Source organism: Mauremys mutica, chromosome 15 (genome assembly GCF_020497125.1).
Source record: "Mauremys mutica isolate MM-2020 ecotype Southern chromosome 15, ASM2049712v1, whole genome shotgun sequence".
NCBI lineage: Eukaryota > Metazoa > Chordata > Testudines > Geoemydidae > Mauremys > Mauremys mutica.
Window position 1 is genome coordinate 33,286,579 of NC_059086.1, and position 68,747 is coordinate 33,355,325.

A 68,747-nucleotide genomic window follows, 5' to 3' on the forward strand; every position below is an offset into this window, starting at 1 on the left:
GTGCAGCTCAGCGGATGTCTCTGTTCTGCAGACACCTCCATCGACAAAGGGAAACAGCCGCAGACCCCAGTAAGTGTCCCCTGTTCCCCCATGGGGCCTGACCCCCAACCCTGACCCACATGGGCCCCAGAAGCCCCCTCACACCTCCCCTCCTCCTGGCACACTCAGTGGTTTGGGGTGGGGGTGGGGCTGCTGGGAGGGGGGTGGGATTATGGGATCGCCAAATGTGTGTGTGTGTGTGTGTGTGTGTGTGTGTGTGTACCCTGTGCTCTGTGTGTGTTGGGGTGTTGGTGGATTCACACACACACACACACACCCCAGTGACTCTCTCCCCTCCCACTCCCAGGAGCCCGATTCTGGTGCCGACGGACTCACCTACGCCGAGCTGGATGGCCAGGCACTGCAGGGCCAGCGGGGAGGCCTGGCCCCTGCCCCCGAGCTTGCCCAGACCAGCGAGTATGCCGTGATCAATGTGAGCCAGGGGACCCCGCAGTGAGAGCCCCCCTCAGCCATGGGGCGCCGGCCCCCAGGGGGCGACAGACTCACCCCCCCTGCAGGACACTGCCCTCCCCCCACTGCAGCCCCATCCCATGGAGCTGCTGTCCCCCTGCCCTGCCCAGACCCACATGTAGGGGCCGGTGTGGGGGGCTCAGTACCGGGAGGGGATGCGCCGAGGTGGCTGTTTATGTTATTGTGCATCCTGTTAATCTCCAGATTTGTAATAAACACAGAACCTCAAACCAGCCCAACCTGGGCACCCCACACCCCCCCTGTGCAGGGAATGTGAATAACACCTGGGGGAGATGGGGTGGGGCGTGGGGGCTGGTTATACAGGGACCCCTGGCCTGGCGCTGGGATGCAGCCCCTCTGGGGAAGGGCATCAGTTGGGCAGGACCCCGGGGTTCACAGCCTGACCCTGGGCGAAGCTGCAGAAGGGTCTGGTGCCCGTGACCAATTGGCGCCGGCTGTTTACATCCCCTCCATGGGGTCGTCCCTTCCCCGCTGTGCTGGGGGATCCATCGCCGTGAGCCGGGGTGGGGTGGGCTGAGGGGAAGTGATCCCTGGGCAGGGCCCGTATGAGAGATCAGGGGGTCATCACCCTGTGACCCCGATGTTCCCCTCCTCGGGATCCCAGGCTGGACAGTGTGGGCACAGGGAGAGCCCCACAGCTAATCCCCCCTTGGGACTTCCTCGCAAAGGCCCCGGGCCCCACCCCCAGGCCCTGCCTCTGGGGTGACGTGGGAATCGCCACTTGCTGGGAGCAGTGCGGGGGCTAGGACACAGAGCAGGGCAGTTCCGAATCCCCCCTGCACGGGTAGGGGGTGGGGGCTGTTTTCCATTGAACAAGGCTTTGTTGCCGTTCAGTGGTGTGCAGAGGAAAAGTCCCCTCAGCTCCACCATCCTGACCCCTGCAGGAGATGCTCCTCCCTCCCCCCCCCCCGAAATCCTGGCCCCTGCAGCCTCTGGACCCACAGATCAGCCTGGAGAGACACGTCCCCCTGCCCCTGGGCGCTCAGACATTGGCCGTCGCCCCATTGTCTCAGTTTCCCTTAACTCCTGCTTAAAGAGCCCCCTTGAGCCTGCTAGTCCCTGCCTGTGACACTCTGTACCTCAGGGGGGGGGAACACCCAGTACCCCCATTATCATCCTCATAATATGATTGTGTGGGATCCAATGCAAACTTTGTCATGTCGGGTGTCTTTGGAAGGCTCATGATGCACTGAGCATTGTTGTCATAGTGATGTTATAGGTTATAATTTCATGTATATAATTATGAGGCTGAAAATGTGTCATCATGGCTTAAAACAAGCCCAGGCAAAACTCCCCAAGAGCAGTGGGGCAGTTCACACCTCATCAGGGCATGTACGGGACAAACCCAGCCCAGCCTCACAGGGACAAAGGACACTGGCCTAGGCAGCAACAAAGGACCTGTTGGACTCTCGGGTGAGTCACCCCCCGTCCCTTGGTCAGTTTGGGACTGCGATGAGGTAACGCTCCCCTGACTCTGAATTGGGGGGGGGCAAAGCCACAAGGGAAGAAAGAACATGATAAAAGGGAGAGATGTTTGCCCGGCTCTTCCTCTCTCTTCCACCTGCATCTACAGACACCACCACCCAGCGACTGAAGCGTTGGTTGCAGGGGAGAGCCTGGGGAAGGGCACCCAGCCAGCCTGGGGTGAGAAACATCTAAGTTTGTACGGGCGCTGACAGTGTTAAGATGAGCTTAGAATGCGTTTTGCTTTTATTTCATTTGACCAAATCTGACTTGTTGTGCTTTGACTTATAATCACTTAAAATCCATCTTTTGTAGTTAATAAATGTGTTTGTTTGTTCTACCGGAAGCAGCGTGTTTGGTTTGAGGCATGTCAGAGACTCCCCTGGGGATAACAAGCCTGGTACATGGCAATTTATTTGTTAAATTGATGAACTTACAGAAACTTGCAGTGGCAGAACTGGGCACTGCAGGACGGAGGTTCTCAGGGGGGTATCTGGGACCGGAGATATCGGCTGGTGACATTCAGTTGCACAGTCCCAGCAGCGGCTGCCCAGAGTGCTCACTCCATAGCTGGGAGCAGCTCACACGCCAGAGGCCGTGTGTGAACAGCCTGGGAGTGGGGGTCTCACAGCGGAGCAGGGTAAGGCTGGCTCCCAGCAGGGCCGGCTCCAGACATCAGCCTACCAAGCACGTGCTTGGGGTAGCACCTTGGGACGGGGCGGCGCTCGGGGTTTGGTTTTGGTTTTTTTGGTTCGGCTGGGCGGCGCTGGGGGGAGGCGGGGCTTGGGAGGCGTGGCGCTGTGCTAGGGGGGCGGGGACTTGGGCGGCACGGCGCTCGGCAGGGGCAGGCTTCAGCGGCACAGCGCTCGGGGGGGTGGGGACTTGGGTGGCGCAACGCGACGCTCGGGGGGGCGGGGACGGGGTGGCACAACGCGATGCTCGGGGGGGCGGGGGACTTGCGACGCTCGGGGGAGCGGGGACTGGGGCGGCGCGATGCGACGCTCGGGGGGGCGGGGGACTTGGGCGGTGCGACGCTCAGGGGGGTGGGGACTGGGGCGACGCGACACTCGGAGGGCGGGGCGACGCGACACTTGGGGGGTGGGGCGACGCTCTTTGTTTTTGCTTGGGGCGCCAAAAATGTTAGAGCCGGCCCTGGCTCCCAGAGTCGAGGGCTGCAGTGACCGAGCAGATCACCGGTCCAGATAACACCAGGGGAACGTCACACACCCCCAGCTCTGGGAGGGGTGTGGGGTATCTCCTTGCTGCAGGGCTGGGGAATGGCTGGCTCAGTGGGGTGGGCAATGGGACACGGGGTCTCTCCCCTCTGGGGGGCGCTGGCTTCAATCCAGCCCCAAGGCAGGGGCACAAGAAGACAACTATCCTCACCAGTGTCCCGTATCCCTTTGCCCCTCCCAGCCCCTGTCCCTGGGTGTGATCTTCCCTAGCAGCCTGGACGCTGGACAACGCCTGGACAGGGACCCGATGCCGTCGCCATCTCCCCCCGGCAGAACCCCCAACCCGGGAGGAAATGGGGTCGGACTTTAACAGCAGCTGCGGCGACGCTGGCTCCAGCTCAGCTCCATTGGCTCCTCTGCGCCCCGCCCCCCCAGGACAGTCACTAGTGTCTCCAGGGTCGGGGGGAAGACGCCCAAACCCAGGGGATTTTCCGCCTAGAGACTCGCTCCAGCGAATGGGGCCGGGGCCGGAACAAACCCCTCGTTTCACACAGCGCCTGCCACGGCTCCCTTGGTTCCTGCTCTTCTTATAACCGGGGAAGTCTGCACCAAAATTTTAAAAATTCTGTGCAAAAAATTGAAAAATTGTGCACGGAATATTTGAAAATTCTGCATATTTTATTTGTCAAAATATCACAACAGGATCCTGCCAGTTTCAATTAGTTTGGTCATTTATTTCAAAATGTCTGCGAGTGTGTCTGTAACAATACAGACCCCAAAAAAGATTCTGGTTGGTTTTTTTTGACAGTTTCCTCACTAGGTTGGGTGTGGGCAGGAGATGTTGGTTTGTTTATTTGCTGCAGGGGGTGGGGGGATTGTTAGGGCGCTGGGAAGCCTCCCCTATGCAGACCCTGGCTGACCTCAAGCATCCCCCATTCAGTCAGGCACATCAGCCCCTGTCCCCGCAACCCCCGTCCCCATGTGTCCCTGCAGCCCCCCGCCCCCATCCCCAGACTCAACGCTGTCACCCCACTAGCTCCTGAGCCCCAGTCAGTGACCCCCCCGCAACAGCTCTGGGTGCCCCACTCTGCCCTAACCGGGCTCTGCGGCAGGTGCTGTGATGAACTTCTGCTCCCGGGGGATTCTGCAGCACGGGGCAGGCAGGGAATTTAATTCCCCACAGAAAATACATTCTGCCCAAGAAGTGCTGCAGTTCCGCCTCTTCCCAGCAGGGGCCGCTTCCCAGCAGGGCCCGCAGAACAGCGGGCTCCGTTCATGCTGCTGGGTGATCTGGTGCCACAGCGGCCCCTGGTGGGCAGAGGCCGAACTTCAGCACTTCTGGGGCAGAATGTATTTTCTGTGGGGAAAAACCAAAATGATGCAGGACAGATGAATTCTACGTGTCTGCAGATGCACTGAATTCCCCAGGAGAGAGAGAGAGAGAGAGAGAGAGAGAGAGAAAGAGAGTGTGTGTGTGTGTGTGTGTGGTGTGTGTGTCTGTCCCTGTCACCCTCTGCTGGAGGGGCTGGGCCCTGCTCTGCATATCAATCGCGTGGGTCCTGTGCCCTAATGGACGAAGCACAGCCTCAGGACTGGGCTTCAGGACTCCTGGGTTCTAGTCCCAGCTCTGGACTTTGACCAGGTCCCCTCCTTGCTTGGTGCCTCAGTTTCCTCATCTGTGCAATTGGGATGGTGACCCAGCCCCTCCCTGGGAGAATGCTTTGAGCTCTCGGGGTGGTGAGCACCAGGGATTGTGGGCATTAAGGGGCTGGGGGAATCCTGGGGCAGATCCCGGGGGGATCCCCAGTAAAGATGGGCACTCAGGCAGCTTCTCCTGTTTCAACCACTGCATCAATGAACCCTGGGCTCAGCTTGGCATCTGCCCGGCAGGGGTCATGCTGGGGCCTGTACATCTGCAAAATAGGCCGGGGGGGGGTCACTATGGGGGTCAGAGGTCACAGTGGAAGTCAAGGGTCACAATGGGGCCTGTCCACCACTACTATGGGGTCAGGGGTCATGGTGGGGGTAACTATGGGTGTCAGGGGTCATAGTGGAGGTTAAATGTTGGAGATCAAGGGTCATGGTGTGGCCTGCCCACCTGCACTATAGGCACAGGGGTCACAGTGGGGTCTGTATGTCTGCACTATAGGGTCAAGGATCATGGTTGGGGGGGCGGGGTCACCACTCTGTACCAGATGTAAGCGGGGGAAGGGTCCTGCTATTGTCGGGAACTTTCCTGGCTTATACACGCCCCGGTGGGATTGGCTAGCGAAAGGATCTGAGTCCTCGCTCCCACTCCCTTTACCCAGAGGCCTGCCTGACCTCGAGGGCTCCCCTTCCTCCCTCCCATGCGGCAGAGTCCTCATAACCCCAACAAGGCTGGGCCCTGGATCCCTGGGGGGCTCGACCCCCAACCCTGCTGTGGTCACCTAGGTCTGGGCGAGGGTGTCCCCACATCGGGGTGCTCTCTCTGCACTGGATGCTTCCCTGATCCACTGATCATTACATACGATTTAAAGCAATACAGTTTATTTCATTAACAATTAGTTTAAAAAGGAATAAGGAAAAATGGGAACAGTTAGAGGAAAACACATCACGCCGCTCCGTGGCAGGGAACATCACAGACAGTGTCTCTGGGATGTCAGGGCACTTCACAGGCTGTTCCTTGTAGGTCCCAGGTCGCCTTCTCAGGCCCTGGCTGTGCTGCAGGGACACTGCGGGTTGGACACTTGCTCTGGTAGTGGCCACACACCCTCAGGCTCTGGGTGTCAAGACCCTTCTTCCCAGCGTCACCCCCACCCTGTTGGGGTTACGATCCCCCCACCCCTAAGTCTGGCCTGCAGGGTGTCGTGGCTGGGGGCATCTCCCTGTGCTGGGCCCACTGCCCAGGGTCCCCCTCGCTCTCCCCAGCTGCTCACCTCACCCGGCTCTGGACTGCTCCAGCCCCAGCTCCAGCTCCACTCTGCTGCTGCTGCTGCTCTGCCTCCAGCTCCCTGGGCTGCTTCTCTGGCCGCTCTGGTTGCTGCAGCTCCGCTCCCAGGGCAGGGCTGCTCTGCAGGCTGCTTCTGTGACTCTGCTCCCAGCTCTGACCTGCTCCCTGGGCTGCTGCTCTGGTTGCTGCAGGGCTGCTCCCAGCACAGGGCTGCTCTCTCTGGGCTGTGCTCTGGCTTTGGGGCTGCAGCTCTGCTCCCGGCAGCTCAGCTTGGGCCCCTGCTCTCTCCTTAGCTCAGCCCCACTCTATCTGTCCCAGGCAATTCCAACTCACACGGGACGGGACCCCCTGGCCTCCTGACTCCCTCATTAGCCTGCCCGCCCTGTCAATCAGGCTGATCTAGAGCGTTGGCCTCTCCCCATTGCCCCTGGGGACTGTCAGTCTCAGGGTTCTGCCTTCCCATCGACCCGTCCCCTTTTGGTACTGGGAGCTAGCAACCAAAATACTCCCATTGAATGTTAGTAAGGGGATAACAGTCCCCTTACATCAATACACAGACTGGCCTCCATTCCAGCCTGGGACCACCCTTCCCCAGTGCAAAGTCTTTGTCCTCCAGATGTTCCTCCAGGTGTTGAGTTGTGGGGATGAGAAGCGCAGGGATTATGTCTCTTCCCCTCTTTTATTTTTTTCCAGCTTGCTGGAAAGATCTTTGCTGCGATCCGGGGACCAGGCGGTCCCCACTGGTCCAGCAATCTCCATTGTGCACAGTCTCTGGGATAGTGGATTCTTTCCGTGAGGGGTGTGGATGAACCATGAACACAAGGTCGGTGTAGGGTGGTGGGGAAAGGGGTTTGAGGGGAGACAGGGATTGGAGGGGGGACAGGCTGCAGGGGGGAGATGGGCCCAAGTTGGTGTGGGGTGGGGATTTTGGTAGGAGACAGGACAGGGCAGAGAGGACGAAGGAAAATGCTGCTTTTAACCATCTTAATTTAAATGAAACAAGCACAGAAACAGTTTCCTTCCCTTGTCAAAGCTTTCTTTGTAAACGTTAAAGCAGCAAAGAATCCTGTGGCACCTTATAGACTAACAGACGTTTTGCAGCATGAGCTTTCGTGGGTGAATACCCACTTCTTCAGATTGCATCTGAAGAAGTGGGTATTCACCCACGAAAGCTCATGCTGCAAAACGTCTGTTAGTCTATAAGGTGCCACAGGATTCTTTGCTGCTTTTACAGAACCAGACTAACACGGCTACCCCTCTGATATTTGTAAACGTTGTCACGGAGTGTGGGGGAGTCCGGCCCTGCACCCCTCTTCCTGGGACTCACAGTGACTCTCAGCCAGCCAGTAGAACAGAAGGTTTATTGGACAACAGGAACACAGGCTACAGCAGAGCTCGTGTTCAGAGCCAGGACCCCTCACTCCGGCCTCTTTGGGGTTCAGGGTGTCTGGATTCCAGCACAGGTTCCCCTGCAAACCCACCACCCCGGTCCCAAAACCGAAGACTGACCCCACCCTCTCCACTCAGCTCCTTTTCTTTTGTCCAGCTCCTGGGCCGAGGTGTCACCTCCCCTCCCCCAGGCCTAGCTCATGTTACAGTCTGCATACCTGCCTCTCACCTAAAATCCTCCCTGCTCTCCCATCCCCCACATAGACAGTCCCTACTCCACCACAAACGTTCCCTTACTTTTTTTAGCGGTTTATGTTTAACACAGAATTTGCTTTTTTTTTAAAGTTATCTCTGCGGCCGTCTGATCGCTCACTTCCAGTCCCAAATGAGGGGTGTGGTTGGTTGGTCAGTTCGTAACGCTGAGGTTCCACTGTAGTGGTCAGTCGAAAATTTGAAGACGAGACCCTGTGGTCTCCTGGCTCCCAGCCCGATGCACCTTCCCCAGTGCTGCAAGGTGCACTGGGGCTGACCCCCTCCCCACAGAGACGTAGACAAGCTGGGAGCTGCATGATTCTTGACCAGGCCGAGGGGCCCAGGGTTTCCTGGGTTTTGCAGGGATCTCTGCTTGCTTTGACCACACTAGATTTTGCCTGTAGATTAGACACAACGTGTGATGGACACAGGAAGAGACGAGACGTCGTCAACTTCCTGTAGCTGGAGCCACCAGCTGAGATCTTCATTTGGGGCTCGGTGGAGCTGGGCTCCAGGGTGTTGGTGGCAGCGCTGAGGGGCCCCTTGCTACCCACATCATGGCATCTTCTCTCACTATCCTCCTCCTCGGTGAGTATCGGAGACAGCCAGGGTCTGTGCCCATGGGTGGGATGTGAGACCAGGGTGTGTGCCCATGGGGGGTGGGATCTGAGACCAGGGCGTGTGCCCATTGGTGTGTGTGTGTGGGGAATCTAAGACTGGAGTAGGTGTCCATGGGGTGTGGATCTGAGACCAGGGTGTAGGATCCAGTCCCTCTGGGATCTGGTCCCTAACGAGCTGTCTCCCCTCCAGGCTGCTGGCTGGCGGGGCGCAGCGGAGTGTGGGGAGGTGAGTATCAGTCTGTGGGGAGGAGGGTAACATCAAGGATGAGGGAGGGGATGCATGGGGTGGGGAAAAGAGGATCTGAGCCATGAACCTTCCCCAAAACTCAACCCAAACTCCCCTTGTGAGCTCAGACCCAGCCCCGTTCTTCTGTGCCCCCCGGAATAACTAGGAGCCGAATCTGGGTCCCAGGGTCTGATGACGCAGACGGGAACCATCCCCTGGTTCAATGTCCTGCCACCCACAGGCTGTGAGGATTGGGGAGGTGGGGGGCGACACATGGATTTATTTCAGCTCATACAAATGCTAACAGGGCCCGTCCATAGGTCCTAGATCCTCTCGGGGAACCGAAACGTTCCTGGTCAGTGCAGCCGTGGGGAGAACCCCCGAGATCTGCCCCCAGATCCACCCCCAACAGCTCCCTCCCCTGCACTCACAGCCACCTGTTCCCAAGGCCTGGGGGGAAAGGTGGGTCTTGTGCAACTCCCGCCCATCACAGACTCTATTTCCAACCCCAGGGAGGGTGGCAGAGCTGCAGGGGGGGCACTGGTCAGGCTCCCTGGCTGGTCTCGGGTGGGACAGGGAACGGGGGAGGGGCAGGTGATCTCTGATGCAGCCAGGTCCTGAGCTAGGTCTGGGTGACCCCCTGCCCCGAGCCCCATGGGCAGGCAGTGCCAACCCTGGTAGGGGACAGACTCCTAGAGAGGCCGAATGACGGATGGACTGAAATGGGGTGGAGGGGAGGCGCGCGGGGGGGCGGGGGGTTGTCTCCCCTGTTTAACTCCTGTCTCTTGTTGAAAGCAGAGCGTGAATACCCCAAACCCACCATCCGGGTGACCCCCAGCAGGGTGGTGGCGCTCGGGGGGAACATCACCATCCGCTGTGAGGGTTTGTACCCGGGCATGATGTTCTTTCTGCATAAAGCTGGACACCCGAACCCGCAGGTGCAGCCGGTGCCTGATGGGCCCGTGGCTGAATTTCCCATCCCCAATGTCAGCCGGGAAGATGGAGGGAGCTACACCTGCGACTATCGCTCCATAACGGATCAGAGTCGCTGGTCGTATCCCAGCGACCCCGTCGAGATGATTGTAGGAGGTGAGGGGCCTGGCTCAGTGTCCCGGCTCCCAGCCCCACACCCAGCCAGACCCACAGGGGGTCTCTGCACCGACGGGACGCTCAGAGCCAGGCTCTGCCCTGAACCCTGAACCCTGACCCCGCAGAGGGGACGCCCGGCCGGGGAGTGGGGACGGAGTCACTGGGGGGTTCCCCAGCCAGAGGGGAGCAGCAGCCCCTGGAGACTCGGGGCAGGGAGGCTACTTTAACGCTGCCCCTTGTGCGTAGGAACCGGGAGTCGCTATTAATCCCGTGATCCCATCCCCTCTGTTCTCCAGGCCCCGCCCCAGGCAGTGTCCCGGCCGGGGCTGAATGAGGCAGGGGCTGCAGGAGAATCAGTGGTTGGTGGACCCGGCGCTGGGCTGGGACCCAGGAGATCTGGCTCAACTCCTGGCGCGGCCACAGACTCTGTGTGATGGGAGCATGTTGCGGTTTTCAAAAGTGTCCTTCCTTGGGGGGGGGAGGGCTCAATCTTGGGGGAATCTCAGGCCGAGCGCCCAGAAACCGAGACACCCACACTTAGCGGAGACCTCTGCAAACACTAACCTCAATCGCGCTGGATCCCTTGTGCTGGGGGAGCATGTAGGGCCCCCGCCATGATCAGGGCCCCTTTGTGCCAGGCGCTGCATAAACACAGAGTGAAGAGAGTCCCTGCCCCTGGGAGCTCACTAAGGAAAGTGAATCTGTCTGTGCCTCAGTTTCTCCCTGTGTAGCATGGGGATAAAGACCCCTTCCTGCCTCTGGTGTGGGCTGACTCCCGTCCTGTGTGGAGCTCCGGCCAACACAGGAAGAGACCAGAGACCAGCCCGTGAGTCGCTCTATGGCCAGGGCAGGCCAGATGCAGTGAACGAGGCAGGGGCCACACACGGCATATGAGGATCCCAAGCACTAGGGAGCCGCGGCTCAGTGTCTGTGGGGTGGGAGGCCAGCTCGCAGGGCCGGGATTCTGGGTGGGGGAAACTCTGGGATCTGGGAGGGAATCTCTGCCCAGAGCCCCTGGATCTGCCCATGGCTGGAGCTGGGCGGGGAGGCTGGGTCCGGCTCTCACAGCCTGTCTCCTGTGCGCAGATCCCAGCTTACCCAGACCCAACATCTCCCTGAGCCTCGTTTGGGTCGCGGCCTCAGGGACAGACGTCACCATCCGGTGTCAGGGGCAGCGCTGGGACGTGAGGTTCTTCCTGCACAAGGCTGGAGACCTGAACTTGCAGCGACAGATGGACCCGGCTGGTGACGGGGCCGAGTTCCGCATCCCCAGCGTGGGCCGGCAGCACGGAGGGAGCTACAGCTGCAGCTACCGGCCCCGGTCAGAGCCCTTCGTCTCCTCAGAGCCCAGCAACCCCGTGCAGCTGGTAGTAGCAGGTGAGGGGCCCAGTTCGGTGTCCCGACTCCCAGCCCCACACCCAGACGAACCCTCATGGGGGCTCGGTGCCAATGGGACGCTCAGAACCATGATCTTCCCTGAGCCCTGGGCCCAGCAGAGGGCAAACCTGGCTGGGGAGCAGGGACGGAGTCACTGGGGGGGTTCCCCATGTGGGGGGAGCAGCAGCAGCTGGAGATTTGGGGTTGGGGGGGGGATTCCTGCCCCCGGGGCAGCTGCAGAGAAGGGGGCTTTTCCCAGGGGCATACTACCCCGGCTTCCTTCCATTCTGGGGACCCAGAGAGGAGTTGGGGCCTGTGTGTGTGTGTGTGGGGAATCGCTGTGTCACTGTTTCACCCCCGCCCTGACAGACACTGGTTCTATTCCCGGAGGGGGAACTGACCCATCTCAGCCTGGAGCCTCAGCTACCACCCGCCTGGGCACTGAGGGGCCAGGTACAGGGGCCAGGCAGCGGTGGGGGTGTGGAATCTGCCATTGAACCAGCTGTGGAAACAGGTTGTGGTGCCACGGGGCTGAGGCTGGTTGTGCCGGACAGGGACAGTGACTCTGGGTGGGTGAGGCCCAGACACCAGGGGGAGGGGCAGCCCCAGACCCTCAGCTCCCCTGATGCCTCCTGCCCTGCAGGTCGCAGCCTGGAATTTGCTGGGGGATGCCAGGGGAGGGGCAGGATCTGGGGAGCTGGGCTGTGAAATTGAGCCCAGCTGAGTGTCAGAGTCCTGGGGCAATAACCTCCCCCCTCTTGGGCCACATGACATCCCCCTGGCAATAGGAGTGAGCATTACCCAGAATTCCCTTGGTTCTTGCTTCCCCTCCCCGCACTAGGGTCTCAGGGGACCCCCTGACTCTCCCCCGAATAGATGTTCTGCTGCCTCTGACTGTGCCCTGGTTGCCAGAGCCCTGGGCACTGCCCGAGTGGGGGGGGACAGTGGGTAACGTCCCAGCCTCCCCCCGTGCGCACTGCCTGGCTGTGTTTGGCAGCAGCCGAGTTACCCCAGGGCTGGGCTCACTGCACAGCAGACAGACTGGGACAGAGGCACCTGTGGGGGTGGACAGAGGGGTCCTATGGGGACAGGGAGCTGGGGTGGTTCCCTATTCCGGGGGGTGGGACCCTGAGGCTCTGATTGTTCCCATCCCCTGGCCCGGTCCTGAGGCTCAGTCCCCTGGGGCAGCAGGATGCAACTTCCCGGGTGGGTCTGAGCCCAGGGGGGTGCCAAAGCCGCAGCTCCTGGGAAACCCCCAGAGGGGGGCTGGGCCGGACCTGCCAGATGTGGGGGTTGGGGGCTCCGCTCCCGGGGCAGCACCAGCTGCTGATCTCCCCGTCTGAGCTGCCAAGTGACTCTCCCCTTCCCCCTGCAGCAGCCCCCCCGGATTTCACCAACACCAACATCACCCGCCTGGCACTGAGCGCCGCGGTCCTGCTCGTCCTGGGGCTGATCCTGGCCGAGGCCTATTACAGCCGCCTGAGGGCGGCCCTAGGTGAGGTGACCCCCCCCCTTTCTGTGCCCCTTGCTCCCCCCAGGGGCTGGGCCCAGGGAAACACGGGCCCCTGTAACCCGCCGTCTCTCTGCACCCCCAGGAGCCTGGATCTGGCCGTGCAGGGAAGAGAATCTCTCCAGGGGACGAGCCACTGTGGGGCTGAGACACCAGAACAACCCCCCCTGCCCCCAAACACCCCTGCCCCGGAGAATCCCCCTGCCCGGACTGCTCCCGACCTGACAACCACCCCCCAGAATTCAACCCCCGGCCCCCGAGCACCAGCCCCTGCGGCACCAGCTAGAGGAGCCGCCCCGCGCTGGGCTCACTGGGCTCCCCATGGAGCAGCCCGTGGAGGGCGCCGGGGTCCCAGTCGCTGGCAAAGCCGGGCCGGTCTCTACCCAGGGCTGCCAGAGGCGGGAGGACCCCAAATGCGTCTGCGAGGATCCCAGACCAATGGGGGGCCGGGCACTCGATAACTATCCCCTTCCCGGCCCGATTCCAGCCCCACCCGCTCCCTTTCCTTAGGGCCGGGCACCCGGCATTTCACAGCTGCGGTCACCCCACCCGCCTGCCCCCTGCCCCTTCGCAGCCAGCTCCTGCCTGGGGGTCCCCATTGAGTCTAAACCCCCAGTTACAGCCTCCCCCTCAGACACCCGCATCGTCCCCCGTCCATCCCGGGCCGCACTGGGCAGGGTGCGCTGGGCCCTAGCGCTTTCACAACAAGCGGCTGGGTTGTTACATCCCCCAGGACCATCAGGGCTCATCGCCCAGCCCAGAGCCAGGCCCCTCCATCCTGCAGAATCCCAGCCCCCACAGCGCCCCTAGACAGAGCCCCCGGCCCCCTGTGTGTGGGGCGCTGCGTCTGGCCCGGGTGCTGGAATAACGACACTTACTGCCCCCCCGTGTCCATCCCCCTCCTCTCTCTGCAGCGGGGTCCCCCAGCCCCTTTTCTCTCCCCCCTTTTCCCTAGACCTGCCCCGCCCTGTATTTCTATTGTACAAACCCCCAGAGCTTCCTGCTCCTCTGCCCCCCAAATCTCCCCACCCCAGGGGGCGGCTGGGAGACCGGAGCCTCCAAATGTCCCCTCGTGGGGGGTTCAGCCGACGACGGTGAGTGAGAAGTTCAGGCAGCATCACCAGAACCTGGACGAACTAACGTTGGGGGGAAAGTCGGCGAGACAGAAAGACGGGATTAGTCCAGCCCGAGCGGCCGCCGGACAGACCCCACGGGCCGGGCTGGGGCCCGCCTGGGACACGGGAGAAGGGGAGGAGCAGAAACCTGTGACCCAAAATTGGGGGTGTCAGAAACAAGGCCACACTGGTGAATAAAATATTATGGGGACGGGCTGTGCCGCCCACCACCCTTTGAGGGCCTTAAAGAAAGAGACTCGCTTCACCGTCGTGGTTGCTGCCCCCCATCTCCTGGGCCCCCCGGGCCGTCCGGACCCTGCTCCGATGAGACGTTCTGAGCAGAGCGGCCGGAGAGAGGGACCCCGACTCCATCGCCCCTCTCCCGGCTGAACCCCCAACCTGGGAGTAAACGGGGTCGGACTTTAACAGCAGCCGCGGTGACGCCGGCTCCAGCCCAGCTCCGCTGGCTCCTCTGCCCCCCCAGGACAGTCACTAGCGTCTACGGGGCCAGCGGGGAGACGCCCAATCCCAGGGGATTTTCCAGCTAGAGACTTGCTCCAGCGAACGGGGCCGGGACTGGAACAAACCCCTCGTTTCACACGGCGCCTGCCACGGCTCCCCTGGTTCCTGCTCTGCTGGGTCTGTAACAGCCGGTCCCAGGGGTCAATGGGGGGGGTTTGCTGTGGTGTAGCAGTAAAATTTTATGTTTATATTTTCTATCATTTAAAATAAAAAATAATAATGTAGCCTCGGCCCCTGGGAGCTGGGAGCAGCTGTACCCGCGGACGCTCAGGGAAACAAAGTGTCTCACGGTTCGCCGGGGCCTTACCCTCAACAAGCCGTGAACCAAGTTTCTTTAGTGTCTAAGCTTCTGTTGCGGTTTGGTTTTATTTGCTGAGTGAGCTGCTTTGATCTGTTGGCTGCCCCTTATCACTTCAAGTCTGTCTTTTGTAGCTAATAAACTGGGTTTTGTTTTCTCTAAAAGCAGTTTGTGGAATTCATAACTGGGGGTGCAAAAAGCTGTGCAGATCTTCTCCCCATGGCGGGAGGGCGAATTTCATGCGCTTACACCGTACAGTTCTCTGTGCAGCACAAGACAGGACAATTTGGGGGTTTACACTCAGGGGCGTGTGCACTTGAGTGCTGGGCAGCTCCTGAGCTGAAGGCTTCCCACGCCGAGCTGGTTTCAGTGTCTGTGTCTTTCTGCAGCTGGGTGTGTCCCTACCTGTGTGTGCTGGGGAAGGCTTGAGGGCCTGGCTCAGCAGGACGGTGTGAGGAAGCCCAGGCTGGTGGAACAGGTGGGCTCAGTGGTACCCCAGTACATCACATGGCACCCTGGGGGGACGGGGGGAGCAATCAGTCACAGACCCACTGGGGGGCCCAGGATGGAATTTCTCTTTCTCTGGTTTTCTTTTGAACCTGGTTTATTTCATTCACATGCTGAGAAAAGCCCCTTAGAACCAGGCGTTACAGTGTAAAGCTGCCATCACCGCTCAGCTATGGCACAAGAAGCAGGAAACCCAGGTGTCCCATTGTGCCCACTCCTCACACGGTGCCACGGCTCCTGTCAGATCGCGTGAGGAATGGGCATGATATTCCTGTTTGCAGGCCGAGCAGGAAGGCTGCAGAATCAAACCCTCCAGAACCACAGTTAAGGTTTCCAGAACACCCTTAACTCTGCCCACCTTGTGCACATGCATTGATTTTACCTCCATGGGTCACCAGCTATGTTTGAACCTAGAATGCAGGGGTGGAGGAATCTGCATGGAAATAGTGGTCAGTCGAAGACTGAAGACCAGACCCTGTGGCCTCCTGGCTTCCAGCTGGTGCACTTTCCCCCAGGCTGCAGGGTACATTGAGGGTGACCTGTCCTCCCATCCCACAGAGACACGACAAGTTGTGAGCTGCATGGTGCTTGGCCAGGGTTTCCTGGGTTTTGCGGAGACCTCTGCTTATTTTGGCTGCACTATATTTGGCCGGCACGTTAGAGACAAGGTGTGATGAATGCTGGAAGAAATGAGACATCGTCGGCTTCCTGTAGCTGAAGCCACCAGCTGAGTTCCTTATTTGGGGCTTAGCGGAGCTGGACACTGGGGCGTTGAAGGCAGCAGAGGGGTCCCTCGCTGCCCCATCTTGGTATCTACTCTCACCATCCTCCTCCTCGGTGAGTATTGGAGACAGCCAGGGCGTGTGCCCATGGGAGGGGACCTGAGATCAGGGCGTGTGTCCATGGGTGGCAGGAATGTGAGGCCAGGGTGTGTGTCCATGGGAGAGGACCTGAGATCAGGGCATGTGCCCATGGGGGGGGACCTGAGATCAGGGCATGTGCCTCTTGGGGGTGGGGAGGATATGATATAATCATGACATTTTTAATTATTTTGGTCATTTATTTTGAAATATCTGTCAGCGAGTATGTCTGTAACAATACAGACAACCCCCCCCCCCAAAAAAGCTGGTTTTTAAAAAAAAATAGATTCCTGACTAGGCATTGTGATAGACCCAGGCCAGTTGGATACGGCAGAAGGCAGATATACTGGCCACTGGATTAACAGTTTTCTGTCCCTGACTGACCAGAGCAGGGGCTGCTCCAGGCTAATGAGAACACCTGACTCTAATTAACCTGCAAAGAGTCAGGTGAGGCCATTCAGCTAATGTGACCACCTGACTCTAATTAAGGCCCTGCTGATACCATAAAAAGGGCTCACTCCAGTCAGGCAGGGGAGAGCCGGAGGAGAGGAAGTGCGGCTGAAGGGCTGGTTACTGAAGACACCCCCAAGCCATCGGTAAGGGAGCCCTGAGGTAAGGGTGAAGAAGGGAGAAGCAGGAGAGCTGTGGGGAAGTGGCCCAGGGAAATGTAGCAACTCTGGCAATGAAAGGTCGGCTGCCAACAGCTGCTACCATTAGGGTCCCTGGGCTGGAATCCAGAGTAGAGGGCGGGAATGGGTTCCCCCCAACCCACCCCTACAGGAACATTTCCTGGAAGGGGAAGTCAGGCCCCTGTCAGGACAGGCGGCAAAACAGAGGCTGTGGGAGTTCTCTCACCAACCTCCTTGCAGCCTATGATGAAAAGGGCTCAGTAGACTGTGACCCTGACCCTAGAGAGAGAAGGGCTACATGGAGGGTCACAGTGAGCGACTGAGGCTAGCATAAACCACCTAGAAGCATGGGACCTACGGGAGCAAGGTCAGAGCTCTGCCACAGCACATTAACACAAGGGGAGGGATAGCTCAGTGGTTTGAGCATTGGCCTGCTAAACCCAGGGTTGTGAGTTCAATCCTTGAGGGGGCCACTTAGGGATCTGGGGTAAAAATTGGTCCTGCTAGTGAAGGCAGGGGGCTGGACTCAATGACCTTTCAAGGTCCCTTCCAGTTCTAGGAGATTGGTATATCTCCAATTATTAAGCTTTGCATAATTCGTTTAACTCACACGACAACTGTATTTCCTGCACCTGACAGAAGCAGTGCAAAGGCTGGGGGGGGAAGTCGGGGGTAATGGAGAAGCTGAGGGAGAGGGAAGGAGCCTGGGAGTGAACATGGAGGGTGTTGGGTGTGGGCATGAGATGTTGTTTTATTTGCTGGGGGGGGGGGGGGATTGTTAGGGAACTGGGAAGCCTCCCCCCTGCAGACCCTGGCTGACCTCAAGTGCCTGACTGAATGGGAGAGACATCAGCCCCTGTCCCCGCAATCCCCATCCCCAGACTCAACACTGTCACCCCACTAGCTCCTGAGCCCCAGTCAGTGACCCCCCAGCACCCCTGGGTGCCCCACTCTGTCCTAACCGGGCTCTGCGGGCAGGTGCTGTGATGAACTTCTGCTCCTGGGGGGATTCTGCAGCACGGGGCAGGCAGAGAATTTTTTTCCCCACAGAAAATACATTCTGCCCCAGAAGTGCTGCAGTTCCGCCTTTTTCCTGCCAGGGGCCGCTGTGGCACCAGAACAGCGGGCTCCGTTCGCGCTGCTGGGTGCTCTGGTGTCACAGCGGCCTCTGGTGGGCAAAAGGCGGAACTGCAGCACTTCTTGGGAAAATGATTTTCTGCGGGGAAAAAATAAAAGTATGCGGGATCAAGGCCAGTGCAAGGATGTTTCGTGCCCTAGGCGAAACTTCCACCTTGCGCCCTCTCCCCCCCACCCTCCACCCTGAGGTGCCCCCCTTGTAGCAGCTCCCCACCCTCCGCCTTGAGGCACCCCCCGGCCCCAGCTCACCCCTGCTCTGAGCACGAGCACCCCGAGCACGCCGTCGCTGCTTCACTTCTCCCACCTCCCAAGCTTGAGACACCTAAGCTGATTGGCACTGCAAGCCTGGGAGGTGGGAGAAGTGAAGTGGCCACAACGTGCTCGGGGAGGAGGTGGGGCAGGGGTGAGCTGGGGCGGGGAGTTCCCCTGCGTGCTGCTCCCCCTCCTTACTTGCTGCAGGCGGCCCTCCCCGCGCTCCCCTGCCCCAGCTCCCTCCGCCTAAATGCCGGTGGTGACCCAGGCAGCCGAAGATCCGGCTGCCGCGGTCGCTGCTGAAGAAAATGGCGCCCCCCCAAACCCCAGCGCCCTAGGTGACCGCCTAGGTCACTGAAATGGTTGCACCGGCCCTGTGCGGGACAGATGAATTATGCACATCCTAGGGTTGCCAACGCTCCAGGATCAGCCTGGAGATTTCAGGCATTGTAGATTAATCTTTAATTAAAGATTATGTCGTGGTGAAATCTCCAGGAAGACGGGGAGCTACAGCTGTCAGTATAGCACCATATCAGATCCACCCATCTGGTCGTATTCCAGTGACCCTGTGGAGCTGTTGGTAGCAGGTGAGGGGCCTGGCTCAGTGTCCCCGCTCCCAGCCCCACACCCAGCCAGACCCACAGGAGGTCTCTGTGTTGATGGGATGCTCAGAGCCCGGCTCTGCCCTTAGCCCTGGGATCCACTGGGGGGTTTCCCCAGCCACGGGACAGAAGCAGCTGCTGGAGGGTGGATCCCAGCCCCCAGCGGGAGCTGCAGAGCAGGGGCCTTTACCAGGAAGAAGCTCCCCCGGCTGCCCCCGCTCTCCAGATACACAGAGTAGTCAGGATCGAGGGGCTCCTGAGTTGGTATCGTCCCTAGTGCTGGGTCGGGCACATCAGCTGATCAGTATTTATGGGTCACAGATCTCTGGGTCGTGGTTCTGTTTGGACCAGCAGTGGAGAGATCTGGGGCAGTGTGTGTGTGTGGGGGGGAGAGTTCAGAGCTCCCCAGAGCAGGGGAGACGTAGGTGGGGAGCAGTCCCAGGCTGGGGCAGTCAGGGGAGCAGGGCACAACACTCCTGGCTGGTGGGGGTGGGTTGCTCTGGGTAGCCCAGTTCTGGGGGGCTGGGATACAGGAGCTCGGTGCAGACTTGGGGATCCCAGCAGGGGGAAGCTGTGAGACCCCAGGGACTGGGCCGGGGTCAGTGTCTCACCCCCTGTCTCCTTCTGAGTGCAGAGATGTACCCCAAACCTGCCATCTCCCTGAGCCCCGGCAGGGTGACCGCCCTGGGGCAGGATGTCACCGTTCGGTGTCGGGCTGGTCGCCGGGACGCCACGTTCTCTCTGTTTAAGGTCGGGGATCGGACCCCGCTGGGACGTATGGAGCCTGCTGGGGCTGGGGGCGAATTTCTCATCCATAGTGTGAGACAGGGAGAGAGCTACACCTGCTATTATCATGACACAGCAGATCGGAGCCCAGCGACCCCGAGGAGCTGGTGGTATCAGGTGAGGGGCCCGGCTCGGTGTTCAGAGCCCCACGCTCAGCCAGACCCTCGGGGGGACTCTGAGACCATGGGACCCTCAGACCTAGGCTCTGGCCTGAGCCCTGGGCCCAGCAGAGGGGGCGCCCACCTGGGGCGTTGGGACAGAGTCAGTAGGGGGACCCCAGCCGGGGGGAGCCACAGCTGCTGGAGGTTTGGGGCTGAGGGAAGGGGGAACCCTGCTGCCAGGGGGAGCTGCAGACCAGGGGGCCTTCCAGGGGGCTGCTCCCCCAGGGGAAGCACAGAGGAGTCGAAGCCCAGGGGCTGCCCAGCCGTGACCATCCCTGCATGGACCCCAGCAGCCCCCTCACAGTGCCCCCGGCCTTTCCTGGCACACTCAGTGGTTTGGGGTGGGGGTTGGGCTATTGGGAGGGGGGTGGGCTTATGGGGTCACCAGCTGGGATTGCAGGTGTGTGTGTCCCTGTGCCCCCTGCTGGAGATGATGGGCCCTGCTCTGTGCGTGGGGCAGGCAGCAGTGGTTGCTGTGTGTGCGTACGCACACACACACCCCAGTGATTCTCTCCCCTCCCAGCTCCAGGAACCTGAACCTGGCGCCGATGGACTCAGTTATGCCGAGCTGGACGGCCAGGCACACTCTAATGCTGACAGACCATACTTGCACTAAAGAAGTAGCCCTATAGGAAAAAAATCTGATTTATTGACAGAATGATGCAAGTCGTGTAACTTTTTTAATTTGTCAACATTTTATTGGAAATTTCTATGAAGAGGTATTGAAACAAGGATTTGTTTTTAATGAAAAACAATCGTGCTGGCTTTTTTGTCTGCAAAATCAGTAATAATGTCATCGTATGACAAAGACAAAGTGATGTCTTGTTCGATTGCAAGAATAGCAAGACCAGGCAAGCGTTCCTGACTCATGGGAGAGCGGAGATAGTTTTTAATGAGCTTTTGTTTTGAGAAGCTCCGTTCTCCTGATGCTGCTGTTACAGGAATTGTCAGTAGAATACGAGTGGCAATGTACACATTGGGATATGTGTCAACCAGTTTGCTGGTATGAATAAATTGCACAATGTCCATCACCGATTTTGCATGTGGCAACATTGATGACAGTATCCTCAATTCTTCGTACAGTTCAAGTCCATTTAAATCAAAACTATCCCCGTGCTTCAGGAGGCTCTCCAGGTTCTTGCACTTTGTCATTAGCTGCTCTTGTTTTCCGATTTCGGTGAATTTAGTTATGTCATACAGAAATCCAAACTGTTCATGGTGTGCTCGTAAGGTATGGAACCTTTCATCGACGGCAGATATTGCTTTATCCATCACAACATTAAAAAAGTCAACCTCAAATTTATTTTCTGGATCGTCTGTGGGCTCATCCGCTCCTTCATATTCCGTGTGCCGTTTTTTCCTCGAAACCCTTGTCACGTTCGGACACGGAAACTTTGGTTCTACGCCGAGTGCCCGGGTAAGCTCCCTTGCTGTAACCTGTGCTGCTTTGAATCCGTTTGCTCTGTATTTCACTAAAAAGTCTCGCGTGGTGTTTAGTAAGGTAAGCGTTGAGTCAAGCTGCATCGCTGGACTCTGCGTTATTTTGCTTACCCTTGAGATTTTAACAAGAATGTCATACCAGATAACGACAGAGGTTAGAAACTTGAAGCTGGATATTCCAGAGGCCAATGACTGTGCCTCACTTCTAGCTTTTGGATCTCTGGCTTCTTCCGAAATAGCAACCAGCGCTTCGTAAACTTCCTCAGATTGATATCTCAATATTTTTGCAGTTTCTACTCTGCTTTCCCAGCGTGTCTCAGATAGAGGCTTAACGGTAATACCACTGACATGTGCGTTGAATATTTGCCAGTGTTGAGCGGCAGCTGAAAAGAGCACGTAAATGCGTTGCAGCAAACCAAAAAAAGACACAGCTTCTACAGAAGACTCGGCCATATCACACAAAATCAAATTAAGGCTGTGGCATGCACACGGAACAAAAAAGGCTCGTGGATTTTCTGCCAGCAATCTAGCTTGCACACCAGAAATGCATCCTCTCATATTGGCACCATTATCATAGCCTTGTCCTCTGATGTTCATTACGGACAATCCCATTCGTTTTAGTTCATCAAGGAGGGCTTGAAGTCCAAAACCTCTATTGTCGTCTACTTCTAAAAATGTGATAAACGATTCCTTAACTGTAATCTGTGCAGCATCGCTAATGTCGACAAATCGCACTACTAACGACATCTGTTCCTGATGATTTATGTCCGGAGTGCAATCTAGAATTACAGCAAAATATTTTGCCAAAGAAACCAATGAAACAATTTTGTCTCTCACTTTATCACTCATTAGCACGATCAGTTCATTTTGAATTCTCGGTCCCAAATAACGGTCATGTATTTCATTTTCAGTTACTCTTTGGAGATATTCATGCATCACTGTGTCAAATTTTCCCAGCAGTTCTACAAGGCCCAAAAAATTGCCATTTTGGGGCTGGTATAATTTCTCAATGCTTCCTCTAAAAGCGAGATTGTTTGTTGATAGATATTCAACGATAGATAATAGACGTTCAAGAACACGACGCCAATGCTGCTTCTCTGACTCCAGCAATCTTTGATTTTGAGCATCGAGAGTTGTCTGATTCTTTAACCTTACACTCAGCTCGCACCATTTGTGCATACTTTCAATGTGGTGTTGTTCCTTTTCATGTTGCGGTAATGTGTGACTAAGGTTTGGCCAATCATTAATACCCAGGGTTGCTATGTTAAAATTGCAACTGTTGAAAATCTTGCATGGGAAACAAAATACAGCATCCTTGCATTTAGAGTACACAAGCCACCGTCTGTTGACAATTTCACCGTTAGAAAGTCTTTTGTAGTAATTGTTTTCTGTGAACTTCCCACCTCGTATGTCTTTAGGATATTCAAGACCTTCTATTCTCACAGGGCCTCTCTCAAGTATAATGGAGCATAATTTGTTGTTTAAAGATTGCGGCCACGTGCCAAGGTCATCTATATCCCATGCAAGTACAGTGTCAACTGTTGTACTTTCTTGGTTTGTGTCTGCATCTGTTTCAAATGATTGTTCCGTGTTTTGTTGCGTTTCTTGAGTTTCGTCTGCATACACATTTTCTCCAGCAATTACTTGAGGATCTTGAGCAACGTCGTTTTCATCCTGATGAGCTCGATCAACTTCGTTGTTTTCATGACTAACAAACTTAAGTATAGAACCCTTCTGTGCTTGCACAGCTAATCCTATTTCATCTTTCCGTTTTCTTTTTTGGGACCCGGAAAGTTGCTTTCGATAGGCCATAACTTATAAGGGTGTTTTGTTAAAGAAATACTCTGACAATAATTTAAACAGTTATCAGAAATACGATTTAAAATCTCTAATAGAGGATAGCTGTGAGTCTGTGACCTTGAGCTAGTGTGAAGACACTTCACAAGGTGCTCCGCCCTGACTGAGACATGGTAGCGTTGGAAACCCATGTCATTTTTACAAAGTCACTTTTTAGTTTTAAATGTAGAGAGTGGGCATCAGTATTAATGTTAGTTACAACTCAGTATCAACCTTATACTGTAAATAGATCAATGGCATTATCCAGTTTAATAAGCTGGGTTTTCAAGCAGTGGCAAAATAGAACCTTGTTTGATTCCTAGTGTGACAGGGTCAGGGCCAGATGGCTACAGGAGAATGATGGAAGGCAGATATATTAGCCCCAGCTTAAGTAGCTCCACTTTCCCTGGGTGAGGTAACAGGGACGGTTCCAGAACAACCAGGAACTTTCTGGAAACAATTCAGGCAGACAGACTGATTAGAACACCTGCAGCCAATCAAGGCAGGCTAATCAGGGCACCTGGGTTTAAAAAGGAGCTCACTCCAGTTTGTGGTGTGCGTGTGAGAAGCTGAGAGTGAACTGCTGTAGGACTGAGGAGTACAAGCGTTATCAGACACCAGGAGGAAGGTCCTGTGGTGAGGATAAAGAAGGTGTTGGGAGGAGGCCATGGGGAAGTAGCCCAGGGAGTTGTAGCTGCCATGCAGCTGTACCAGGAGGCACTATAGACAGCTGGGATCCACAGGGCCCTGGGCTGGAACCCGGAGTAGAGGGCGGGCCTGGGTTCCCCCAAACCTCCCAACTCCTGATCAGACACAGGAGGAGTTGACCCAGACTGTGGGTACCACCAGAGGGGAAGATCTCTGAGGTGAGCAAATCTGCCAATAAGCGCAGGACCCACCAAGGTAGAGGAGGAACTTTGTCACACTAGGTAAAGTGCAAAGTGACCAAAATGAAGTCAGCACAGTCTCATCTAATCTAAGGGAAGGACAAGGAACGTTACAGAAGCCATGGAAAGCACGGACAGAGACAAGCTAATTTCTTTTTCCAACGTAATGTGCCCTCGTTACAGAAGGATCCTCTCCAGGTTTTGTCACTCATCCTTTCTGATAAACAGTGTAAATTATAAATTCCATCACCAGTTCATTTTACACAGACAACTGAGTAATCAGATGATAACTTCTGATCACTCGCAGTCGTGATTGGATATCAGAGTAATGTGCTAGCAGGATGACTGCTTGAAGAGCTGCTCTTTTCCAGCGAGAGCTTATTCAGAAAAAATATATATATTTGAGCTATTTCTGTGTCGCCCCCACATGTCTAAGCTCTGCCTGTTCATACGTCTGACCGTAACATTGTCCAGTCCTTAAATCATGCCTTATTCTTCTTTGGAAAGACGTTAGCAACAGCAGCACATTTTGGGCACTGCCAGAAACCCAGCATAAATCAGGGCTTGGCTACACTTACAAATTTGCAGCGCTGCAGCAGGGTGTGAAAACACACCCTCTCCAGCGCTGCAAATTGCAGCGCTGCAAAGCGCCAGTGTGGTCAAAGCCCCAGCGCTGGGAGCGCGGCTCCCAGCGCTGTCCGTTATTCCCCCCAGGGAGGTGGAGTACGGACAGCGCTGGGAGAGCTCTCTCCCAGCGCTGGCGCTTTGACTACACTTAGCGCTTCAAAGCGCTGCCGTGGCAGCGCTACTGCGGCAGCGCTTTGAAGCGCTAAGTGTAGCCACAGCCTCAGTGTCAGGTATCAGGGGGTAGCCGTGTTAGTCTGGATCCACAAAAACAACAGGGAGTCTGGTAGCACCTTAAAGACTGACAAACTTATTTGGGCATAAGCTTCTGTGGGAAAAAAACCCCTAAAATAAGCCATGCAGCTGAAGAAATGGTTTTTTTTTAACCCACGAAAGCTTATGCCCAAATAAATCTGTCAGTCTTTAAGGTGCCACCAGACTCCTTGTTGTTTTTATGATAAATCAGTGCCTCTAAAGCAACATTTTCACAGCTCTAGCACGATCTGCTGCACAGATTCTTCACAAGGAAGTGTCCCTGGTCTTTTTAACTCATATTAACCATGTATTTACTTTATGAAAGTTGGACAAAACATTGTGAAAACTTAAGACATTGGCTCCCCAACCTCTGGGCTGGAAAAAGCTACTGACTCACTGGGGGGAAAAAAAGAGGCAAGAGCGAATCTTAGTACAACATATGGTCACTCTGTACAGTAGGCAGGAGCAGGGCCGGCTCTAACTTTTTTGCTGCCTCAAGCAAAAAAAAAAAAGAGCGTCGCCCCGCTGTAACACCCCCCTGAGTGCCGCGCTGCCCAAGCCCCCCGAGCGCCGAAGAGCCACCGAAACACTCCCCGCCCCTGAGCGCCGCCTGACTGAAACAAAAACAAACAAAAAACCCCCTCCAACGCTGCCCCACCGAACCAAAAAAAAAAAAAAACCAACAAAAAAAACGACCGCCGCCCCGCGCTTGGTCGGCTGGTGCTGGCCCTGGTCGGGAGATGAGCATATTACAGTTGTGGGAGGGCTCCATTTAACAGGAACAGGGCTAGAGGAAAACTTGTCAATATTTTTTGTTTCTCTGATGAAAACTGGCTCTGTCCCTCCCTCCCCCAAACCAAACTTGTCATGAGTAATTGTCAACCACTTAATTTTCTGGTTTGGGCTCAGACTTTTTTTTTTTTAAAATATTGAAATTGGATTCAGGCTCATTAGCCAGCATTTTTAGCAGAGTCCTGCTTCCATGCTTGGCTCACCCCCAGCCTGCTGGTCCCACAGCCGCAGTAGAGGAGGAGATGGTGGAAAGCTGCAAAATCCCCCTCTTGGGGTGCGGAGTGGCAGCAGCAGCTGCAGCAAACCCAGGCACCAGGGTGAAGTTAGTGCAGTATCTGATTTCCAGGACAGGGACTCGCGGCAGCTCCTCCTGCCCCACCTGGCTCCGCTGGATCGGATGGATCGCGGCCCGAGGGGGGGAAGAGACGCGCTACCCAGCCCCCCCCCACCCCCCCCCCCCCCCCCCCAAGCTGTGCGCGCGCGATACAAACCAGCCCCGGCTGCGGGGGAGCGAGTCACTTTCACTTTCTCCGCACCCAGCCAGCCCGAGCACCCCTCCCCCCCCAGCCCTGCCGGACGGGGGCTGCTCTGCAGGGGGGGGGGGAGCAGAATGCACGTTATGGGGGGCAACCAGGGCTGTCCTTACCTTACCCCTGCTCCGGCTCGTCCCCATGGCCCCCGCCCCCCCGAGCTCTGCAGCAGCCAGCAGGGCCGGGCTTGAACTCCCGGCGGCGGGAAGAGCAGATCCGGCCCCTGCCGCGCCGCTGGTGAGTGCTGGGGGGTGGTTCCCCGCGCCCCCCCACGGAGGCCTCGGCCCCCTCCCCCCCACGGGGGGGGCTGCGTGGGGCCCCAGGAGAGCAGCAAAGGATACCGCCGGAGCCGTCCAGCTGCCTCGCTTCACGCCGGGGAGGAGAGTCTCACCCCCAGGTGAGTCCCGCCCCCGCTCCGCCCCAGAGCCCCCAGCTGCCGGGTCCCGCCCTCGAACTCGCAGCCGGCTCCCTCCGCCCCAGTAGTGCTGCAGTCCCGCCTCTGCCCACCAGGGGCCGCTGTGGCGCCAGAACAGCGAGCTGTGTTCATGCTGCTGGGTGGTCTGGTGCCACAGCGGCCCCTGGTGGGAAAAAGGCGGAACTGCAGCACTTCTGGGGCAGAATGTATTTTATGCAGGAAAAAAACCCAAAATTATTCAGGACAGATGAATTCTAGGTGTCTGCAGATGTGCAGAATTTCCCCAGGAGTAACTCTGTGTGTGTGTGTGTGTGTGTGTGTGTGTCCCTGCCGCCCTCTGCTGGAGGGGCTGGGCCCTGCTCTGTGTGTCTCTCGCATGGCTCCTGTGCCGTAGTGCAGTAGTTTTCAAAGTTTGGGTCGTGACCCAGTACTTGGTTGCGGAATGCCAGGCACCCAGGGATGCTCAGCACAACTAATAAATCTAGTAGCCCCTACCCAGCAGCAGGTCCGGCTCCTAGGCAGGGGGGCCACGGGACTCAGCGCACTGCCCCCTCTCCCCGAGCACCAGCTCCATACTCCCATTGGCTGGGACCTGGCCAATGGGAGCTGGGGTGGTGGTGCCTGTGGGTGAGAGCCACGAGGAGCCGCTTGCGCACCTCTGCCTAGGATCCAGACCTGCTGGCTGCTTCTTGGCTGCAGCGCGATCTGTGGCGCCAGGATACCTGGGAAACCTGCCTCTGCATCCCGGCTGCATCGCTGACTGGGAGCTGCCGGAGGTAAACCTGCACCCCAGCTCTGAGGTCCCCCCAAACCTGGAACCCTTTCTTGCACCCCAACCCCCTCATCCCTGACCCCACACCAGAACCTTCACCCCCAGCCCAGAGCCCTGACCCCCTCCTGCAACCCTGCCCCAACCCTGAGACCCCAGACCCCCCTCCTGCACCACAAATCCCCCCGCCCCATCCCAGAGCCTGCACCCTCAGCCCAGAGACCCCTCCCAGACCCTAAACCCCTCATTCCTGGCCCCACCCCACAGCCCTCACCCCCCTGCACCCCAACCCTCTACCCCAGCCCTGAGCCCCCTCCCACACCCCAGGGTCACCAGAAAAAAAGTTTGAAAACCACCGCCCTAGTGGATCAAGCACCGGGCTGGGCCTCAGGACTCCTGGGTTCTATCCCCAGGTCTGGACTTTGACCAGGTCCCCTCGCTCGATTCCTCAGTTTCCCCATCTGTGCATTTGGGAGAGTTACCCAGTCCTTCCCCTCTCCAGATCTGTAATAAACACAGAATCACAAACTGCCCTGCCTGGCACCGCACAGCCCACCTCTCCCTACGCCAGGAATGTGTGTAACACCTTGGGGAGATGGGATCGCTCGGGGGGGGGGGGGGGAGGCATGGGGCCCTCCTGCTTTAACCACTAGACCCCACTCCCCTCTCAGAGAGACGGGGTGTATTACAAGGTAGCAGCCAGGACATCAGCTTTACGCAGAGTTTCGCTGCAGTATCAGAAACTGCGAGCGAGCGCTGGCTCTGGGCAGACTTCCCCTTTTGCGGTTTTATCGGCTGCTCCTTTAAGAACTTATGATCTAAATTTACCCCTACGTCCCCCCCTCACAGGGGCGGGAAACAACAACCCCTCCCATCGCCCCCCGGCCCTGTCTCTGTCCCACGCTACTTGGCTAAGAATAGACCCTGCAGAGGACGTTACCTGAGACGGAGGTTGGCCAGGCCCCTCCATGTGATAAAGTGGAGAATTTTCTCCGTGCTTTGTATGAGCACGATGAGTGCCTCAGTTTCCCCCGTGTGCTGTGTGTGTAACGAGGTGGTGGGAGAGGGGGGTTGCTGGTGCCGAGGGCCAGGTGTGACCTCGCCTGGATGCTGGACAGCGCCTGGACATGGCGGAACAGAGCAAGCGATGACCTGGAGGCCCAGCCCGTGTTGGGAGCGGCTGGTTCTGGCCAGTGGGAGGAGAAAGGACTGGGAAGAGACGGCCCCAGTAATGGGTTTGCCTGGGACTGAAGACGCAGGGCAGAGGAGGGGCTCGGGGGAGGTGATATCGGCCGATCGGGTGGAAGCAGCTCGCTCTGGACTGGGGACAAAGAGCAGCCGGAGCCCACCTGGACTGGGACGGACCCAGCTGGCCGGTGCTGAGACTGGCCAGGCCTGAGGCCCCTGAGAACTGCCTGGGCTGGGTTCGGCCATACAATAAACTGGTGGCTGGTGAGTCTTGCCCACATGCTCAGGGTTTAGCTGATCACCATATTTGGGGTCGGGAAGGAATTTTCCTCCAGGGCAGATTGGCAGAGGCCCTGGGGGGTTTTCGCCTTCCTCTGCAGCGTGGGACACGGGTCACTGGCTGGAGGATTCTCTGCACCTTGAGGTCTTTAAACCACGATTTGAGGACTTCAGTAACTCACACATAGGTTAGGGGTTTGTTACAGGAGGGGGTGGGTGAGATTCTGTGGCCTGCAGGTCAGACTAGACGATTATAATGGTCCCTACTGACCTTAAAGTCTATGAATCTCTGAGACCCAAAATGTGGGTGTTAGAAATTGGTGGATAAATCCTATCAGGGAAGGGCTGTGCCACCCACCACCCCTTTTAGGGGCGCTCTCCTCACTGCCCAGTCCCCCCATCCCTGCTGCCCTGTGGGGGTGAGTGTCCGGGTGCTGGGACTGGGGGATCCCGATCGGCTCATGGGGGATTCTGGTTTGTGTCCCTCTGCAGGAAAACGAGCCGCACCGAGATCAAACAGGTAGGAGCCCCGGCTCCTCCCCCCTCCCGGTCGACCTGCCTGGGTCACAGGGCTCCTGGGTTCTGTCCCAGCTCAGGCAGGGGAGTGGGGGTCTAGTGGTTAGAGCAGGAGGCCTGGGAGCCAGGACTCCTGGGTTTTCTCCCTGGTCTGGGAGGGGAGTGGGGGTCTAGTGGTTAGGGCAGAGCTGGGGATAGGGAACAGAGCTCAGCGTGAAGCAGGATGGGGGGCTCTCTGGGTGTGATGGGGAATCTCCCTGCAGCTGGGGGGATATGACATTTACAAAGGGATTTTCTCTCTTAGCGGCTGGGCGGGGCTAAGCAGAGGGTCCCAGAGGTAGCCGGTGTCAGCTGAGCTTCTTGTCTCCCTCCCCACCAGCACCCTGGGGGGGTCACCCTCCCCTCCCCCTCTAGTTCAGGGACTCCCTCTGTGGCCCCCTCATTCTCCCCCCCCCCAGGCTTGGGGCTTTTGTGCCCCCCCCCTGCACTTCTCCATTGGACCTTCCCAGCCCGTGACCTGTGGGGAATCCCCATCCACTCCTGGCTCCCAGCCCCCTGCTCTAACCACTAGACCGAACTACCCTTCAGAGCCGGGGAGAGAGCCCAGATGTTTTGACTCCAAACCCCCCTTCCCTGCCCAAACCCCTAGACTCTGCCACTGTCTCTGTGCTTCAGTTTTTCTCTCTGTAATGACCCTGGTCCATGTTGTGGGGCGGGGGAGGGGTGGCTGTGCCGGGCTCTGACCCCCCTGGCTGGATGTGGGGGTCGGAGCTGGGTGTGGGGTTCTGCTCTGGGCCGGCCGGGGGTGCAGCTCAGCGGGTGTCTCTGTTCCACAGACTCCTCCATTGATGAAGGGAAAGAGACGCAGACCCCGGTAAGTGCCCCTGTTCCCCCATGGGGCCTGACCCCCAACCTTGACCTGCATGGACCCCAAAGCCCCCTCTCAATCCCCCCCCAGCCTTTCCGGGCACACTCAGTGGTTTGGGGTCGGGCTGCTGGGATGGGGGTGGGTTTATGGGATCGCCAGCTGGGATTGCAGGGTGTCTGTGTTTCCCTGTCGCCCCCTGCTGGAGGGGATGGGCCCTGCTCTGTGTGTGTGTGTTTGGGGGGGGATTGGTGCATGCACGTGCGCGTGCACACACACACACACACACACACACACGGTGTCTCTCTCCCCTCCCAGACCCAGGAGCCCGACCCCGTCGCCAACGGACTCACCTACGCCGAGCTGGACGACCAGGTGCTGCAAGCCAAGCAAGGGGGGCCCATCCCCTGCCCTTGAGCCCACCTAGCCCAGCGTGTACGCTGCCATCAATGTTTGCTGGGGACCCCACAGTCAGAACCCCTCACAGCCATGGGGCACCAGCCCCCAGGGGGGCAACAGACTCACCCCCCTGCAGCGCCAGCCCCAGAGAACTCTGCTTCTAGGGAAGATTAAGGGGGGACCCTCCCCTCCCACGTGTGGGGGGCTGGGAGGGCTCAGCACGGGGAGGGGACGCATCGAGACAGATTTTATGTTGTTTTGCATCCTGTTAATCTCCAGATTTGTAATAAACACAGATCAATAAATACCCCCACCCCCACCCCCAGGCACCTCACAGCCCCCCTGTCTCTGCCCCAGAAGTTTGTGTCACACCTGGGGGAGATGGGATTGCTCTGGGGAGTGGCAGGGGGAGACCCTCCTGCTCTAACCACTAGACTCCACTCCCCTCCCAGAGCCAGGTTATATTATAGGGTCGCTGGCGGGGAATCAGGTTTACACAGAGTTTCACAGGCAGTAGCAGAAACAGCAGAACGCCGGCTCTGGACCCGCGTCCCCTTTTCACGGATTTTTTGGTTGCTGCTTAAGCAATTCAGAATCTAAATTTGTCCGTCCCCCGTCCCATTACGGGGGCCGGAAACCACAACCCCCCCACCCCTCTGTCCCGTCTGTCTCACACCACTGCGCTAAGAATAGCATCTGCAGCGACGCTACCTGAGAGGGAGGTTGGCCAGGTCCCTCCACCCTCATGCTCCAGGGTGGGCGATGGGCCCAGCCTGGTCAGGAAGGAACCTCTGCCCTGCTCCATAGGAGAGGATCGCTGCGTGGGGGGCACTGTGTGTATGTGTGTGGGGGGGATCACTCCTCTGGTCTGAGCTGCTGCTCCAGGGAGGCTACACAGGCCTGTTGGAAAAGGTCAGGGCAGCCTGGGAATCTCTTGATGCCTCCTGAGATTGCCCCATTCCCAGCTGGTCCCCAGACTGGGCAGCTCCCATGTGGGGCTGGGACGTGATGGCAGGGGGTGGAGGGGACCAGGCAGCTGCAGGAGGGGATGTGGTTTGCTGGGTGTTGCAGGGATCTGGCTTTGCTCTGACCACGGTACATTTGGGCTGGAGATTGCAGAGAAACCATCTGATGGTGCAGAAAGGGGCCGAGCACATCACGGGCTTCCTGGGGCTGCAGCCCCCGGCGCAGTTCCTCATTCCGCTCGCACTCGGGCCTCAGGCTCGGTGGAGCTCAGCACTGGGGTGTTGGTGGCAGCGCTGAGGGGCCCCCACTGCCCCCGTCATGGCGTCTGCTCTCACCGTCCTCCTCCTTGGTGAGTATCGGAGACAGCCAGGGCATGTGTCCTTGGAGGGGATCTGAGACCAGGGTGTAGGATCCAGTTGAGCTGAGATCTGGCCCCTAATGACCCGTCTCCTTTCCAGGCTGCTGGCTGGCCGGGCGAAGCAGGGTGTTGGGACGTGAGTATCCGTGGGGAATGGGGCAGCTGGGGGAATTTCCACATTAAGGACAAGGGACGTGGGTGGAGGGGGCACAGATCCCCCAAAGGGATGATCCTGCCAGACCTTTGCTCCCTTCCACACCCAGAGGTGGGGACTGAGACCTTGCCCCACTCATTGCAGCGATGGGCACCTGTAACAGGGTCCCTGCAGGGCCCTCCTGGCTCCTGCCCCCGCTGGGATGAGAAAGTCACACAAAGACCTTGGGCAGTGCAAGGTTGTGTTCCCACCACCTTTCCACCGAACACATAGTCCCCTTCTTACCATCCACCAGCAGGAGAGAGGGGGCCAGGCTCTCTCTCTCTCTGCTTCCCCTCACTGCCTTTCCTCCAGTGCAGCTTACAGCCTGCCCAGCTCCCCCCGGCTTCCTTCCCGTGGGGCTTTTATCCCGTCCCAGCCTGATGAAGCAGCCGCTGTTCCAGCTTCCCCAGTCAGGGCCAGGTGCTCTACCCAGCGCCAATTCACCTCCCTTAATTGGGGCTGGAGTGGCAGAGGGTTGGCTAAGCAGTTTTCTGTCACAGCACCACGCAGGGAGAATTCACCCGCGTTCAAAGCTGTGCATCCTGTGCATGCAGCACGTTGCTGGACAATTGGGGTCAATGTGGTTTTTTATAATATTTTAAAGAATAATCCGTGTTCAGCCCAACTCCAGCAAAGCTGCAGCTCGGCTGCAACTTAGAAATACAGAAGAAGGGTGATTCTGATCTCAGCCCCGGGGTCAATCCGGAGTCACCCCTGAATGCAGCAGGGGCAGGGTTGAATTGACCCTGGAGAACTGAGGGAATCTGAGACTGGAAATCTCCTTCCCCCCTGCTGTGTCTCACCCCGGCTGTGAGCCGCGGGGCCGGGCTGCACCCCAGGGACGGGCAGGAGGTAAAACGCTGGAGCGACAGATGGGCAGAGGATTGAATCAGACGGACGCGGTTTGTGTCACCCCCACTCACTGCTTGTTTGTTTGTGACTCCAGAGGGGTCCTACCCCAAACCCTCCATCTCCGTCAGCCCCGGTGGGGTGATCCCCATGAGGGGAAACATCACCATCCGGTGCTGGCATCAGCTCCTGGGCATGAGGATCCAACTCTACAAGGATGGAGCTGGGAACTATCTGAATTACACAGACCCTGCCGGCTCTGAGGCTGAATTTCCCATCACCAGCGCCAGACGGGAAGACGGGGGCAGCTACACCTGTCGTTATAGCAACAGAACAGACCCACCTGCCTACTCGGAGCCCAGTGACCCTGTGCAGATCATTGTAGCAGGTGAAGGGCCCAGCCCGGCACCTCGGCTCCCAGCCCCACCCCCAGCTAGATCCCCGGGGGCTCGCACCGATGGGCCACTCAGAGCCAGGCTCTGCCCTGAGCCCTGGACCCAGCAGAGGGGACGCCCGGCCGGGGACGGGGGACGGAGTCACTGGGGGTCCCAGCCAGGGGGGAGCAGCCTTCTACCCTGCACATGGTCTGACGCTCCCTGGTCACCGCGGTGTCGGGCGCCTGCCAGTCGAGCATTAAGCGCCGTGGCCCCGTCTGTCCCGGGCGGGTCGTTCTCTCTCGGCCTCTTCCCGGGGGAGGTCTGTGCCCACCGCAGAGGGGCTGGTCTGGGGCGGTTTGGGGGGTCAATGGCCGCGCTGCCCCCGGTCGATAACGGAGCAGGCCGGCCGGGGGAGGGCGCCTGGCCTTGGAGCCGGAGGTGGGGAGGTTTGGGGGGCCCTTGGCTGCTGGGGGAGCTCGTTCTGCAGCCTGGGCCCGGCCCCGGGGGAAGTTCTGTCCCCTGCCCAGACGAGCGTGACCCTGATTGTGGCCGGGCCGGGGGCAGGGAGCCGACACCCCAGGGTCACCCCAGAACTGTGGGCTGTTGTCGGGTGTCTGCCCTGCAGCTGGGGGTCTGCGGGGGGCACCTGGGTTAGCTCTGATGGAGCTGAAAACAGCAATGGAGCCGTGGGCGGGCAGGACTAGCCGCTCGCGTGTGCACCCGGCGTCCTGGGCGGCTTGTCCTCGAGCGCCCAGCCCGGCCCCACGCACCCGGCACTCGCAGCCCCCTGCAGCCGGAGCCGGGAACACGCTGGGCTCAGCCCTCGGGCACCTCGGAGATCAGGGCAGAGACCTCGGACTTGACTCCGTCTGCGGGAAGCCGATGTAGGGAGCGGGGGCTGGGCATGGTGCCCTCGGGGCAGCCTGTGCTGGGGAGGAGCCGCGCTGCAGCGTCTGCGCCAGATGGAGTCTGCGAAGGGCTGATGGCTTCCTGCCCAGCTCTATCAGCGCGGGCCGGCCAAGAGGTGCCGGTGGCGGGACCCGAGGGCAGGTCACTGCAGCCAGGATGGGACGGCGTCTCCTAGCCCAGCACAGTTGGGGGAAAGCGCTGCTCATGGGCGCTGCTACGTGAGAGCTCAGCGGCCGCAGGGAAGCCAGGAGCACCCCAGACTGCAGCCTAAACCCACCAGTTGTGGGCAAGCGCCGGCAGCCACCGGAGACGGCGCTACACCTGCCAACGCCTCCCGGTGCTGCCCCCCGCCCCCAGCATTGTCCCTGCCTTGCTCGGCCTCAGCTCAGCTGCTGCTCTCCGGCCGTGCACTGCCCCAGAGCACAGCTCAGTCGCTCTGTGTCCAGGGCAGGCCGAACGCAGTGAACGAGGCAGGGGCCACACACGGCATATGAGGATCCCAAGCACTAGGGAGCCGCGGCTCAGTGTCTGTGGGGCTGGGAGCTCCGCTCACAGGGCCGGGATTCTGGGTGGGGGGAACTCTGGGATCTGGGAGAGAATCTCTGCCCGGGGGCCCCTGGATCTGCCCAGGGCTGGTGTAGGCCGGGGAGGCCGGGGCTGGGTGGGTGCCCGGGTCTGGCTCTCACAGCCTGTCTCCTGTGCGCAGATCCCAGCTTACCTGGACCCTCCATCTCCCTGAGCCTCACTTCGGTCACCGCCTCAGGGACAGACGTCACCATCCGGTGTCAGGGGCCGCGCCGGGACGTGAGGTTCTTCCTGCACAAGGCTGGAGACCTGAACTTGCAGCGACAGATGGACCCGGCTGGGGACGGGGCCGAGTTCCGCATCCCCAGCGTGGGCCGGCAGCACGGAGGGAGCTACAGCTGCAGCTACCGGCCCCGGTCAGAGCCCTTCGTCTCCTCGCAGCCCAGCGACACCGTGCAGCTGGCGGTAGCTGGTGAGATCCCAGCTTGGCATCCCCGCTCCTTGCCCCACACCCAGCCGGACTCTGAGGGGGACTCTCCACCGATGGGACGCTCGGAGCCAGGCTCTGCCCTGAGCCCTGGGCCCAGCAGAGAGGACGCCCGGCCGGGGAGTGGGGACAGAGTCACTGGGGGGTTCCCCAGCCAGGGAGAGCAGCAGCCACTGGAGATTTGGGACTAAGGGAGGGGAGATCCCTGCCCCTAAGTTCCCTCTAAGCTGCTGCGGCCAGGGAGAGGCACTTCTCCCCCGGCCCTGGGCCGCTGCAGCGAGGGAGGGCTGGGGGGAGTCCTCTCTCCCCGCTGCAGCCCTGAGGCAGCCTGCACCCCAAACCCTCATCCCCAGCCCCACCCCAGAGCCCCCACCCAGAGACGGAGCCCTCACCACCCCCACCCTGCAACCCGCTGCCCCAGCCCTGAGCCCCCTCCCATACCCCGAACCCCTCAGCCCCACCCCCACCACACATCACCTCTCTGTGCACATAATAAAATTCATTCCGCACCTGGATGTAAGAAATGAGGGGGAACACGGCCCTGCCCCCAGGGGGAGTTGCAGAGCAGGGGCCTGTCCTAGGGGGATGTTCCCCCAGCTGCCCCAGCTCTGGCGACTGATGGAGGAGTCAGGGCCTGGGGGCTGCTGAGCTGGCATTGGCCGCCAGCCATGAAAATCCCACCTTCCCCCCCCGGAATGACAGTGATGATCGATGCCGAGTCCTGGAGGGTGGGGCGATGGCTGAGTCGCTGTTTCAGCCCCTGCCCCAATGAACACTGGTTCTATTTCCGCAGGGGGAACCAACCCGTCGCAGCCTGGAGAGGCCCCGGCTCCCACCCGTCCGGGCGTCACGGGACCAGGTACCGGGAGGAATCTATTGAGTCACAGATTATGGGGCAGTTTCTCCCCAGTGGTTGCCCAGGGGGAGGGAGGGAGGCTGTTCTCAGGGGCAGTGACCCCTCCGCTGACAGATTTGGGAGGGGAGCGAAGCCTCCTGCTCAGACGCGAACCCGCCGCTAACGGGGCAGCCGGAGGCTTCCTCTGGGGGCAGCTGGGCCCATCAGTGGCCACGGGGGGGGGGGGCGACCTGCAGCGACACATGGACCCTGCTGGGGCTGGGGCCGAGTTCCGCATCCTCATCGTGGGCCGGCAGCACGGAGGGAGCTACAGCTGCAGCTACCAGCCCTGGGCAGAGCCCTTCGTCTCCTCGCAGCCCAGCGACCCCGTGGAGCTGGTGGTAGCAGGTGAGGGGCCCGGCTCAGTGTCTCCGCTCCCAACCCAAGCCCCAGCTGGACCCTTGGGGGCTCGGCACTTATGGGACGCTCAGAGCCAGGCTCTGCCCTGAGTCCTGGGCCCAGAGGTGGGGACATCCGGCTGGGGAGTAGCCACTGGAGATTCAGGGCTGAGGGAGGGGGGATCCCTGCCCCAGGGGGAGCTGCAGAGCAGGGAGGCTTTTGCCAGGGGATGCTCCCTGGGCTGCCCCTGCTCTGGGGACGCACAGAGGAGACGGGGCCCAGGGGCTGCCCAGACGGCTCAGGCCCCAGCCACAAAAATCTCCCTCCCCCCACCCAGAATGACCCTGACGATCGATGCTGAATTGCAGGGTGGGGGTGGGACGATCGCGGAGTCACCATTTCAGCCCTTTTCCCCACCCCGATGGACGCTGGTTCTATTCCCGCAGGGGGAACCGACCCGACCCAGCGTGGAGCGGCGCCGACTCCCACCCGCCCGGGCAGCGCGGGACCAGGTACCAGGGCTGGGGGGAAATCTCTTGAGTCACAGATTATGGGGCAGTTTCCCCCAGTGGCTGCTCTGGGGGAGGGGTGGAGGCTGTTCTCAGGGGCAGTGACTTTGAGTGCAGAAGGGGGGGGGGCACTCAAGGACGCTAAAAATTCACACTGGCCACTCCAGGCTGGTATTCAACTCCCAAGGTCACAGCTTCTCTCTGACCTTGGCTGGGTAGATGCTGCCACCACCCAAATGCAGAACCCCTCTGAGAGCCCAGGAAGGCGCACTTGGGAATTCCTCCCTTTGGGGCACCCTCAAGCCCTTTCACCCCCCGTCTGGGGGACGAGCTGAGAAAGAAAAACAAAGGAAATCAGCTGTTGCCACCAGCTAATTAAACAACATGTGCACAAACCTCTTAGGACACAAACATCCAATTCTGTTCTTAAAAAAGGTAAATTTTATTTAAAAAGAAAGAAAATAGATCTGGGAACTTAGGTTATTGATAGATTTTAAAAGAGTAATTCCAAGGATTAAGCACCCAGAATAGCTTTTTTGGGGTCCAAGTTAAAGGTTACAAGCAAAAACAAAAGCATGTGAGGTTAGCCCAGAGGAATCCACATGCCACAAAGAAATAAAAAGAGAGAAACCTAATCGCGTCTTCCTAGACATTCCCTGATCTACTTACATCTCTGGGGGTTTCAAATGTGTAGTTTCTAGGTATGATTCAGATGATTTTTCATACCTGGCCCAAGCTTTTCTTACAGCATCGCTCTGCCCTGTCCATCTCTCCCCAGAGAACAACCACAGACAGACAAAGGGGAAGTTTTTTTCTCAGTTTTAAAAGGCTCCAGCCTTCCCATTGGCTCCTTTGGCCAAGTGCCCACTCCCTTCCTGTTACCTGTGCATCGCAGTGAGACTTTTTAACCCTTTACAGGTGAAGCAAATACAGAACAGCTACTAAGAGGGATTTTATAGCTAACTGGCTGGCTGGGTGTCCATAAAAGGGACCTTCCCCCCCACCCTTTATTTATCACACCAGCGAACTCTGATTCACTTGTGATCATTCCCCACTGAACTGATTTCTCCTTCCCCAGCCGATGGAGAGAAAATGCAATTGGCCTCTAGGTCCCCTCGGCCTCTCCTTGCCCTGCCCCAGTCATCCCTCCCTGGGCTCCTTGCAGATGGATCCGCGCCATTGCCCTGCTGGGGGGCCTACGTCTCTTGTGTCACTAGCCCAGCTCCCTCGGTCTTGGATTTGGGGGAAAAGCATCCAGGAGACTCTCCCTGCAGGCCCCTGTATCGGCCTCGTCACTGGGGCCGGGCTGTGGGAACGGGGCACAGTGACTGTGCCAGGGTCTGTGACTCACCGTCTGTCTCCTCCTGCCTGCAGAGCCCAGCTACCCCAAACCCAACATCTCCCTGCGCCCCAGCGGGCGGGTTGCCCCGGGGGGAGCCGTGACCATCCGGTGTGAGTGTCGGTGTCGGGGAGCGAGGGTCCTTCTGAGTAAAGCTGGAGACCCAGACACACGGCGTGTGATGGACCCCGCAGGGGACGTGGCTGAGTTTCCCATCCGCAGTGTGAGCCGGAGAGACGCGGGGAGCTACAGCTGCCAATATAGCACCAAATCTAATCCACCCGTCTGGTCAGAGCCCAGCGACCCTGTGGAGCTGGTGGTAGCAGGTGAGGGGCCCGGCTCCATGTACCCACTGCCAGCCCCACACCCAGCCGGACTGTCAGGGGGTCATGCTCTGGTGGGATGCTCAGAGCCAGGCTCTGCCCTGGGCCCAGTAGAGGGGACGCCTGGACGGGGAGTGGGGACGGAGTCACTGGGGGTTCTCCAGCCAAGGGAGAGCAGCAGCCACTAGAGATTTGGAGCTGAGGGAGGGGGGATCCCTGCCCCCAGGGGAAGCTGAAGAGCAGGGGCCTTTCCCAGGGGATGCTCCCCCAGGCTGCCCCAGCTCTGGGGATGCACAGAGGAGTCGGGGCCCAGGGGCTGTCCGGCCGGCACCATCCCCAATACTCAATTCACTTCCCCCCAGCCTGGACAACTGTACACTCCTGGGGGAATTCGGCACCAAAAAATAAAAAATTCTGCAAAATGCTGCATTTCCTGCTGCTGTCAGAAGCAGTCAAGGGTGTGGGGGAGTCGGGGGTAACGGAGGAGCTGAGGGAGAGGGAAGGAGCCTGGGAGTGAACCTGGAGGGTGTTGGGTGTGGGCGGGAGAAAGTTTTTGGCGGGAAGGATTGTTAGGAGCTGGGAAGCCTCCCCCATGCAGACCCTGGCTGACCTCAAGCCTCCCCCATTCAGTCAGGTACATCAGCTCCTGTCCCCGCAACCCCCGTCCCCATGTGTCCCTGCAGCCTCCGCTCCTCCCCCTGTCCCCATGTGTTCCTCCAGGCCCCCTCCCCTGTCCCCAGACTCAATGCTGAGCCCCAGTCTGTGACCCCCCAGCAGCCCTGGGTGCCCCACTCTGCGGCAGGTGCTGTGATGAACTTCTGCTCCTGGGGGATTCTGCAGCACGGGGCAGGCAGGGAATTTATTTCCCCACAGAAAATACATTCTGCCCCAGAGGTGCTGCAGTTCCACCTTTTGCCCACCAGGGGCCGCTGTGGCGCCAAAATAGAGGGCTCCGTTCACGCTGCTGGCTGCTCTGGCGCCACGGCGCGCTCTGGTGGGGAAAAGGCGGAACTGCAGCTCATTTTGGGCAGAATGTATTTTCTGCAGGGGAACCCCCTTCAAATTATGCACGTCTTAAGGTTGCCAACCGTCCAGGATTGGCCTGGAGTTTCCAGGAATTAAAGATGACTCTTTAATTAAAGATTATGTCATGTGATGAAATCTCCAGGAATACATCCAACCAAAATTGGCAACCCCAGCGTGTCTGCAGATGTGCAGAATTGCCCCGGGAGTAACAGATTGTGGATGCAGTGAGGTGTCTGTTAGTCCTGGGGTTGTCCCTGGGGCTGGGTGCTAAGGGCAGGTTACAGACACACAGGGAGGGATTTGTGTCTCCCCATCTCACTCCTGTTTGTGTGTGAACGCAGAGCTCCCCGCGCCTGGACCCTCCATCTCCGTCAGCCCCAGCGGGGTGATCACCCTGGGGGCGGCCATCACCATCCGTTGTCAGTGCTGGTGCGAGGCCAGGAAGTTATTGCTGTATAAAGGTGGAATCCGAATCCAGGAGGTGGATGCTGATGGGGACGGTGGTGAATTCACCATCCCCAGCGCCAGGCGGGAAGACTCGGGGAGCTACAGCTGCCGATCTCGCTCCAGATCGGAGCCACCCAACTGGTCAGATCCCAGTGATTTTGTGCGGATCGTTGTAGCAGGTGAGAGGTCTGGCTTGGCATCCCCACTCCCAGCCAGACCCACAAGGAGTCTCTGGGCCAACAATGGGACGCTCAGAGCCAGGCTCTACCCTGAGCCCTGGGCCCAGCAGAGGGGATGCCTGGCCAGGGAGTGGGGACGGAGTAACTCGGGGGTTTCCCAGCCACTGGAGCTAGGGGGATGAGGGAGGGGGGATCTCTGCCCCCATGTGACCTTGGGGTGTCACTAAATCTGCCTGTGCCTCCATTTCCTCTTGCAAGAATGGGGGATAATTATCCTTCTTCACCTTTTGTCTGTGTCTGTGCAGCACTCTGCACCTCTGACTCCCAGCCCCTTCCTGATCTAAACTGGGGCTGGGGATAGAACCCAGGAGTCCTGGCTCCCAGACTGGGGGACCCCATTAGGTAGACAAATGGGTACAGAGGGGTTCTCTGGATTTTAGGCAGTTTTGGTTCTAGGGTTGCCAGGTGCCTGGTCGAAAAGGGACCCTGGCAGCTCCAGTAGGCCCTGCCAACCAGGCCATTAAAAGTCAGGTCAACGGCACAGCGGGGACCCATGGCTAAGGCAGGCTTTCTGCCCACCCCAGCTCCGCACGTCTCCTGGAAGTAGCCACCAGGTCCCTGCGGCCCCTAAGCACCGGGGTGGCCAGCGAGGCTCCACATGCTGCCCCTGCCCTTCTGTAGTGGGGGGCCCAAAATTGGATGCACCCCAGCCCGGAGCCACCTCCTCCACCCCAAGCCCCACATCCTCGGCCCCATCCCAGAGCCTGCACCCCCAGCCAGAGCCTGGACCCCCCTTCTGCATTCTGAACCCCCAGGCCCAGAGCCCCCTCCCACACCCCAACCCCCCCAGCCCCACCCCAGAGTCTGCACCCCCAGTCCACAGCCCTGACCTCCAACACTACAGCCCCCTCCCCCAGCCTAGTGAAAGTGAGGGGGGGGGAGCTGGGATTGAGTGAGCAGGGGGCGGAGCCTCAGAGAAGGGGCGGGGCAGAGGGTGGGGCAGGGGTGTTTGGTTTTGTGTGATTAGAAAGTTGGCAGCCCTAGTGGGGACAGACGGCCATGGGTCCGTGGGAATGTGGGTCCATGGGGACGTTGGGTGGCAGGGAGATGGGAGCACGTCTGGTGAGGGATCGAAAGATGGTCTAAGACCTTGTCTACATGAAAACTGGACCCAAAACGGTGATCTCAGAGCGAGTCTGGGCTGTCGGTATTAGCGCCCCCCTGGTTTGATACAGTGAGGGAAGGGAGGGGGTCCCCATTCCCCAGCCACTAAAATCCCCCTCCCCCATCCCGGGACTGACAGTGAAGATCGATGCTGAGTCGGGGGGTGATCACTGAGTCTCTGTTTCATCCCCTCCACCCGCCCCGACAGACACTGGTTCTATTTCTGGAGGGGGAATCGACCGAACCAAGCCAGGAGCGGCGCCGACTCCCACCCGACCAGGCACCGTGGGGCCAGGTACCAGGGCTGGGAGGGAATCACCATCGGACCAGCTCTGGAAACAAGCTCGCGGTGCCCAGGGGCTGGGGCTGGGATGGGGGCAGTGAATCTGGTGGGTGTGGCCCAGACACCACAGGGAGGGGCTCATTGACATGGGGGGGATGGAGAGACAGCCCCACTGCCCCTCCCCCACTGCTAGGCCGCCAGCTCCCCCAAAGCCGCCTGCCCTGCAGGTCGCTGCCAGGAAGCTGTGGGGGATCCCAGGGGCGGGGCAGGGTCTGGGGCGCTGGGCCCTGCTGGGCACAGGGGGGCTGGGGCTATAACCCCCTTCCTTAGGCCCCATGACGTCCCCCTGGCAATGGGGGTGACCATTACCCAGAATTCCCTCTCCTTGCCCTCCACTCACTGGATTCTCAGGGGATCCCCGGCCCACCCCCCATTGATGTTCTGCTGCATCTGGCTGGGTCCTGGGCACCACCGGGACGTGGGGGGCAGCGGGTGACGTCCCAGCCTCCCCCCGCGTGCACTGCCTGGCTGTGTGTGGCAGGAGCCGTGATACCCGGGGCTGGGCTCACTGCTCAGCAGACAGGCCAGGGCAGAGGCACCTGTGGGGGTGGGCAGAGGGGCACTATGGGGGTGCCGGGTGGCTCAGGGGGCAGTTCAACTGGCCAGGCGCCCTGTTCACTGGGGAAACTGAGGCTCAGCCCCCCGGGGCAGCAGGACGCAGCCTCCCCTGAGGGGTCCGGTGCCAGGGAGGCCCCAGAGCTGCAGCACCTGGGAGACCCCAGAGGGGGACTGGCCCAGACCTGCTGGAGAGAGGGGTTGGGGGCTCTGCTCCCGGGGCAGCACCAGCTGCCGATTTCCCCATCGAAGCCGCCAAGTGACTCTCCCTTTCCCCCCGCAGCCCCCGGAGCACCCGGATTTCACCCACGCCAACATCGCCCGCCTGGCGCTAGGCGCCGCGGTCCTGCTCGTCCTGGGGCCGATCCTGGCTGAAGCCTATTACAGCCGCCTGAGGGGGGCATCCTAGGTGAGGCGACCCCCCCACTTCTGTGCCTCTTGCTCCCTGCAGGTGCAGGACCCAGGGTGACACGGGCCCCTCTAACCCCCCATCTCTCTGCACCCCCAGGAGCCTGGATCTGGCCGTACAGAGAAGAGAATCTCCCCAGGGGAGGAACCGCTTCTCCTTGGGGGGCTGAGATGCCGGCACAAACCCCCTGCCCCCAAACACCCCTGCCTCGAAAATCCTGCCCCCCAGACTGCTCCCGACCTGACTGCTGCACCCCAGGATTGACCCCCCAACTTCTGCCCCCCCGAGCATCAGCCCCTGTGGTACCAGCTAGAGGAGCTGCCCCAGTGCTGTGCACATTGGGCTCCCCAAGGAGCAGCCCCTGGAGGGTGTCAGGGTCCCACTCGCTGCCCCAGCCGGGCCGGTCTCTGCCTGGGGCTGTCAGTGGGGAGCGGGGACGCTGCGTCTGACCCTGGCACTGGAATAACGGCACTTACTGCCCCCCCAGGCGTCTGTCCCCCTCCTCTCTCTGCAGCGGGGTCCCCCACCCCCTTTTCTCTCCCCCTTTCTCCCCGCCCTGTATTTCTATTGTACAAACCCCCAGAGCTTCCTTCTTCCCTGACCCCCAAATCTCCCCACCCCAGGGGGCAGCTGTGACACCGGAGCCTCCAAATGTCCCCTCATGGTGGGTTCAGCCGACGAAGGTAAGTGAGAAGTTCAGGCAGCGTCACGAGAACCTGGACGAACGAACGTTGGGGGGAAAGTTGGGGAGACAGAAAGACGGGATTAGTCCAACCCGAGCGGCCGCCGGACAGACCCCACGGGCTGGGCTGGGGCCCGCCTGGGACACGGGAGAAGTGGGGAAGCAGAAACCTGTGACTCAAAATTGGAGTGTTGGAAAAGGCCTCATTGGTGGATTAAAATATTGCAGGGATGGGCTGTGCCGCTCACCACCCTTTGGGGTCTTAAAGAAAGAGACTCGCTTCACCCTCGTGGCTGCCACCCCCCGTCTCCTGGGCCCCCCGGACCCTGCTCTGCAGAGACGTCCTGAGCAGAGTGGCCGGAGAGAGGGACCCCGACGCCATTGCCCCTCCCCCAGCTGAACTCCCAACTTGGGTCGGATTTTAACAGCAGCCGTGGCGACACTGCCTCCCGCCCAGCTCCGCTGTCTCCTCTGCCCCCGCAGGACAATCGTTAGCATCTCCGGGGCCAGTGGGGAGACCCCCAAACCCGGGGGATTTTCCAGCTAGAGACTCGCTCCAGCGAACGGAGCCGGGGCTGGAACAAACCCCTCGTTTCACACGGCGCCTGCCACAGCTCCCCTGGTTCCTGCTCTGCTGGGTCTGTAACAGCCCATCCCAGGGGTCAATGGGGGGTTTGCCGTGGGGCTGAGCAGGCTGCAGGCTCTGGACCCCACCCCCAGCCCATGTTTAACCCAGTTCAGTGTGGGGCTGGGGCTGGGGCGTGTTCGCACCTTGGGCCCTTTACTGCGTCTCCATGACCACAACAGGGCGCAGAGTGATTTAGCTGTGACACTTCTGGGCCCCCCCAGGGCGGGTGTTTTGGGGGAGCTGGGACTTTGAGGGAAGTAGGTTGGGGTGTACGGAGTGTTGACCTGAATTTGATGGGTTAGTTTTTATGGCTCGCCACTGATCGCATCCGACCAGAAGATTTCTAGGTTCTTGTCCAATTCAGACACAGAGTTCAAGAGCTCAGAGACTTCTGTACCCGGGTGAGGATCTCGGGGTGCTTGGCAAGAATGCAGACACTGAGGACAATACCAAAATGATAAAATCTTTATTGCTAGTAACATAAAAACAAGGAATGCAATTCTCAGAGGGGTCGCCGTGTTAGTCTGGATCTGTAAAAAGCAGCAGAGTCCTGTGGCACCTTATAGACTAACAGACGTATTGGAGCATGAGCTTTCGTGGGTGAATACCCACTTCGTCAGAGGAATGCAATGAAACGTGTCACTACAAAACAGTAGAAGAATTCCAGATCTCCTCGTGGGAACATTTCTATTCAAAGTGCCTTAACCTAACATATTCACACCCTTCCTTGAGCTCCCGGTAATAGGAGGTGAAGGCCCAGCCTCGCTCCTGGCATGCCCAATAACGCGTTGGTGCTGGCTTCCCCAATGGTTAGGAATGGTGAGTAGTTGTATGATACTGCACAAGCCGAGCTGATCGCGTGAGAGAAGAGAGAGTAGAGGGAGAGATGAAAAGCACTCCAAGAAACCAAAGCTTCAGGCGTTAGAAGAGCTTAGAATTTAGAGGAGCGAAAAACCTAACTAACCAAGAGTTCTCTTACGAGGTATTTTATAAGATCCTAACCTATGTAATTCAGGCCCAAGCTACTATACCCAAATCTTATTTCTGTACCCTAACAAATGTATGGATACCCTTCTCCTATAGGTTAGTAGATTATGACACTTACTTTCTAACTACACCTCTACCCCGATATAACACTGTCCTCGGGAGCCAAAAAATCTTCCCATGTATCGAACTTGCTTTGATCGGCCAGAGCGTGCAGCCCCCCGCACCCTGAGCGCTGCTTTACCGTGTTATATCCGAATTTGTGTTCTGTTGGGTCACGTTATTGTGACACAGTAGGGAGCGGGGCAGACTGACCTGGGAATGTCATCTAGTTTTACTGGGGCTGTCTGCATGGGGGATGGGAGAGCAGGGAATGACTTTAGGGGAGGGATGGTACCTGAGCCTGTAACCTAAGCCAGGAAGGGGGGGTGGGGGGAGTCGACACCTTTGCCCAGGAAGCTGGACAAAGGGAGGGAGCCTGCTGGAGGGGTTTTTGGTTTCAGTTTTGGGCTGGCTGGGAAGCGGCAGGGAACCCCAAGTCTGGGGTCTAAGATCCTTGCCCCCCAGAGGGACCTGGCTAAGGGGTCCTGGTTGTACCTACAAGCCCTGCTTGGGACTGTGCTCCTGTTGTCTAATAAACCACCTGTTCTCCTGGCTGGCTGAGAGTCATGGTGAATCGCAAGAAGTGGGGGTTGCAGGGCCTGGACTCCTCCACATTCTGACACCCTGGGACAGAAAGAACGGTTGTCAGGCCCCAGGTGGTGCAGCCCCAGATGCTGAGAGACTGGGTGACCTGGGTGAAGATCCCCAGGGTGAAGCCCCTCACCTTGCCTACGGCCCGGATCCCTGTGCAGACCCAGGAGGGGTCGGGCTGGCTGGTCGTTGGGGTTCTTCAGGATATCAGCTGGGAGGCCCTGTTGGGGGTTGACTGTGTCTCTTTGGGACAGGATCCAGGCCCTGCTCCTGTAACGGCCGAGGGTTTGAATTCAAATCCAGGGAACCAATTGGCTGGGATGGAAATGGTCAGTGAAAATGCAAATGACCTGGCTTGCACGGGGGAGGGGCTGCTGGGCTCAGGATACCTGCCTACCTGTAACCAGCCCCCTGGGGCTGAGGGGGAGGGAGAGATGCTCCCTGCCCCCTGGAGAGGGGGCTCACGCTGGCTCTGATGCTGTGACCAGAGCAGAGAGCTCGCTGCCTGCCCCCACTGGGACAGCCAGGGCAGCGCTGAGCACAGGGGGAGCTGAGACCCCAGCTGAGTGGGGGGACACCCAGGCAGGGCGGGTCAGATGCCAACCAGGTTTGCCTGGTCCAGACGTGCTGCTGGGAAGTGATTACACAGCAGGGAGGGAGCTACCAGGGACGGGGCTCAGGGGGGCTGTGACCCCAGGCCCAGCCAGCGAGAGGGAGCAGGTCCCACTCCCTGCCCCAGCAGCTGAATTCAAGACCGAGCTGCAGCTTTCTAGGGTCTGCACCATGTCCAAGCTTTTCTTCTCTGAGGCTGCTGTGGCAAATTGCCGGCACTGTTATGACGGGTCTCACGCTTTCTCTTCTTTGGGGGGTGTGTGTTCAGGGCACCATTTCTTGCCCCTGAATTGGAATATTAATTGCCCCACTAGTGTCTTTGAGGAGGGGCGTGGAGAGGGAGGGACCTGGGCCCACCCTCTACTCCAGGTCCCAGCCCAGGGGCCCTGAGGTTAGTGGTGAACCACTTGAACTGGCGGTTCCTTTCCCTGGGCTACTTCCCTCTCCTGCCCTTCAGCTTGTGGGGGGGCTTCCTGCCCTCCCGCTGCACAAGCCAGGTGCCCCTTATATAGGGTCTTGGATTTCTTAGCCCACCACAGCACTTCTCCAAACTTTCCTCTGCTTCTCTTCAAACTGTTCTCTGCTCCAATACCAATCCTTTCTGCTCCAACTCCCACACTGTCTGATTGAAGCAGGGGTTTTTTATCATGTGACTGACTGCAGGTGCTCTAATTGGCTTCAGGTGCTCTAGTTAATCTGTAGCAAACTTTCTTCCCCTTACATGGAATAAGGCTCCCTTGTAACACTCTCCTGCTGCCCTCTGGCCATGCTGTATCACACTGCATAGTTCTGCTCCCGGGGCAGCAATTTCTGGTTCAGGTACCCGATGGGGTGTTTCCCCCGCCTCAGCATCGGCTTGCATCAGCACCGTGCCCAGCCCTGCATCTGAGGCGTTGGTGAATACTGTCCCCAGTGCAGTCAGGGCTGACTCTGGATTGACCCCAGTGAGCTAAGATCAGAACCCGGCCCACAGGCTTCCTGTAGATGCAGCGAGGTGCCTGCATGGTCTATTTATAGTCAGGGCTCAACTTTAGAGCAGGGGCTTTTTCTCACTGCATGTTTGTGCAGCACCCAGCACCTCTGATCCCAACTCCCACTCCCTAGATACCACTCTCCCTCTGGAGCCACAGAGAGAACTCCCCAAGGCAGGAGTTCTGGCTTCCAGCATCCCCTGCTGTAACCTACTAGACTCCACTCCCCTAGTCCTGGCTCCCAGCCCTTCATTCTAACCCACAGGACCCCACTGTCCTCCTGGAGCTGGGGATATTACCCCAGATCTCAGTCCTTTGCTGGAGCTACTAGCTGGCCAACTCTCTACGGCCCTGAGCCAGGCTGACACTGCTTGGGTGGCCGTGTGGCCTAGTGGGGAGAGCGCTGGGACTGCAACTCATGAGAGCTGGCTGCCATTCCTGGTATGGCCGTGATTTTCTGGGGGACCTTGGCTGAGTCCCTGCCCCCCTGTTTGCCTCAGTTTCCCCCTCTGTAAAATGTGGCTGATGCCCTGGCCCCCTCTGTGAAGCGCTGTGAGATCTGGGGGTGCAAAGTGCAAGGAGCCGGGTGTTGTTGTACCAGACACAATCTGGCCCTAGCTGGTTCTGCCAGCCTGAGAGCGGCGGGTTTCCAGCACCTGCCAGAGATGCAGCAACTACTGCTAGCTGCTTGGTACAAGACAGTGGCTGTGAGGGCCTGTGGGCCTGATCCAGGGGGTGGGGGATGATACTGGCTGGATGGGCCCGTGGTCTGATCCCATGGGGCAGGGAGGGGGAGGGAGGACACTGGGTTGGGGTGGCCGATTAAGTAGATAGACGGGTACAGAGGGGAGCTCTGGATTTAAGTCCTCGGGCAGTTCTGGGCATAGCTCCCAGGAATCTCTGGGATCTCGGAGAGGTTCCTCTGGCTGGGTTTTCTCCCAGGGATCCCGTCTCTGGGACCGTGCGGCGAGGACGGGGCGCAGTGACTGTTCTGGGGTCTGTCTCACGGCCTGTCTCCTTCTCACTGCAGAGACCTACTATCCGATACCCTCCATATCCCTGCGCTCCAGCGGGATGGGAGGGGGGCACCCTGGGAGGTGTCGTGATCATCCGGTGTTGCGGTCGGCACCAGAGCACGAGGTTCCTTCTGTACAAAGAACCCGCTGCAGGACACGGAGCTGGCTGGAAATGTGGCTGAGTTTCCCATTCGTAACGTGAGTCGGAGAGATGCAGGGAGCTACAGCTGCTGATATAGCACCAAATCGGACCCGCCCAGCGGGTCAGAGCCCAGCGACGCCATGGAGCTGGTGGTAGCAGGTGAGCGGCCCGGCCAGCGTCCTTGCTCCTAGCCCCACACCCAGCTGGACCCTCAGTGAGGCTCTGTGATAATAAGGGGCACGTATTCCTCAGAGCCCAGGAGAGGGGACGTCCGGGGTGGTGGGGGAGCTGTAAGGGAGTCACTGAGGTTTCCCAGCCTGGGGGAGCAGCAGCCGCTGGAGATTCAGGGCTGAGGGACGGGGGATCCCTGCCCCCAGGGGAAGCTGCAGAGCAGGGGCCTTTCCCAGGGGGATGCTCCCCTGGCTGCCCCGGCTCTGGGGGTGCACAGAGGAGTCGGGGCTCAGGGGCTGCCCAGCCGGCCCCGCCCCCAGCCTGTGACGGCCTTCCAGGGCCGGCTGTGTGATGCCCACCTGGGCTGGGGGCTGTCGGGTTACAGAGCAGTGGGAGCTGCACAAGGTGGCTGCTCACAACTGTAGGGAGAACTTCAGGGATTCCTAGGCAGCAGAAGTGTGAGGAACTCGAGCCTGGGGTGTGAGAACGGATGGGCGACGGCGCCACCATCACACCCGGGTCCTGGCTCCCAGCCCCCTGCTCTAACCACTAGACCCCACTCCCCTCCCGGAGCCCCCTGACTCCCAGCTTCCTGCTGCCCTCTAGCCAATGGCGTATAAACAAAACCTGTGTCACGTTGCTCTCTAGGGGCCTGGCCACATAACCCCTGACAGTGTCTCCTCCAGCTCGGGGGCAGGGTCTCTGCGGGGGCATTAGAAGGTCCCTGGGTCTCTCCCGGCTGGTGACCCGTTGGGTCCCGGGATGGAATTTCTCTTTCTATGGTTTTCTTTAGAACCTGGTTGATTTAATTCACACTCTGAGAAAAGCCCCTTAGAACCAGGAGTTACAGTGTAAAGCCACCATCACCGCTCAGCTATGGCGCGAGGGGCAGCAAACCCAGGCATCCCCCATCGCTCCCGCTCCTCACACGGTGCCACGGCTCGTGTCGCAGGTGGGCAGGTTGGCAGGCTGAGCGGGAAGGCTGCAGAGTGAAACCCTCCAGCACCAGGAAATGCCACAGTTACGGTTTCCTGGATGACCTTAACTCTGCCCCCTCATACAGCTCCATTATGACACCAGCCTTTAATTCCACAATCACGTATTAACTTTACCGACATGGATCATCAGCCGGGCTTGAACCCAGAATGGTAAAGGAGATGGAATTTTCATGGAAATCGTGGTCAGTGGAAGATTGAAGGCCGCAGACCCCGTGGTCGCCTGGCCCTCAGCCTGATGCACCTTCCTCAAGGCTGCAGGGTACGTTGAGGTGACCTGTTCCCCCTCTCCACAGAGACACAGACAAGCTGGGAGCTGCATGACACCTGGCCAGGCTGACAGCCCCCGGGTTTCTTGTGTTTTGCAAAGCCCTCTGCTTACTTTGACCGCAGTAGATTTCGCCTGCAGATTAGAGAGAACGTGTGATGGACTCAGGAAGAGACGAGAGATCGTCGACTTCCTGTAGCTGGAGCTACCAGCTGAGGTCCTTATTTGGGGCTCAGTGGAGCTGGGCACTGGGGTGTTGGAGGCAGCACCGAGGGGCCCCTCGTGGCCCCCATTATGGCCTCTGCTTTCATGATCCTCTTCCTTGGTGAGTATCGGAGACAATCAGGGCTTGTGTCCATGGGTGGTGGTGGGGAGGGAGGATTTGAGACCAGGGCCTCTGTCCATGCGTGGGGAGCGGAGACCAGGCTGTGCGTCCATTGGGGGTGGGAAGGGGAATCAAAGACCAGAGTGTGTGCGCCTGGTGGGGGGATTTGAGACCAGGGCGTGTGCCCATGGAGGGGGCGGAATGTGAGTCGCTCTGGGATCTGGTCTCTAACAAGCCATCTCCTCTCCAGGCTGCTGGCTGGCCGGGCAGAGCAGGGTGTCCATACGTGAGTATCTGTGGGGCAGGGGAAACTTTAGTGTTCAGGATGGGGGGGGGGGAAGGGGGAGAGGAAAAGAGGAGCTGAGCCCTGAACTTTCACCCCCAAAATCAGTTCAACCTCCTTATATTGATCCCAGGAGGCTTAGATCAGAACCTGGCCCTGCTCCCAGTGCAGTTGGGGGTGAACCCTGATTTCCAGCCTGTTCCAACCCCGAACCTCCAGGCTTCACAGCAGCCCCCCAGGCAGGGGCTTAGGACCCTCTTCACCTCCCACCCCCTCGCCCTGGGTCCTGCCCCCAGGGAGTGTGGGGCTGCTCCGCCCCCTGGCACCCTCCCCTGCTGAGCCCCCTCTCTGGCCGGGCTCACTGAGGCCCCTGCAGGCAGGTTCCCTGGGCCCTGGGGCACAATGCAGCCTTAGGGCGTAACCCCTTCCTGCCCGCGCTGTAGCTGGGGGACAGGAGGCAGCTGGGTTATGTGGGTGGCCAGCAGCAGCCTGGGGGCGTTCGCTGCCTTTCCACACTGTGCGGGCAGGAAGGGACAAGCTGCTTCCATCCACGGGGGAGAGGGGGAGAGATGAGCTCTGCAAAGACACGGGCCAGGTCATCCCTTCTCCCCCACTTTCCCTCCCGCCCACTACCGTCCCTTCCCTCCTGCACAGGCCGAGAGGCTGCTGATGGCCACATTCTGGTGTGAACCCTGGCAGAAATCTGGGCAAGGGGAGAGGCGTGTGACCCTGTGTCTCCCCTATCCCCACACACACGTGTTGCCTCGGGAAGGCATGGTGCCAGGTATCAGGAGAGGCGGGTCCATCCCTGGGGCCCAGCCAGACATGGAGGGTGGAGAGTGCTGGGCAGGGAGGTTCGGGTCGCTCAGTCACCTCCCTGTGCGAGAGAGGGTATGGGGGAGTGTGTGTGTGTAACCTCTCCCCAGGGGTGGATAGGGGTGTGTGTGTGTCACCCCTCCCCATGTGAACCCTAAAGCCTTAAAGATAAGAAGGTCAATCAAAAGAATCCAGCTACGTAGCATTTCTCTTCAACAGGGGCTCAGTCATTGTGATGTTAATTTGAATGTTTGTGCTGCGTAGTTCTCATTGGTTGCCGTTGAACTCGCTTGAATACGAGTAATTTTACCAGGTGTCCCGTATTCAGCACAGGGAAATATGCTCACCCTACTGATGGGCTGAGATCAGAACCCAGCCCTGCCCCCAGTGCAGTCAGGGGTGACTCCGGATTGATCCCGGGGGGCTGAGATCAGGTTCCCTGTGGATGCAGTGAGGTGTCTGTTACCCCGGCGCTGTCCCTGGGGCTGGGTGCTGAGGGCAGGTTACAGACACACGGGGAGGGGTTTGTGTCTCCCCATCTCACTCCTGTTTGTGTGTGAACGCAGAGCTCCCTGCGCCCGGACCCTCCATCTCCGTCAGCCCCAGCGAGGTGATCGCCCCGGGGCGAGGTGTCACCATCCGCTGTCAGTGTCGGTGCAAGGCCAGGAGGTTATTTCTGTATAAAGATGAAATCGAAATCCGGGAGCTGGATGCTGCTGCGAATGGGGGTGAATTCACCATCCCCAGCGCCAGACGGGAAGATGGAGGGGTCTACACGTGCCGATCTCGCTCCAGATCCGAGCCGCCCAACTGGTTGGATCCCAGTGACATTGTGCGGATCATTGTAGCAGGTGAGGGGCCCGGCTCAGTGTCCCTGCTCCCAGCCCCATACTCAGCCAGACTGTCATGGGGGTCTCTGGGCAGATGGGACACTCCTTGGGGTGTCACTTAACCTGTCTGTGCCTCCATTTCCCCTTGTACGAATGGGGGATAATCATCCCTCCTGCATGTTGTGTCCGGTTAGATCGTCAGGACTTGGCTTTAGGTTGGGGGCTTTTTCTCACTGTGTCTGTGCAGCACCCAGCACCTCTGACTCCCAGCCCTCTCCCAATCTAACCACTAGACCCCACTCCCTTCCCAGAGCCAGAGATAGAACCCAGGAGTCCTGGCTCCCAGCCTGCGGGGCCCCATTAAGGAGACAGACGGGTACAGAGGGGTGCTCTGGATTTTAGGCAGTTTTGGGCATAGTTCCCAGGAATCTCTGGGACCTCGGAGAGGTTCCTCTGGCTGGTTTTCTCCCAGGGGCCCTGTCTCAGGGACCATGCAGCGAGGACGGGGCTCAGAGACTGTACCGGGTTGTCTCACGGCCTGTCTCCTTCTCACTGCAGATGTTAATTACACAAAACCCTCCATCTCACTGAGCCCCAGTGGGGCGGTTGCACTGGGGGGAGCCGTGACCATCCAGTGTTGGAGTCGGCACCAGAACATGAGGTTCCTTCTGTACAGAGATGGAAACCCAAATGTGCTGCAGGATGTGGAGCCTGCTGGGAATGTGGCTGAGTTTCCCATTCGCAAAGTGAGCCGGAGAGACGCAGGGAACTACAGCTGCTATTATTACCGCAAAGTTCACTCGTTCCTCTGGTCGTATCCCAGTGATCCTGTGGAGCTTGTGGTAGCAGGTAGGGGCCCAGCTCAGTATCTCCACTCCCAGCAGCACACCTAGCCGGACTTTCAAGGGCAGGGGCATGTTCAAGGGTGGCAAGCAGGTGCAGGGGCCCCCTAAATCCGGGGAGCAGAGCCAGCTCCTCTGGCTGGGAGGGGGGGGGACACAAAGTGCCCCTCCAAAAGCAGCCGCATTTTTATTCCTGTGCACGCCCCTGATCAGGGGGTCTCTGTGCCAATGGGACACTCAGAGTCTGGCTCTGCCCTGAGCCCTGGGCCCAGCAGAGGGGACGCCCAGATGGGGAGCAGGGATGGAGTCACTGGGGGGTTCCCCAGCCAGGGGGCAGCAGCAGCCGCTGGAGTTTCAGGGCCGATGGCTGGGTGCTCGGTTCCCTCCCTCCCCCATCCCAGCTCATCCTAATGCTCATTTTCATCCCACAGAGGGAACCGACCCAGCTGGGCCCCAGCAAACGGATCCCCCCACAACGGAGCCGGAGGGAGAAGGTGAGTGGGAGAAATTGAACAATTCATCCCCCGGGAACAGGGCTTCTGGCTCAGACGCCCACGGGGCCATTCGGGCCGTTTGGAGGGGGATGGTCCCTGCAGACAGAACTGATGGGTTCAATTCTTCTAGATAGAGGGTGATGGACAGATCCATGGGGACGGATGGTCACGGGTCAGTGGGAATGTGGCTCCTTGGGGACGTGGGGCGGTGGGCAGATGGGAGCACGTCTGGTGAGGGATAGAAAGATGGACTAAGACCTTGTCTACATGAAAACTGGACCCAAAATGACGAATCCCGTGTGGTTCCCGACCCCCCCTGGTGATCTCAGAGTGAGTCTGGGCTGTCGGTATTAGCGCCTCCTGGTTTGACACAGCCCCGGTTGGCAGACAAGCTCCCCTGTAGCTCTACAGACACAGGGACGTTCCTCCTCCGAAATGGGAACAGCCGCGCCCAGACCTGCTCCGCAGTGACTCCAGGTGTGAATGGCACCTGGCTGGGGCAGGGACCATCTCTGTGTCGTGTGTCTGTACAGCTCTGAGCACACGGGGGAGCTGGCCCAGGACAGGGGCTCCTGGTAATTAATACTAGTCACTAATGATTTTGGTTCTGGTTCCGTGGAGCCAGGCAGGGGCTGTATCTGCGCTCAGGGTCTCATTGCGCCGATCCTCCCTGTCCTGTGATCCTAGGGGCGCTGAGCTGGTCCGAATCCCTGGGTCCCGTCCTCTCCCCAGGGAAGCCGGCTCAGCCGGGGGAAGAGCCGCCATTGCCGACTGGGGGAGGGGGTCCCTCTATAACTAACCACAGACACCAGGGCTCAAGTTTTCTTGAGGGGGAGGGGCTGGGGAAGCAGGTACTGAACCAGCCGCTCATGGCGCTCACGGCCTGATGCTGCTTCGCAGCGGGATCGGAACTGAAGCTGAGCATCCCCATCATCGCCGGGGTGAGCGCGTCGGCCGCCGGCCTCCTCCTCCTCCTCGTGGCCTTCCTCTGCTACAGAAGTGAGTGCCCCGCCCAGCGAAGGAAGGGTTAAACCTGCTGCTAAGCCGGGCTGGGAAGGGGTCACGGCTTGGATGGGAGATGGGGAAGGAAACCCAGGGGGTGGGGCAGGGGCCCAGCAGGGGGCATCTCCCCTGGCAGGGGCCCAGCAGGGGGCATCTCCCCTGGCAGGGAGAGCTGGCCCCAAAGCCCCTGGGCAGCACTAGGGGGCGCTGCGCTGCAGGGGGCAGGGACCTGTCTCTAGGGTATCCAGGCTCAGCAGCTGGAGGGGTCAGGGTTCCCCCTGGCAGAGCAGGGTGTGTGGGGGGGATTCTGTGTGTGTGAGGACTCCTTCTTGGGCCCCCCATCTCGGCTGCCCTATAGGGCTGAGGGGCAGGGCTGGTACACGGGAATCAGGGTTGATTCATGGACGATTCTGCTTCGTGTCTCTGCAGGGAAAGGACCAGCCCCGAGACAGAGCAGGTGAGACCCCAGCTCCGCTCTCCACCCTGATGTACCTGATACAGGGCTCCTGGGTTCTCTCCCTGGGTTAGGAGGGGAGTGCAGGACAGGGCTCAGGGCAGGAGTGCAGGAGGGGTGCCAACTGCAGGAGAGAGCTCAAGGCAGGGGGTTGGGGTGCAAAAGGCAGCTCAGGGGGTTGGGGTGCAGAGTGTACGAGGGGGCTCAGGGAAGGGGGTTGGGATGCACAGGGGTGCAGGGTGCAGCAGGGGCTCAGGGCAGGGGATTGGGGTGCAGGGTGTATGAGAGGGCTCAGGGCAGGGGCCTGGGGTGCAGGAGGGGTGAGGAGTTATGAGGGAGCTCAGGGCAGGGGGTTGGGGTGCAGGAGGGGTTCAGGGTGCAGGCAGGGAGCTTAGGGCAGGGGGTTGGGGTGCAGGGTGTATGAGGGGTCTCGGGGTTGGGGTGCACAGGGGTTCAGGGTGCAGGAGGGGTTCAGGGTGTACAAGGGGGCTCAGGGCAGGGGGTTGGGGTGCAGGGGAGTTCAGGGTGCAGGCAGGGGGCTTAGGGCAGGGAGCTGGGGTGCACAGGGGTGCAGGGTGCAGCAGGGGGCTCAGGGCAGGGGTTTGGGGTGCAAAAGGGAGCTCGGGGGTTGGGGTGCAGAGTGTACGAGGGGGGTCAGGGAAAGGGGTTGGGATGCACAGGGGTGCAGGGTGCAGCAGGGGCTCAGGGCAGGGGTTTGGGGTGCAGGAGGGTTTTGGGGTGTACAAGGGGGTTCAGGGCAGGGGGTTGGGGTGAAGGAGGGGTTTGGGGTGCAGGCAGGGGGCTCGGGGTTGGGGTGTATAGGTGCGCAGGGTGCAGCAGGGGGCTCAGGGCACGGGGTTGGCGTGCACAGGGGTGCAGGGTGCAGCAGGGGGCTCATGGCAGGGAGTTGGGGGTGGGGTGCAGGAGGGGTTTAGGCTCCACAAAGCGCTGCAGCCCCTGGGGGAGGGGGGCGGAGGGCTCCGCGCTCTGCTCTGGCCACACCTCCAGGTACCTCCCCTGCAGCTCCCATTGGCTGGGGTTCCCTGTTCCCGGCCAATGGTAACTTTGGGGGCGGTGCCTGGAGGCAACACACAGAGCGCTCTGCCCCCAACACCCAGGGGCCGCAGGGACGTGGTGCTGGTGGTGCTGCGCTGGATCCGAAACCCGGAGAGACTGTAGTCAGGGCCGGCTGTAGGCACCAGCGCTCCAAGCATGTGCTTGGGGCGGCACTTTCCAAGGGGCGACACTCCAGCTTGTTCTTTTTTTTTTTTTTTTTGCTTGGGGCACAAAAAGCCGGGAGCCGGCCCTGAGCGGCAGTGAGCTGCAGCGGGGGGGCACGGGGAGGGCCGCAGGAAGTAACCCGGGGGGGGCAGAGGAACCGCTCCCCCCCCAGCTCACCTCTGCTCCACTGCCACCTGCTTCCCCGAGCACGCCGCCGCTCCGCTTCTCCCCCCTCCCTCGGGGTAGGAGGGGAAATGCGGCACGCCCGAGGGAGGATGCGGGGCCGGGGATTTGGGGAAGGGGTTGGAATGGGGCGGGGAGGGGGCAGAGTTGGGGTGGGGCTGGGGGGGGCCACGGGAAAATTTTTTTGCTTGGGGCGGCAAAAAACTTGGAGCCGGCACTGACTGTACTCTGTCCACCCCTGTTCTAGTGGTTAGATCAGGGGGAGCTGGGAGCCAGGACTCCTGGGTTCTGTTACTATCTCTCTCTCTCTCTCTCTCTCTCTCTCTCTCTTTCTCCCCATAGGGAGTCCGAGCCTGCAACCACAGACTGTAAGTCACACATGATGGGGCAGCCATGGGGGGAGGGGAGGGGCGGGAGTCTCCTGGTGGAGGCCATGGCCTGTGGGGGGAGGGAGGACATGCTGATGTGGGGTGCAGCCAGCGTGTCACTTTGGGACGAGGCATCTCTGCCCTGTCTCACTGCGCCCCCTTGGTGGTGCTCGCGCACTGCTCTGTGCCTCAGTTTTCCCCGCTGCACCGTGGGGCTAGTGACCCTGCCACACCTCGGTGTGCTGGGGGGCAGGCGGGCCAGCCTGTGAAGGGCTCAGATGGGGGCTGGGTCCGGGGCCCTGATCTGAACCCAGCCCCTCACTGGGGAGTGTCTCTGTTCCACAGATGCCCTCGTAGGCGAAGGGAAGCAGCTGAATGTTCTGGTAAGTGCCCCCCACTCCCCAAAGCCCCCCCTGCTCCCTGACCCCCCTGAGCACCAATGCACCATCCAGCCCCCCCCTTGCCCTCCCAAATCTGGCCCTGCACAGGCCCCACTAGAGCAATGGGGATCAGCAACAGGGCTCCCCCCGGGATCGGGGCAGAGAGAGGAGAGGGGTGGGAGATCCAGAGCACAGAGTAAGAGCCTGACCCTGCACCCCACAAACTCATCCCGTGGACTCCCCTGACTTTCCCCCGACCCCCCCCCCAACCTTCCCCCTAAATGTTTGCATTTGTCTGAGCTTTGCAGAGGGTCAGTAGCATTCCATGGGGGGCAGCTGCTGGGGGCGGGGGGATTTCCCTGATCTCTGCCCTGTGGGGCTCTGTGGGGACGGGGGTTGCTGGAGTACCCGAAGCAGGGGTGGAAGAGCAGCTCCCCAGAAGCCCCCCCCCAGTCCCCGCTGGACAGGACAGAGCATGTCACAGCAGCTGTGCAGCAGGGTGTGTGTGTGGGGGGAACATCGCTGCCCCCTGGTGGAGTGGCTGGGTCTGCTCTGCTGCTTTGGGGTGGTGCCGAGGTGCTACCTTGGTTCACCTGTGTGTGTCTGTGCAAATCTGTGTGTGTGTGTGTGCAGTGTGGATCCGTGTGTGAGTGTGGGGGGGTTTGTTGTGCGCACACACATACACACAAACACACACCGGTTCACCCCCAGCCCCAGGAGCCTGACCCTGGCGCCAAGGGACTCACCTATGCTGAGCTGGACCGCCAGGCGCTGCAGGCCAAGCCAGGGGATCCGTCACACCAGGAACCTGTCTTGTATGCCGCCATCAACGTGAGTTGGGAACCCCACAGGCAGAACCCCTGGAGTACAGGGGGTGCCACCCTATAGCGTGAACCATGGGGGCGTCACCGGAGCAACAGGGCAGGGAGTGGCCACCAGAGGGAAACAGAGTGATTCTCCCCACAGCGAATGGGCTCTGCTTGTAGCCCACCCCCGTACCCTCCCCTGCAGCTGGTGCCACCCAGCCCCACACATGAGGTCGTGGGAGCTCAGCACCGGGAGGGGGTGGGGACGGGTCAAGGCAGCTGTTTGTTATTTTGCATCCTTTTAATCTCCAGATTAGTAATAAACGTGGTACCACAAACACCCCCTCCGGGCACCCCACAGCCTCCCTTCTTCCCCCCCATGCCAGCACTCTGTGTCACACCTGGGGGAGATGCGATCGCTTCTCCCATTTCCCAGGCATGCCCCTAACCTGCCCACCAGATATAACTCAAGGGCTGGGTTAGGGGCACGCCTGGGACTGGGGGGCAGAAATCTGTGACCCAAAATTGGGGTGTCAGAAATGAGGCCGCAGTGGTGGACAAAATATTGAGGGGATGGGCTGTGCCGCCCACTACCCGTTTGGGGGCCTGAAAGAAAGAGACTCACTTCACCATTGTGGCTGCCACCCCCCGTCTCCTGAGACCCCTGGGCCATCCAGACCCTGCTCTGCAGACATCAAGCACCAGGCTGAGCCTCAGGACTTCTGGGTTCTATTCCTGGTACCCGCCTTGCTCGGTGCCTCAGTTTCCCCATCTGTGCAATTGGGATGGTGACCCAGCCCCTCCCTTAGAGAGTGGATTGAGCTCTCGGGGTGGTGGAGTGCCGGGGATTGTGGGCATTAAGGGGCTGGGGGAAATCCTGGGGCAGATTCTGGGGGGATCTCCAGTAAAGATGGGGGCATGGGCAGCTTCTCCTGTTTCAACCACTGCATCAATGAACCCTGGGCCCAGCTTGGCATCTGCCCGGCAGGGGTCATGCTGGGGCCTGTACATCTGCAAAATAGGCCTGGGGGGGGGGTCACTACGGGGGTCAGAGGTCACAAAGGAAGTCAAGGGTCACAATGGGGCCTGTCCACCACTACTATAGGTCAGGGGTCATAGTGGAGGTTAAATGTTGGAGGTCAAGGGTCATGGCGTGGCCTGCCCACCTGCACTATACGCCCAGGGGTCACAGTGGGGTCTGTATGTCTGCACTATAGGGTCAGGGATCATGATGGGGTCATCGAGGGGGTCACCGTTCTCTGCCAGAGGACTCCTCCCAGAATCCTTTGCAACAATAGCCAAGGCCCTTCCTTGCAAGGGCTACTGCAAAGGATTCTGGGTGCCCGGGCTACCCGCTGGATCCTGGCTTGACCCGCCTCCCCCCATCCCACTGCTTGGGTGTCACCTGATACTGAGCAGCGCCCCATAGATTACAGCCACTGGCCCCCCCCCACTCCCTCCCCCCCCGGCACAGAGTACTCTGGAGGGGGGGAATGACAAGAACAGGTGCAGGCACCAAGCCCCAGTCACCCCCCAGGCGAGACAGACTTGGGGCAGGGGAGAGGGGATAGTGGTGGATTGGGGGGAAGGGTGGGAGCAGTGGGGGGGAGAGGGGAGAAAGGTGAGGAGGGAATACCCCCAATCACAGGGCCCTGGTCCAGACAGCGGCTCTGGGGCTCCACAGCTCACTGTGCCCTCCTCAGGTCCACGTCTGATGCCTCCACCTGACTCCTGCATTGGGATTGGGGCAGGGCAGCAAGATTGACTAGAGCCCATAAAACAGGAGCGGGGGAGAGGGGGATGAAGGGAGGGATGTTGGGGTCCCTCTGGGGATGGGAAGGTGGGTTTATGGGATTTTGGGTGTATGAGATTTTGGGTGTATGGGATGGGGGCTGTACAGGGTGAGGGGTGTATGGGAAGGGGGTAGGCAGGGGGCTGTATGGGGTGGGGGGGTGTATGGGATTTGGGTGTATGGGGTGGGGAGTTTCCAGGGGGTCGGAGGTCACTCTGCCCATGCACCTGGCACAGCGCAGTGAAGCAGCGAGGGGGGCAGCGGGGGGCCCCCGGGCCCCCAGGGCCGGGTCTGGGCATGTCAGTATCAGGCAGTGCCCAGCTGGGCCCAGCCCCACAGGCAGAGGCGGTGCCATGGGACTGACAGGCGTGGGCAGGGCCTGGCCCTGTTCCTGCCGGATGACCAGACAGGTGGGGGGAGCTGGCAGTGGGGGTGGGCTGACAGGGCAGGTTGCTTTCCTCATGGCTCTGGTATTTGATGCACACACATACACACAGACCTGTGTCTCTCTCCCCTCCCAGCCCCAGGAGCCCGACCCCAGTGCTGAAGAACTCACCTACGCCAAGCTGGACAGCCAGGTGCTGCAGGCCAAGCGGGTAGCCCTGGCCCCTGCCCCCGAGCCCGTCCAGCCCAGTGTGTACGCCGCGATCAATGTGAGCCGGGGGGCCCCCCACAGCCATGGGGCGCCAGACCTCAGGGGGCGACAGACTTACCCCCCTGCAGCACCAGCTGGGAGAACTGTGCTTCAAGGGAAGATTTAGGGGGGACGCTGCCCTCCCCCTGCTGCAGACCCGTCCCATCGACCTGCTGTCCCCCTGCCCCTCCCAGAGCCATATGTGGGGGAGGTGATGGGAGGGTTGTTTGTGTTATTTTGCATCTTGTTAATCTCCAGATTTGTAATAAACGCAGAACCACAAACTGCCCCCCACAGCACCCCACAGGCCCTCTGTCCCCACGCCAGAAGTGTGTGTAACAGTGTAACACCTGAGGGAGATGGGATCACTTGGGGGGAGGGGTGTGTGGGGGGCTGCTCTAACTACTAGACCCCACTCCCTTCCCAGAGCTGGGGTATATTACAGGGTAGCAGCCAAGGCATCAGGTTTATGGGAAGTTTCACTGGCAGTAGCAGAAACAGCAAGTGAGTGCTGGCTCTCGGAAGATTTCTCCTTTTGCGGTATTATCAGTTGCTCCTTTAACCACTCAGGATCTAAATTTACCCCTACATCCCTGTGACAGGTTGGGTCACACAGACCTTGGGACTGTCACCTGATGTGCTGAGACTACATCTGATCCCGTTTTCCCTGCCAACTTGGGACTTCAGAACCCTGCCTTGTTGAGGCAGACACGCTATGTCTGCTGCAACACAGACCCAGAGTCTGACCCACGCCCCCAAAGTTGCAGACTTAGCTGAAAACGGCTTAGAAAGTGCTCCTGTCTTTAGCACCCAGATATCCATTTCCCAATGGGATCCAAACTCCAAATAAATCCGTTTTAATCTGTATAAAGCTTATACAGAGTAAACTCATAAATTATCCGCCCTCTATAACACGGATAGAGAGATTTGCACAGCTGTTTGCTCCCCCAGGTATTAAACATTTACTCTGGGTTAATTAATAAACAAAAGTGATTTTGTTAAGTATAAAAAGGAGGATTTAAGTGGTTCCAAGTAATAACAGACAGAACAAAATAAGTTACCAAGCAAAATAAAAAAAACAGGCAAGTCTAAGCCTAATACATTAAGAAACTGATTACAGATAAAATCTCACCCTCAGAGAGGTTCCAATAAGCTTCTTTCACAGACTAGACTCCTTCCTAGCTTGGGCCCAGTCCTTTCCCCTGGCAAAGTGCTTGTTAGTTCCAGCTCAGGTGGTAACTAGGGGATTTCTCATGACTGGCAGCCCCCTTTGTTCGGTTCCACCCCCTTTTATAGCTTTGGCCCAAGGCAGGAATCCTCTGTCTCTCTCTGGGTTCCCACCCCTCCCTCTAAATGGAAAAGCCCCAGGTTTAAAATAGATTCCAGTACCAGGTGACATGGTCATATGTCCTGTGAGACCCGAAGCTTTCATTCTTCCCGGCCTGACTCACAGGAAGGCTTGCAAATAAACAGAGCCATTTACAACCAATTGATTCATAGATTCATAGACTCTAGGACTGGAAGGGACCTCGAGAGGTCATCGAGTCCAGTCCCCTGCCCTCATGGCAGGACCAAATACTGTCTAGACCATCCCAGATAGACATTTCTCTAACCTGCTCCTAACTATCTCCAGAGATGGAGATTCCACAACCTCCCTAGGCAATTTATTCCAGTGTTTAACCACCCTGACAGGTAGGAACTTTTTCCTAATGTCCAACCTAAATCTCTCTTGCTGCAGTTTAAGCCCATTGCTTCTTGTTCTATCCTTAGAGGCTGAGGTGAACAAGTTTTCTCCCTCCTCCTGATGACACCCTTTTAGATACCTGAAAACTGCTATCATGTCCCCTCTCGGTCTTCTCTTTTCCAAACTAAACAAACCCAATTCTTTCAGCCTTCCTTCGTAGGTCATGTTCTCAACACCTTTGATCATTCTTGTTGCTCTTCTCTGGACCCTCTCCAATTTCTCCACATCTTTCTTGAAATGCGGTGCCCAGAACTGGACACAATACTCCAGCTGAGGCCTGACCAGCGCAGAGTAGAGCAGAAGAATGACTTCTCGTGTCTTGCTCACAACACACCTGTTAATGCATCCCAGAATCACGTTTGCTTTTTTTGCAACAGCATCACACTGTTGACTCATATTTAACTTGTGGTCCACTATAACCCCTAGATCCCTTTCTGCCATACTCCTCCCTAGACAGTCTCTTCCCATTCTGTATGTGTGAAACTGATTGTTCCTTCCTAAGTGGAGCACTTTGCATTTGTCTTTATTAAATTTCATCCGGTTTACCTCAGACCATTTCTCCAATTTGTCCAGATCATTTTGAATTATGACCCTGTCCTCCAAAGTGTCTGTTACAGCTCCATTTTGTTTCTTAAAGCTGCCCCCTTACTCCATTTTGTTCTTGTTCTCCTCTGTGGCCGCCCCTCCCTGGCTGTTAAGTTGTTTACCAGGGCCTCTGCCCTTCTCAAAGGGAGGGCCCCCTAAGTTGTTTAACGAAAGCCATTGCCCTTCTCAAAGGGATGGCCACTTATGCTAAGTGGGACCACTGCCCTGTTCAAAGGGTTAGTCCTGTTATCACCTTGTTAAAACCTGGGCTTGGTGTAGGGTACGCTCTGTCCAGAGCTGCAAGACCTATTGTGTTTTTAGGATCCTGGGCATGAGTCATACCTCTGGGCTTAGGACTAGTCCAAACATGTCTTGGTGGCTGCCTGCAGTTTTTTTTTTCTCTGCCTTCTCTCCTACCTGTAAGAGGGGGAGCCAATCAGAGTTACTGGCGGGAAGCTGCCAGGGTTTGCCTTTATAAACAGACATTTTCTGAACAGACTTCAGAAAGGTTCTTGCATTGCTGCCTGGTCTGATCAACCAGGGGTTCTGGGGGTCCTTTCTCCGCTCTCGTTTTATTTTTGAGCGTACCCCCGTTTTTGAACACCCCCCCCCACGAAGAACGAATTGCTGCCTGAGAGATCTCCTGATTATCAAGACTGTACCGAGCCTTCTGATGTTCTTGCTGCTTCTGCCTCTGCTGCTGCCTTGTGGGATGGTAAGAATCCCTCTGTGAAACTTTCTATACCTTTATTTTATTATTTTAGCTGCTGGCTCTGTCTCCCCAGCACACAGACTCAAGCTAAACCTTGGTCTGTGTCTTAAAACCTCTCTTACCACCCTCCCCCCCCTTGTCCTGGCTGCTGGTTCTGTTTCCCCAACAGACAGACCCAAGCTAACTCCTTGGTCTGTATCTGTAATCTGTTTCTAGTTCTGCAGTGCCTTTGCTGCTAGAAATAAGCCTGCTTGCAGTCACACCCCACTGCTACAGTCACCCCCCCCTCTTTGGAGCTGTGTCCTGGACACACACCACTCAGCCCTCTGGAACTAGCCTTAGTATAAGGTGCACCCATTAAGTTAAGTTTAGCATTATACTTTGTAAGTTAGGCTTAGAGAATTGTTGCATTGTGTTTTAATTTGTGTAGTCTTGGTTAAGTTAGCTCATAGATAAGATTTTGCTGTGTTCTGTATAATTGTAATTGTCTGTCTTCCCACTGCAAACACCCCCCCCCCCAGCTTCTCTGTGTCTTTCTATCTTATTACACTCTCTCTGCTGCTTAAGCTTGCAGTCTGTTTGCTCTGTCTCACTAAGTTTAAATCTCTAGCATAAAACCCCATTGGTTACTTTCTTCCTCTCTGATACCCCTCACATTCTACATTTACACCACTGTGACACATTTTTACCTAAAATTGTTTATTTAACACATTTTATCCATAACTGTTAGTTGGTTATATGCTGCTGTGACACACCTTTTTACATAGAAATCACTAGCTACCTGTTACATTTATACCTCAGTGTTAACTGATTACCCACTGTATTGTATCCTACTGTGTTGTACCCCACTATTGAAACCCCCTTACTGTTCACCAAAAAGAAACCCCTCCCCAATTGTCTACCTTAACAACCCCCATACCCCTCACTATTGAATTTTCCCTGTTTTTGCATTTGCTTAATAAAGTTTATTTTGCACCCCACCTGTGTGGTAATTGCTCCCCAAGATCCCATATACCTGCTGGCAGGGACACAAAGCAGTTGCAATCCCTCCCAGTTTGGTATCATCTGCAAACTTAATAAGTGTACTTTCTATGCCAATATCTAAGTCATTGATGAAGATATTGAACAGAGCCGGTCCCAAAAGAGACCCCTGCGGAACCCCACTTGTTATACCTTTCCAGCAGGATTGGGAACCATTAATAACTACTCTCTGAGTACGGTTATCCAGCCACTTATGCACCCACCTTATAGTAGCCCCATCTAAGTTGTATTTGCCTAGTTTATCGATAAGAATATCATGCGAGACCGTATCAAATGCCTTACTGAAGTCTAGGTATACCACATCCACCGCTTCTCCCTTATCCACAAGACTCGTTATCCTATCAAAGAAAGCTATCAGATTGGTTTGACATGATTTGTTCTTTACAAATCCATGCTGGCTATTCCCTATCACCTCATCACCTTCCAAGTGTTTACAGGTGATTTCCTTAATTACTTGCTCCATTATCTTCCCTGGCACAGAAGTTAAACTAACTGGTCTGTAGTTTCCTGGGTTATTTTTATTTCTCGTTTTATAGATGGGCACTATGTTTGCCCTTTTCCAGTCTTCTGGAATCTCTCCTGTCTCCCATGATTTTCCAAAGATAATAGCTAGAGGCTCAGACACCTCCTCTATTAGCTCCTTGAGTATTCTAGGGCCTGGTCTACACTAGGATCTTAAATCGAATTTAGCAGCGTTAATTCGAACTAATAGCTCAACCGTCCACACCAGGAAGCCATTTAATTCGAACTAGGGGGCTCCTTAGTTCGAATTTGGTACTCCACCCCGACAGGTGGAGTAACGCTAAATTCGCACTTGCTAGCTCGAATTAGGCTAGGTGTGGATGCAAATCGAACTTAGTAGCTCCGGGAGCTATCCCACAGTGCACCACTCTGTTGACGCTCTGGACAGCAGTCCGAGCTTGGATGTTCTGAGCAGCCACACAGGAAATGACCCGGGAAAATTTGAAATCCTTTTCCTGTCTGGACAGTTAGAATCTCATTTCTTGCTTTGACATCGGGGCGAGCTCCGCGGCACCTGCAACGATGCAGAGCTCTCCAGCAGAGGAGTCAGCCCAATGCAAGAATAGAAAGAGATCCCCAGCATGGACAGACCGGGAAGTCCAGGATCTGATCGCTGTGTGGGGCGAGGAGTCTGTGCTGTCGGAGCTGCGCTCCAACAAGCGTAATGCAAAGACCTTCGAGAAGGTCTCCCAAGCCATGACACAGAAAGGATACAGCCGGGATGCGATGCAGTGCCGTGTGAAAGTCAAGGACCTGAGGCAAGGCTATCAAAAAGTCAGAGCGGCAAACGGACGCTCTGGAGCACAGCCCCAGACATGCCGCTTCTACGAGGCACTGCATGCCATTCTCGGTGGGTCTGCCACCACTGTCCCACCAGTGACCGTGGACTCAGTGGATGGCATAGTGAGCCAGGACAGTTCCTACTCGATGTTCGCCGATGGGCAAGACGACGAAGGGTCCGTGGAGGAAGGCGCAGGCGACAACGAACACAATGCCGCTTTCCCTGACAGCCAGGATCTGTTCCTCACCCTCACAGAGATCCCCTACCAACCCTCACCGGCCGTGAACCCGGACTCAGAGTCAGGGGAAGGATCAGGCGGTAAGTCGTATAAACAAGAAAATATTTATTTGCTCGAAAACATGTATACCAAAAATATAAATTCTATCTATAAATACTATATCTAAAAGTTTTTAAAGGGAAACTAAACGAACAGTAGGTCTACACAGATTGGGATGGAACAATAGTCCTCCATGGACAATTCCACAAATGCTTCAAACAGTTCCTCAAATACCCTCCGCAGGAGGTTTCGAGGAAGAGGTGCCTTATTTGGTCCTCCGGTGAAGCTCACTCTTCCACGCCACGACATCCTCAGATACAGGGGAACCATCGCCTCTACCAGCATGGCCACGTAGGGTCCCGGTCGGTGAAGTGCTTCCCTTAACATCCTTTCTTTCTGCACTCGAGAGACACGCCTCAGGGTAATCTCGTTACTGAAGTGCTGCATCTAATTAGGGCAATTAGCGAATAGTTACTGTTCTTAATGGTTTACTTATACTTTGCATAACAAAGCCCCGCGCTTAGCAGCCACGTGCTGTAGGCCACACAGGAAAAGCATACATTGATCTTTCCCCTGCAGTGTCGGGAGTGGCTGCAAAAGGGTCATAGTATCTGATTTCCAGATTGCCTTTGGCACGACGGCACAGCTATCCGTTAACTGATAAGCATAATGTACTGTAAGGCTTACCAGGACTCTCTGCTAGAGGGATTCTGCTATCTCTCCCGACTTCTCCGCTCTCCTGTGCAATGGCGCAGCCAATCAGAGCGTAGGCCAAAATGTTGTGCTTCTCTGGAGACCACGTGACACTTGTTGTCCGGTACGGTCTTCTTCATAGAAATTGACTAGACGGTGTTCACTGTTCGCCAAAATGTATCTGTACAAGGAAATCACTAACTTTCCCCATCACACAGCTTCGGATCCTTCCCGGACTGCCCCGGCATCCCCCTCGCAGAGACTGGCAATGATTAGACGGCGAAAGAAGAAGACTAGGGACGACATGTTCGCTGAACTGATGGTCTGCTCCCGAGCAGAGGCTGCAGAGCAGAAACACTGGAGGGAGACCCTATGTGAGCAGCATCGCACACTCATGGAACGTGAGGATAGGTGGCGGCAGGAAGACCAGCAGACCACCCAAACGCTGCTTGGTCTCATGAAGGAACAAACGGACACGCTTCGTCGCCTTGTTGATGTCCTGCAGGACCGCAGGCTGGAGGACAGGGCCCCCCTGCAGTGTCTCTGCAATCGCCCTCCCCAGCCAAGAAGTCCTGGCCCCCCCTCACCCAAAAGTACAAGACGGAGGGGTGGTAGAGGCCGTGAGAACTGTCACTGAACCAGAGCAGAGCGGCTGTGTACCCCGCACTTCTCACGTTAGAAATTTGTAGAAGTGCTTCCCTTATAGGCTCAGCCAGTCCCAAATCCAAGGTTCATCCCCCCACTGTTTATTAGATTAATAAAAGATGTTTGCTGTTAATCACTGTTTCCGTCATGTCTTTCCTGTCAGAGGATTTTTCGGTGTATGGGGTGGACAGGGGTTTCATACTTGCACGGTATAGCCTACAGTACCAGGGTACAGACTTGGGGAAAGGATCAACTGCGGGGCACACACACACTGCAGTCAGTAGGCACCAGGGTCATTCTGTGTTGTGTATGCTGCCCCTGATCATTTCGTAATGTGTATGCTTGTCCAGGGTCCTAGCGCCTGCCACGCCATTACTGTGAAGGCAGGCTGCCCTTACGATGCACTTGCAACGGATCCACGAGCCTATCCGCTGCCCTGAGCCCCAACAAGAGCCCTCATCCACGGACAGATAGTCACCCTTCTCCCACACCCATCACCCCTTCCCACGCAGAAACCCGCAGCCCACTGCCGTCATCCAAACCCCTATGCAAAGAAGGCACCACTCGCCCCTTCCTGCAAACCCTCCCCTTCATGCAGAACCACTGTCATCCGTCCCCCACCCCAGAGACCTATGTAGGAGCAGGAGGATGTCAGTCCTCTATGGAGGAAGCGGTCTGTATGTCAGTGCACACCGTGCCCAGCACAGTATGTGTCCATGTCTCAACACCAGAACAGAAATGCAAAGTAAAAGAAAGATTTATTAATAATGAGTGTAACAATTAATTTGCTTAAAAACGTGCTTTGGAAGTGGGGGAAACTTGGAGAACGCGGTATGTAGCCGCAGATCCAAATCGACACAAACTGACACAGGCCCAGGGTCAGTTTCTCTTGAAAGCAAGTGGAGAGTCATAGGTTACCCTGATCTCCGAGGAAACTTGCTTTCAAAGCCTCCCGGATACAGACCGCTTCCCGCTGGGATATTCTCTCGGCACGGGTGTCTGGCTGAGCGTAAACTGCAGCCAGGCGATTTGCCTCAACCTCCCATCCGGACAAAAAGGCCTCGCCCTTGCTCTCACACAGATTGTGCAGCACACAGCATGCAGCAATAACTACGGGGATATTCTTTTCGCTGATGTCCGAGCGAGTGAGTAAGCTCCGCCATCTCCCCTTGAGACGTCCGAAAGCACACTCCACCACCATTCTGCACTTGCTCAGCCGGTAGTTGAAGAGTTCCTTCTCTCTGTCCAAGGCGCCTGTATAGGGCTTCATGAGCCAGGGCATTAGCGGGTAGGCTGGGTCCCCGAGGATCACTGTAGGCATCTGCACATCCCCAACCGTTATTTTGTGGTCCGGGAAGAAAGTACCTGCCTGGAGGAGTCTAAAGAGACCAGAGCTCCTGAACACACGCGCGTCATGAACCTTGCCCGCCCACCCGACGTTGATGTTGGTAAAACGTCCCCTATGGTCCACCAGTCCTTGCAGCACCATGGAAAAGTAGCCCTTTCGGTTAATGTAATCGCTGGCCTGGTGGGCCGGTGCCAGGATAGGGATGTGAGTCCCATCTATAGCCCCACCGCAGTTTGGGAATCCCATCGCGGCGAAGCCGTCTATGACAACCTGGACGTTTCCCAGGGTCACCACCTTTGAGAGCAGTTGCTCAACGATTGCGTGGGCTACTTGCATCACAGCAACCCCCACGGTAGATTTGCCCACGCCAAAGTGGTTTGCTA

General features: G+C 58.2%; 3 protein-coding genes and 1 long non-coding RNA gene across 4 annotated transcripts; 3 read left to right on the top strand and 1 right to left on the bottom strand.

The window, feature by feature from the left end:
- Positions 1–8,300: 8,300 nt before the first annotated feature.
- On the top strand, positions 8,301–12,851 carry LOC123349999 (leukocyte immunoglobulin-like receptor subfamily A member 2). Its single transcript, XM_044988331.1, has 5 exons — positions 8,301–8,331; positions 9,388–9,678; positions 10,765–11,055; positions 12,431–12,550; positions 12,805–12,851. The coding sequence occupies exons 1-5, from the start codon at positions 8,301–8,303 to the stop codon at positions 12,849–12,851; spliced, it is 780 nt and encodes a 259-aa protein (XP_044844266.1).
- A 3,559-nt stretch (positions 12,852–16,410) lies between these two features.
- Positions 16,411–20,164, top strand: LOC123350195. The gene is made up of 3 exons (XR_006573723.1): positions 16,411–16,463; positions 19,122–19,390; positions 19,958–20,164. It is a non-coding gene; the product is annotated as an uncharacterized LOC123350195 (long non-coding RNA).
- On the bottom strand, positions 20,161–26,177 carry LOC123350155 (zinc finger MYM-type protein 1-like). The gene is made up of 2 exons (XM_044988573.1): positions 26,140–26,177; positions 20,161–22,688 (listed from the first exon to the last, which is right to left on the bottom strand). The coding sequence occupies exon 2, from the start codon at positions 22,684–22,686 to the stop codon at positions 20,176–20,178; it is 2,511 nt and encodes an 836-aa protein (XP_044844508.1). The 5' UTR covers positions 22,687–22,688; positions 26,140–26,177; the 3' UTR covers positions 20,161–20,175.
- Positions 26,178–31,157: 4,980 nt separating this feature from the next.
- Positions 31,158–40,560, top strand: LOC123350000 (immunoglobulin superfamily member 1-like). The gene is made up of 9 exons (XM_044988332.1): positions 31,158–31,544; positions 31,654–31,689; positions 32,696–32,986; positions 34,591–34,881; positions 35,690–35,755; positions 36,577–36,642; positions 38,014–38,304; positions 39,669–39,953; positions 40,538–40,560. Exons 1-9 carry the CDS (start codon positions 31,514–31,516, stop codon positions 40,558–40,560), a joined length of 1,380 nt encoding a protein of 459 aa, XP_044844267.1. The 5' UTR covers positions 31,158–31,513.
- Positions 40,561–68,747: the final 28,187 nt, after the last annotated feature.

What these genes read in the sequence shown, in the direction of transcription:
- LOC123350155 (XM_044988573.1), bottom strand. Translation starts at nt 22,686, where the DNA reads ATGGCCTATCGAAAGCAACTTTCCGGGTCCCAAAAAAGAAAACGGAAA.
- LOC123349999 (XM_044988331.1), top strand. Translation starts at nt 8,301, where the DNA reads ATGGCATCTTCTCTCACTATCCTCCTCCTCG. An exon ending in CGTCGAGATGATTGTAGGAG is followed by an intron (nt 9,679 to 10,764) that starts GTGAGGGGCCTG and finishes TCCTGTGCGCAG; the next exon opens with ATCCCAGCTTACCCAGACCC. An exon ending in CGTGCAGCTGGTAGTAGCAG is followed by an intron (nt 11,056 to 12,430) that starts GTGAGGGGCCCA and finishes TTCCCCCTGCAG; the next exon opens with CAGCCCCCCCGGATTTCACC.
- LOC123350000 (XM_044988332.1), top strand. Translation starts at nt 31,514, where the DNA reads ATGGCGTCTGCTCTCACCGTCCTCCTCCTTG. An exon ending in TCCGGGCGTCACGGGACCAG is followed by an intron (nt 35,756 to 36,576) that starts GTACCGGGAGGA and finishes CTATTCCCGCAG; the next exon opens with GGGGAACCGACCCGACCCAG. An exon ending in TGTGCGGATCGTTGTAGCAG is followed by an intron (nt 39,954 to 40,537) that starts GTGAGAGGTCTG and finishes TGCCCACCCCAG; the next exon opens with CTCCGCACGTCTCCTGGAAG.